Raw genomic sequence first — 54,994 nt, 5'->3', positions numbered from 1 at the left:
ATTACCAACAGTTAAGGTAAAGTTACTTCTCGAGTGATAAAATCTATTGTTCGTTTTTAATTGCTATATATATATATATATATATTTTTTTTTTTTTTTTTTTGCATTTTACTGTATTTCATTCTGTTATATAAAACTACTGTAGAGCCTCAAGTAGTTTAAATCCCTTTTTACTGAATTCCAGCTTAATCAAGACATTTCTTTAAATTTTATGTTGCCTGTTTTTCTATTTCTGTGTACAGAGTAAGAAATATTAAACTTTTTCGTTCCGTTTTCTGTCCGACTGTTTGTAAAACCTGTTTAATTTCTAGAAAATATACCTAGTTTATTCGAGATTTGTGACATGCTGGGTTTCCGAAAATAATCCACATGAAAACCTTTTTGCTAGAGTAGTTTCCTCTGTACAATCTATAACTATTGAGAAAATCAGAAGTGACAGGACGTAGTCAAGATAATTTGAGTTATTTATTGACCAGTTAAAGAAAAAAGTTAAATACATATTTTTTAATCTTTGAAGTATTTTTTTAATGCCGTTAAGAGTTGAATACTATTAAAGTTCAAAATTCATTTTTTATGTCCATTGTCTGTGGTGCAGAACAAATAAAAAAGAAGTTTAAATTGTAAAAGTATTTAAATTAATTAGTTTTTTAAGAAACTTCTCAGAAAATTTTAAAAAACCCAAAAGTGGGCTAAATAATGTGTTTTTTCAAAAAAAACCCATTGGATCCAATCCAGCCAACCCTGGTTGTAGGTGGTTATTTTAATGTCTTTCTTTGGTACTTGTTTCTGTCTTTATGTTTCCATTTCATGTTTTATTTTCTACTTATTTAACTTTTTGCTGTTTTCCGACTTCTTTCTGTTTTTTTGAATTATGTTTATTCTTCTTTTCCCTAAGTGTGGCAGTTGATTTGTAGCAAAAATTTTTGGGCATAAATTTATTGCTACTTTATTAATAAGTGGTTTTATTTTGACAGCAAAATGTATTTTATCTTTTTACTGAAATTTATTGCTGAACGGTTTTCTCTGGGAGGGAATCATGCAATAAATTTTGACTTTGAGTTCCATTTTGTCTTGTTTTGCTTTTTTTATTTGCTTATTTTTATATTTAAGCTGTCTGCTGTCCATTTTCATTGCTTTTACTTAGACTTGCCAGACATCCCGGTTTGACCGGGACAGTACCGGTTTTCAGGCAAAATCCCAGTGTCCTGGCCGGTTTGCTTCTTGTCCCGGAAAAAGATAAATTTGATTAGATGACCAAAAAAGTCTAAAAATAATTAACTGTTAAAGATTATTTTGGAAAATTATTTTGTCATTTGAAACATAGACTTGTTAATATTTATTATATTAATTTTACATCTAAGAAATGAAATTTTTTAATTTATCTGCTTGGGTCATTCATTATTACCCCTGGTTTAGGCTCATAATTAGTCATTATTCATAGCATTGAGAATGAACTACCCTCTAAAACACGCTAAAAACCAAAAACCAGCCAAGGGTGTGTTCTCTTCAAGTGTGTTTGGGATCCGAAATTTCCAAAAAAAATTTGGTCTGGCAACATATTCTAAAGCTAAAAAACTTTGAAAAAAAAAAAAAACATTCAAAATGTTTCCTTTCAATTTTGTTTGCAGTTTGCAAAAAGTTTTACGGATGGGGGGGGGAGGGGTTGAGTTCTTCATAGTTTCGGAAAATTTCACTGTTTTCAGAAAATTTTACTTTTAGTCTACTATCTCCCCCTGGTTCCCTTTTGAGTACTCACGACGAGGGGGGGGGGAGGGGTCCCGGTGTCCTCGTTGGACATTTCAGAAATCTGGCAAGCCTACTTTTACTGGGTGTCTTTACATCTAGAAGTTCACACCTTTGAATTGTAAAAGGGGTTCCTTGAGACCCTGAAACAGGTGTATTCTGTAATCTGTTTATTTGTGCTAAACATCTTTGGATATTTCCTGTTATTCTGCAATATACTTTTATCAAACTTGATAAATTTTATGAAGTGATAAATCTGAAACAACTAACCATCCTTATTGCTGCGAACGAGAGTACAAAATATCAAATGTACGAAAGTTCAATATGGCTGAGGGAAGGGGGTGGGAGGGGGGGGGTAAATTATCGGAAATCTGCTTGGGCGTTTTTGGAAATACAGTAGGCGCCGCTTAATGTGATCCCTTTGGGACAAATATAATTTGATAACAATAACCGACTGATAACAATAACTGAAAAGAATTCGGGATACACAAAATAATGATTTATTTCCAATTAAGGTGCTTTTATTTTGGCAACCTCAAATTAAAATCACAATGACTCAACTAAACGCAGTTTTAAATTATAAATTATTAAATTAACAGAATGGAAATATCTGAATTATAAAAAGTTAAAGCTAAATTATGCAATTTTTAATCACATAGTAATAGGTGAAGTAAAATATGACTGTTTTCCCTGACATTTGTAAACCAGTTTCAAAGCACATTCCGCTTTTCTATCTTTTCCAGCATGGTTTTGCTTGTTGTTTAAATTTTAATTTAACTTCGCTTTGTTTTCAATCTTGACACAATTCTTCAATAGTTCACAAAGTAATGGCAACAATGGAGGTCCTATATCAATGCCTGCAACATGTCCAGCGATTGAATTTTTTTAGATGCAAAAGAAAGTTTTCTTTGGGGGAGTCTGTGATCACTGGGGGCGAACTTTCTATAGCTTCCTTCCTAGAAAAATTTTGAACTGCTATTGAAAACCACAAAATGCTACACAGAAAACTAGTCTTGTCAGGGTTTGCCTATGTATTTCTGTTAATTGAGGAACAAAAACAAGATAAAAAATTGAAAGTTTATGAAAAAGTGATAACAATAAATAAAGACGCTGATTACAATATCTGACTTTTTTAACGTGTGTTAACATACATGTGTTCCGGGACTTCGTGATTCTGATATAACATTAAGCGAATGATAACATTAACCATGATCAGGGGTCTGGCCAGAGGATATTTGGGTCCGTTAACGGACCCGTCACAAAAATCCGATCAACCAAAACGGACCTTTCACAAAATCCCGATCAAACAAAACGGACCCTTCACAAAATTCTGATAAACAAGATCGGATCTGAAAGCAAAATAACGCATATTTTTGTGTATAAACCGATAATTTTTGGAACCTTTTTTTAAGTCAAATTAGAGGGATCAGCTTATACAAAATCGGCTAATTTTGAAAAAAAAAAAAAAAAAAATCGGCACTCTTGCGATGCTCCTGCAAGTGATAAATAAATTGCTACTGCCAAATAAATATAATGGTTGTTTGTTTTATCACAGCTAATTAGCAGCGATGCTGTTGTAAATTTTTTTGAAAAGGCATTGGTAAGCACTTTTCTCCGCTCATGATTTAATAAACAATAATATATATCTGCGAAATGAACTTAAACTGCAAAGGGATAGTAAGGGTGAGGAAAAAATATGATCGCTTCAGATAGGGTTACCAAATTCAAAACTATCACCACTTAGCGTCTGGCGTTGAACCTTTATCATGACTTGATTAGAAAATATTCTCATCATTTTGTAGGCTTGTCAATATTTGCGTTTTTACGGTGCGGTGCGATGTTTAATTGTTATTTTGGGAGAAAATTATATTTTTTTTGATTTTTCGATGCTAACAAAGGATGACTAACTTTAAAAAACTCTTTTGATTACCGTTTTTTTTTTTCTTTAGATGTCTACATTTGAAAAATACAATTTTTTAACATCCGATATGAGAATCATATTTTGTTCTTTTTTCAAGCTGACTTCGCTTTATTAGGATTCAAATAAATGAAGTCTCTTTATTTCTGTTAGAACTCTCATTTCAAGTTTTTAAAGAAAATTCCATTTTCTGTTATGAGTCAAAAATTAAAATGCTGAATAGATGGTTTATTTTATTTTATTATTATTTTTTTTTTGGGGGGGGGGGTCAACTGTGTCCACAGATATTAATGATATGTTATCATAGGACTCTAAAATGCAATTTTAAAATAATTTTATCAAAAATATTTCTTTTACAAGCCGTTTTTATACTTTTGATGCCTTCACTTTGAGAATTGCGATCTCTTTGCATCCGCTATGGGAATCCGATTTTTCGAATTTTTGATGATTATTACGCTTTGTTAAGAGGTAAACAATTGAAATGTCTTTTTATTTTTGTTAAAATCACGGAATTTATAAGTTTTAAACGAAATTCTGTGCTTTTTAAGAGTGTCTTGGGTCAAAAAGTTGAATGCTGAACCCTATTCTGAATTTTGTTTTATTTATTTATATTTTTGTTACAATTATTTTAAATACTGTACAGAAATATATCTAGTATAATTTAACATAATGCAGAATGGTAGATAAATATTGATACTTGAAAGAGCGATGCCCCCCCCCCCCCCGCCAAATATCAGAAAAAAAATCCAGAATGATTTTCTCGTCATAGAAGAAGAAAACACTCAACTTTAAGTTTAATTGATGCAGTTTGTGCCATCTCTAAATTCTAAAATTTCGTTTTAACAATTTTTTTTTTTTTTTTTGCGAAATTTTTTGATTTTTCACAAAATTAATTCATTTTTCACAAAATTATTTGATTTTTCACAAAAAACGGACCCTGTGAAAAATCCTGAACAGACCCTTGATGATCACATTAAGTGGGCGCCTACTGTAATATATATTATAGCATTAGTGAGTTTTGTTTCAATGCGCGTAGAATTTTTGAAAAATATACACTAAAAACAAAAGGTGGAGGGCCCTAAAATGAGACTTGGCTTCCCTTAACTTCAGAGGTTAGTCAGGCCCTGATTCTGTAGCAGTAGTATTAAAAAAGTAATTGTTTTTACAATAAAAGGATACAACAAATCGAAATAATCAAATATTTTTATTAATAATAATTATAAAATATAATAAATAACATGTTAATTAATACACAAACACATTTGAACATACACACTGCTCAAAACATCTGTATAATTATTTACACATGCACATTCATATATAAAATATTGCATCAATAATTCAGTATAACGCTGAATATTTGAGCTAAAATAATTAAATACTAATGCATGAAGTTATCTTGTCAAAATAATGTTTTTCTCAATAAAATTTACTTGCATTCATTGCGTTACATTGTTAAATCTGGAAGTTTCATTAAATTAAATTTTTGTTTCGTTACTCTACAAAAAACAATGTCTGAAATAAGCTCAAACTAATACTTCTTTTTTCTTTTTTCCAAATGGTTCCAATGTACGATTTTGCCCTGAAAGTTTTTGCCAATTTTGTTTCCTTATATATTTAAAAAAAAATACTCTTGAAATTTTTTTTTCATTTGACCCAATATCACTTCCCTATTTCGGTCAAATAAAATTGAATATGAACAATTAAACTGTATTCATTATACTCTTTTTTTATAAAGTTAGTTCATTTTCTAAGAAAGTACAGTGTAATATATTTATTTAAAGGGGAACCCCCGCCCCCTTCATTTATTGTTTATAAGTGGGTGCTACAGACTTTTCTTTGGAAACATATACATAAAGCACTCAGATATGTTCAAGCATGTAATCAATTTTTTTTTTTTTAATCTTATGAGAAAAGTGAGATTAAAATGTTTTTAATCTGTTAAAAACCATTTTTACAGGTTAAAAACAGGTTTAAAACCTGTTTTAACCAGTTTTAAACCTAAGACCTGTTAACCTGTTTTTGTTGCACTTTAGTTTTATTTTATTTGTTGTGAAATTTTTGTCTCTAGATCTCGCCTTGCCATTCATTATTTTTGCTTTTACTTAATTAGGTGTAGTAGACAGGGATACCCAACTTAGGGAGGGGGGGGGTAGTCACCCTCCGATTTTAGGGTTATATATATATATATATATATATATATATATATATATATATATATATATATATATATTTTGAAGGGGGTCTGTTATTTGGGGGCAGGTGGGCATGCTTGTGGTTAGGAACAAAAAATTCACCCAGAAGATAATTTCTGGCTGCTCTACTGCACTTATGTACCAACCCCAGTAGTTATGTGCCCAAAACCATATTCTAACATTACTCATATCCATAAAATTATTTGCCAAATAAGGCCTTTTTTATCGATATTAAAAAACATTTTTCTGTTTTTATTTCAACTTAAAAATCTCTGCATTTTAGAACTGAGAACATAGTTGATTCATTATTTGATATTCTATATATTCATGCCTTCTTAAATTCAAAAATGTGATGAATTTCACAAAAAAAAAAGAGAGAGAGAGATTACATTTGATCTGCATAAAAGAATGACCTATTAATTTTCTACATATTGGCGCTTTTCAAGTTTTTTTTTTAAATATGGTTTTAAAAAATACCTCAAGTCTGACCTTCAAGATAATCTTTTTACATAAGATCAACATATATATTGCAAACGAATTGTCGATTGCCTACATATTTATATATACTCAAGTACACTCTTCTAGTACATGCAATACACCAGACAGCCCGGGTATCACATCCAAACTGCAGTGTTAAATAAACCTTATTTTATACATTTCAAGAGATCTGCTAAGGTAAGATCCTCTACATATAAATAATTTTACACTTATTTAATAACCTTCATATTTGCATATATATGATAAAATGATCTCATTTTTTACAATTCAGTAGATTTGTCTCAAAAAATGAAATGTACTATTTGACCACGGATTGTATGTAATTCGGCAATCTGCCAAGTAAAGACGATTCCATCTGAATGAATCTAGCAGGGGAAAAGGGGAAATAACGATGGGATTTTGATGCACGAGCTTCATAATGTCACTAGTGCATTATTCATTTATTGCATTCTCAAAAATAAAATAAAGGGAAACAAAAATAGTTACCATGGAAACAACAAAAAGAAAATACAATATTTTCATTTCGTTCAGGAAGGTAAAAGCAAAATGGTAAGCTCAAAACTTTGTTGTGAATAAATAATTCAATTAATTTTTGCCGTGAGAATATAGTTCGAATATACTTTAGATTCAAAAAATGTTGCTGTGAGCAAATTTTCATTTTTACAAAACTAAGGCTAAATAATAGAGAGACAAAAGTGCACATATAAAAGAAACCAACTAACATCCCTATACACTAATAGATACGTCCATTTCCGCCCATAAACCGGATATTAGCCTTTCCATTTAATCGATGGTCAGACAGTACTAATTCAATTTTTTTTTTGTATTTACATTGGTAAGAGTTAACAAAAATTGTAAAAAGATCGTATCTTGTGCATGATAATAGCAAAAACCCTTTCACCTTTCAGGCGCTTCAGAAAATTTGCTTCCCATTGCCAATCTTCAGTAATTTATCATTATTTTAGTTCGTTTTTTATTTATATCTTCCCAAGTTCGTAAATGTACAAAACTATTGTCATTTGGGCAGTTAAATCTCGTAATATTAACCTTCATTTATCCATAGTTCGTTTCCCTAGAGAGCAGGACACAAAAATCGTACAAAAATCTCATTCGGAAACTTTGGTAAAATCTTCCACGAATAAAACAAATATATTGTTACAGTGTTCATTCCAGTTTTCTGCATCTTATATTAAAGTTCTTGAGTTTTTTTTTTTTTTTTTTCAATTAAATTTCTTTTGCACTATAAATTGTTAAAATTCTCATGCACACACATATATAAGCACTTATAAATTATTTCATGCTATAACAAGAAGGTCCGATCACCTAAGCTTTCATTATGAAGCTTCAGTCAAAAGAATTCTTATGAAAATGGTGGGATGTATCATTCTTCTGTGATGTCCAGCTGTTATTCTTTATAAGTGTAACTGAGGAACTTCTTGCACCAAGTTCTGACTCCTTTTTGTTCTTGGCAGCAGAGAGGAAAGACAACCTCATTTTTGGTCACTTTGGAACATTTCTCACATATGTTCTGGGACTCTGGATCATTTCTGAAAAGTATCATGACATATTAATGCAATGAATTTATGTAAAACTTTTTATATTATTAAGAAGTTCTCTCATACAAAACAATTTTTTTGACTCAGGAGTTGTTGGGAAAGATGTCTCATATTTGCACCCCCCCCCCCCCGCTCCCCGTTCACTAAGTGTCACAGTTCAACTTACACCTTCCTCATGTCACACGTCATACTATTTTTCAACAGTCAATTGTTATTAAAAATGCCATGTCATATGCTTCTTGTTATCACCCCCCCCTCATATTACAAATAGGTAACATCTTAAACTTTTAAGATGAGAGTAACATAATTAAGATCAATAAAAGCTGTTCGACAAGAATGTTTGTAGCACAGAACTTTTTTAGAGGATTGCAAAAACAGAAATTCTGATACTAACGTTTAGTGTAAAAGAAAATTATTTACCGCAAGATGGTTGGCTAGTATAATTTAAAATTTAAATCAAACAAATTTGCATCTGTAGTTTTTTTTTCACTCCAGGGTCCCTTGTACCTACCACTATTTGTGTTTTTTTGGTGTGGTTTAGTTGGATGGGACCCTGAAGACCGCTCTTGATTTTAAGTCACTGGTTTCGAGTTAAAGGGAACGTAATACCGCGATTCGTCCATTCTTCATTGATGGAATCAATAATTAAAATTTTTAAAATATGTGTAGAAGTACCTAGAAGAGCCATTTCAATGCAGGAAACTATTTTTGCAAAACAATAGATTTCTTCCTCGTCTTATAAAAAATGCAAATTGAAAGAAATCACATGGTAGTTTATTGGAAAAACCATAATATTAATGAAAATGGCATGTAGTATCAAAATGTTATCTCAACTGTATCATTCTTTTCAAAACAAATCAGAAACTACTTTAAAATTCGCAAAGAAAGTTTCTGAGTTCTTCCATAAAACTTATGTAGATGAAGCTATGATTTTCTTAATTACATATTATTTTAAAGCCTTGGCATCGTATTATAATCATTTTTCAATGTTCCTAATTACAACCGATCATTTTATAGCATCTCTGTGAAATTATATAGAATTTAGGAATTGGCTTGAAGTATTCAAGACATTTTACGTTCACATTCAAACATTCAAAGTATAAGTTGTGTAAAATTTTTATGTACTTAAAAGTAGAATTATTGACTTTATGAGCTCCTAAAATACATTTAAACGTGAAATCGTGAACACTTTTTGGTGAAACATTGTATGAAGGGGGGGGGGGAGTAGGCGGTTTTCCATTTCCTGAGCTCCGTCCAAAACAGATTTCTGTATCCGCCCCTGGATGCAACACTATTAAAATTGGTGTGGAGTAATTAAAAATAATTAATTAAATTAAAAAGTTTTAAAGCCTACCATGTTTTTGAAATGAACTAAAAAATATATAATCATTGCATACATATTTAAATCCTCATATAGTTTCAGAATTCCTTACCGATTGTCTGTAAAATTTTATTGTGAATTTTTAATAGCTATTAAAATACTTGTGAGCTTTAAAAGGAAAAATATGTGGTGCACGCAACAGACAATAGATGCTTTTTCTTTATCTTTATCTTCTTACTAATAATAAAGCTGAAAGTCTCTCTGTCCGGAGGATGTCTGGATCTCTGTGACGCGCATAGCGCCTTGACCGTTCAGCCGATTTTCATGAAATTTGGCACAAAGTTAGTTTGTAGCATAAAGGTGTGCACCTCGAAGCGATTTTTCGAAAATTCAATGTGGTTCTTTTTCTATTCCAATTTTAAGAACAAAATTATCATAAGATGAACGAGTAAATTACGAAATTATCATAGCGTGGAACCGTAACATGGGCACAAGCCAATTGGCGAGATACGAAGTTATCATAACGTGGAACTGTAACATGGGTACAAGCCAATTGGCGAGAAAATTCACCATACATTATTTGTAAATATGCAGGCGAATCAAAAGACCTTTTATTTTTTCTATTACGGGCAAAGCCGTGCGGGTACCACTAGTGATAAATAAAAGAAATTAATTAATGCATGGAGGAAAAATGAGTGAGTAAAATAGTGAATCAATAAGAAAATAAGTGAATGAAAGAATTAATATAAATGAATTACTAATTGAAAGACTGAAAATAAATTAGTTGATAAATGAATGCGTAAGTGATTTAGGAAATGATTGAATGAGAAAATAAAATTAACTATTTCACTTTATCCCATCCGTTTTGTCCCACATGAAAACTGATTGTGATAAAAATATTTAAAATACAAATAAGCTAAATATTAACTTAAGAAATACTACATCGAATATTAGAAAGTCCCAATTAATATTTAAAATGTTAGAAACAAGAACTTTGTAATTTGATAATATCAAAATAATTTTTGACCTACAGCAAAATAGTACAATTTGAGCATCAATTTTTGAAAATTGCTTATATTATCATATTTTGATTTTCAGAGGTAATTTTTTCTTGACTAGAATAGACTACATATGTTACTACATAGTTAAAATATTACTAAGTAAGTGACGATAAAAGAGTAGTAAATATTTCACCGTTTCACTTTGCACCACATTCCCCTACTAGTTCTTTGGTTTTTAATTCAAAACTGCAATAAATTCAATTCAAATGATACGGAATTTTGTTTAGTTTACGATGTTTTAATAAATTTTTACCTTTTTTCACGTATCTTTGGGTATTTTATTTTATTAATTTACCTTTTTTTTTTTTCATTTTTGGGTGTTTTTTCCTCGTTCTGAGCTGGCCTTTTTGTATACCTCCCTCCCCCCAATATTATTATCTTTTATAATTGAGCGAGTATTTTAAACTTCAATAAAAAATTTCATCTCTGTTCTCTGAATTAATACATTTTATTTAAATTCAATAAATAGGTAAAATTTAAATGAAATTAGAGACGTACCGAGTACTCGGTAAGTATTCGGTACTCGGCCTACTCGGCCAAATTTTGATCAGATACTCGGCCAATACCGAGTAGTTGCAAAAAATTGAATATTGTCGAAGACATATTAAAATTTATAAAAAAGCGCAAGCATATATAATATTCTGATATCATTTACAAGTCAAATTTAAATTGTGAGAATAATAAAGTTTGTAATGCTTTAATGGCATAAATCTTTATTTTAATGTCAACAAAGTTAATAAAAGATATTTATTAAAAATTGTGCAAAAAAGGTAAGTATAAAAAATATGGAATTTTTACATTAAAAATGGATTTTTGCTACAAACAAAAATTAGTTATAAGAAACATAAAATACATTTGCTTAAAAAATAAAAGGAAATAAAACAACGTTACAGTGCAGGAACACTGCAGACACGTGTTTTGGTGTTACAAGGAATCCCTTTTTCAATGCACAAAATGTGAGCTTGTGGATTTAAAGGCATTCGACAAAAGTCGGATTTTTTTTTTTTTTTTTTGTCGAATGTCTTTACATTCTTTAGCTCACATTTTATGCACTGAAAAAGACGTTCCTCGTAACGCAGAAACACATGTTTGTAGTGTTTCTGCACATTTGTTTCATATGCTTTTAAAAATTATTTATGTTTGACGGACAAGAACTATAATAGATTTGTATAATTTGTTTTAATTCCAACTTGATTAATCATACCTTTTATTTATTTATTTTTAATTTTAAAAATATTTTTTTTGTAAAATTTTTGACAGAAACAAATTTTTTTAAAATAATTCGTAATTAAATTTCAGCAGGAATTTAGCTTTAAAAACTATTATATAGACAAGGAGGTCTATACTACTATTCCAATAAGTTCAAAATTCATCAACATGTATGTCGGTGGTTCTTCTTAAAACATAATTGGTGTTCGCTAACTTGGCCGAGTAGTGAAAAGCCTAGTACTCGGTACTCGGCCAAAGTGCTACTCGGTACTTCTCTAAATGAAATTTTTGTTTAACTAAAAATATTTTTTTTATTTCAACACTTTCTTTATGTTTGTAAGAGCATTATTTTGCCTTCGTATAGATTTTTTTTATTTAGGACATCAGGATTTTAACGTCTGTGCATCAGTTTAGGTCATCAAGTACATAAAAATATTTGATGGCTAAAATACAATGCAACTACGTACGCTGAATTATTCTTCAAATGCTCTGACAGTAACAACTTCAAATAACCTTAAAAAACGTGTACTTTTTACTTTGCTTAGATCGTTGATCAGGTTTCGTTTCTTGTTGGCTGGTTAAATTTCTTGACAGGTAAGATTTCGAAAAACTCCTCATCCCTGCTAAATGAATCACTTTAAAGTTGTTATCAATTTAAAGTTGGTGAATTATTTTAAAAGCTGGCAGAGTTACAGTAAAGTAGTCGTGGCGGGATTTCGAAAAACTTAGCGCCTCATCCACTCCAAATGTTCCATTGAAGTGTGAAATTTCTGTCTAAGAAATAAATTAGGCTACAAAAGCTTTTCGTGATCGCAAACAGTTTGTAAATTTGAACATCTTAGAGAAGTCAACTACTTACTTGCATTTGTCCTCCTTTTGCGTGAACTCCTTTCCCATGGCCTCCAAATAGTCCTCCCACTTCTGGAATTTCACAGGCTGGGACTGACTGTTGTGGACTGCCAATAACAGGACGCCGAGCACGCACAGACAAACTACACACGGACGCATCTGCAAAAGAGTGAATTTCCGCTCATTATTATACAAATACAAAAGTGACGACCAGCAACAGGCTCTGGGCCCAGCTAGACTAGTCCTAGTCAGTTTACAATCCCCAGTGAAGATCAATGGCCCTCTTAAAACTATCTACTCCCTTGCTCATTACCACCTCTTCCGGTAAGCTGTCCCAAGGTTCCACTACCCTGCTAAAATAATAATTTTTCCCAATATCCATGTTAGCCTGAGATTTAAATAGCTTAAAACAATGACCCCTTGTCCTGTTTTCAGTGCTAAACTTCAGTTCCGTAACATCTTTCATTTTAATAAATTTAAACAACTGAATCAAGTCCCCTCGGTCTCTTCTTTGCTCAGGACTGTACATATTTAGCCTTCTAAGCCTGGAATCATAGTCTAAATGAGAAAGTCCATTTATTAGTCTTGTAACCCGCCTTTGAACCCTTTCCAATACATTAATATCTTTCTTAAGGTAAGGAGACCAAAACTGAACAGCATACTCCAAATGGGGTCATACCAAACTTCTATATAAGGGCAGAAGAACTTCTTTAGATTTATTCAATAAATTACCGCCCATTAGCCAGGGCTAAAGCAGAAAGACGTGAAATACACCGCCAGCTCAGTCATTTCCAGCCGAGGACTGCAGTTTCGTGCTTATTAGCACTCATCAGCCCGGCATAGGAAAGTGACTGAGCTGGAGATGGAAAACCTCAAGGAAGCCAAGAGTGCGAAACAAACTGAAATGACTGAGCTGGCGGTGTATTTCACGTATTTCTTTAGATTTGTTTGAAATAGATCTATTGATAAACCCAAGCATCTTATTGGCTTTGTTACTACTAGCTATGCTGCACTGTTGGCTAAACTTTAAATCCTGACTTATTAAGACGCCCAGATCAACAACTTTTTCCGCCTGACTAATGACTGAACCTTGCAAATAATAACTTGTACACTTATTTCCATGCCTTAAATGTAGCACTTCACATTTCCCAACATTAACAGCCATTTATCAGCCCACTCCGTAATATGACTTGCAGCTGATTTGCTTGTTCTTCATTTTCTACACTGCCCATAACTTTGACATCATCATCAAAACAATTCATGTTCCCAGAAATATTTTTATGAATATCTTTACTAATATTATAAAGAGAGAGGGCGGATTTTTGTGTGTTTATATGTTCGAGGTAATCTCCGGAACCACTGCACCTATTTGAAAAATTATTTCACTATATGAAAGGTGCTTTCTTACTGAGTAACATAGACTATAATTCGAAGAAATCCGATAAATAGTTCTTTTTTTATTCAAATTTAGGCCCAAATTTCACGTAAATTGTCTATTATTGGCTATTAAAGGGGTAAAAAATACTTGCACATATTGATATTATATATCGTTGAAAAGGGTAGAATTTTCTACGTTCTAAACAATTTATTTCAATGCTCTAACTTAATTACGGCGGGAGTAATTTGCGTTATTAGCTCAAACTTTTTTAGGCTCAGCTGAAATTTGGGCACTACTTTCTTCATTAAATTTATCAATAAAAAGTGAAGGAATTGTCCTACAGTTTTCTTTTTGACAGCATCGGAAAAAGCGAGATTTTTTACTTCAGATTTCTCTCGACCTTTGGTCGAAAAAATTAGCTTCTATCTTCAAAGGAAGAAAAGTTACAAGCGTTTTTAAATCAATTTCGAAATACGTCATTTTGATTCAGGTTTTCAACCATTTTATTTTCGCGTTTCCATGGTTACGCTTTTTGAATCCATTGTTTATTTCCATCTTTCTCATTTTCAATTCCTAAACTTATTTTATTTCATGTTTGCATGGTTACACTTTTAAAATCCATCTTTAGCATTTTAATTTCTTAAAAATATTTTAATATCTGTCGTCATTATTTGGAAGGGTAATTTTGCATGATATTTTTTTTTTATTTAAGTTATTCTTTAAGTTGTTAAGTTATTCTTTTAATTAATTGTTGAATATATGTCACTTGACACAATTTTTGTTCTCAAGGTAGACCGGGCAAAGCCGGGCAACGCAGCTCTTAAGGCACGTTAGGCGCTGAGAAGTTCAGTCTATGATTATTGTTTTAAGGCAACCGTTAATGTAATTCATTGCTTTTGGCGATTTGTTTTGAAAGAAAAGAAACTTTTGATTTGTTTTATCCGAGTGAAATGTACGACATTTTCCTTCTTTTTCCGACGACGATTTTTGAATGTTCAACGGGATGGTTTTTTTTTTTTTTTTTTTTAGACGGATTTATTTGGCGAAATATTTTAAATTGCAGTAAAACCGCTTCACTCGCTAAATAGAGTTTTAAAGCAACTGTAAATCTAATTTAATGTTTTGACGATAAGTTTTAAATTCCAAACAAACTTAAATAGTTTTTTTTTTTCTTTTTTGAAAAGGTGTGTACTCATTTTATACAAAGAAAAACGATCATTTCACATCAGAAGGGGAGGGGGCGTCAGTTTTTTTTATTCAACGGACTTCCATTAAATTTTTAGCACGGGCATCGCTGTGCGGGTACTGCTAGTCGTTCATAAAAACAATGAACAAAACAGGCCCTAACACAGATCCTTGAGGAACCCCGCTTAAAACCTCACTCCAATTAGAATAATTTCCCCTTACAACTACCCTTTGTTTCCTTCCGGTCAGCCAGTTATTAGAGTGACGTTGGTTCTGATAATTGATTTGGGAACATGTCCTCTAATGCAGAGATAATTTCTGTACCTCAGAGCCAGAAGGACGTAACTTACATTGTGGTAATTTTACAGGAAAGAGAAAAAAAAGTTTTTCTGGTGCTTGCAAAGATTGGAACGCGTTCTTTTAACGTAAAAAATCGAAAAGGATTTTTTTTTTTTTTTTGAAGAATTATGTTCACATGGCTTGATGCAGAATAGGCTTCTGCATACAATGCACTAATAAACGGAAAATCGCAATTTTTGGACTTACGTCAGTCTGGTTCTGAGGTACAGATTTGTTGATGCTTGAAAATATTTTTGTAGACGCAACAAAACTTACTCATATACTCACTGTATGAAAAACAGTGTAAACCATCACATTAAGTGTGGCCCATGTAATACGGTTTACGGGCTGCACGTTAGATTCCTTCTAAAAATCCTCATATATATAATAGCCAGTGGTAGTATACCCCGCGAGTTTCAACAATGAAACTCGTGCCACGGCATGATAATTTGATAACAAAATTTGGTAATGTTTAACGTGCAGAGAAAGACTTTATTGTGACAAGGCGGAACTCGAACCAGTAACTTAACTGTTTTATTGGTAAGACTGTCATTTCAAAGAATGAAGAAACGAAAACAATGAACGCTATCTACTGGAGTTTTACAATTCAGCTATTAAAATATCACAAACACGCAATGGCTTCGTACAAATGTAGAAGAGTAGAAGCAATTTTCACCCGTCATACCTTGACGGGCGATTTTCTAGTTTTGCTAAAATATTATCTCAATTCTTCTTCAAATAATATGCATTTAACAAATTATCTGAACAGGGCTAGTTTTTTTTCTGTTTTTAAATTATGCACTAAAATTAGTAACATTCGGTTTGCGAGCTGCGCATTAGATTCTATCTAAATCTTTTGCTTGATATTAATCTTACTGAAACGCTATGAATTTAACCGATTCTCTGAACTTAAACTGAATCGGTTTGCCTAGAACTTTACACTATGAGTTTCATGCGGTTTCATGGGCGCCCATAAGCAAAATTGTAAGGGGGGCTCAGATATTTTAACCATGGTTTAGTAGGATATTTTCCCCAATGAAGCAGATTTCAGGACAGATTAGAGCCGTTAAAATTTGACATTTTTACTAACTTATTCATTAATGGCTGGCGAAGAAATGTTTTTACAGTTTTGCAAAGAAAAAAGTACTAAAAGCAAGGAAGTTCTAATTTCTAAGGGGGGTTCGAACCCTCCCTTGACCCCCCCCCCCCCCTATATGGGCGGTTTACCAGTTGCGTACATTTCTGTTAAACGATTCCTCTTTGAAACGTTATATGCATTTACCCAACTCTCTGAGCAGAAACTTAATCAGTTTGCCTATAACTTCCCGCTATGAGTTGCATGCGATTTTCAAAAGTTATGTACGTCATTTCTTCCAAACGAGTCCCTTTTAAAACGCTGTGCATTTACCGAATTCCCTGATCATAAACTAAATCAGTTTCTCACTACAAGTTGCATGCGATTTACAACTTACTGTCTGACCACGGATTGTATGGAAAGACAAACATCCGTTTTACAGCCGGAAATGGTCGAAACTATTATTTTTTACCGGCTAAACTATTACCGGCATCAAATTTTTACTTTCCCCCCTCATTCAGATAGATTCGTCTTATCTGGACGTTTGAAAATTCCATACAATCCGTTGTCGGACAGTACGTACATTCATTTCTTCGAAACGGGTCCCTTTAGAAACGCTATGCATTTACCCAATGCATAAACTGAATCATATTTCCTATTACTATGTACTAAGAGTCGTAATTTGCGATTTATACAATTATTAAATTCCTTTTAAAAGTTTCAAACCACCATTGGCATTTAATCAATTCTTTAGGCGTGACTTGGATCGAGTTTTTCTTACGTAAACCTTACTACTTCATTAAACTCCACTGTTAAAATTGAAATTCAATGTTCCACCAAGAAATTGGTTAAATCTAGCAAAATTTATGTTCAACCATCTTATTGGCCTTAAGTTTCACAAATAAGATGGTTGCAACTAAATTTTACTAGATTTAACCAATATCTTGGTGATTTTTAACAGAATCCGTATTGCCAAAATCCTGACTTAACTATACCCTTAATCAGAAATTCAGCATAAAAATAATATTTGTTTAAAGTCAAAGTTTTCCTTGATGTACATATCTTGAAAATAAGACTGAAATAGTTCTTACTTCGATGCAAAAGTAAATGATGCAGGGCCACAATATAAAAGAAATCGATTGCACTTTTGACAGCAACAGCATAAAAATAATCGATTGGCGTACCAGTTATTACTAACCCTTTTCAAAATTTAACTCAAAAACGAATCAATCTTGATACCAAAGGTTATATATCCACTGTTCTTGTCGGTTGACCATGTAATCTAACACATATGTAGGTTAAAGTTCTTATCGTTTGACCTGCTTCTTATTTAAGATCGTTTAGAGATCAAAAGCCAAGAATCCTTGTCCATTTGTCATAACAAAGGTTTAAAGAGGTCATGACGCTTGAGGTTGCGAAAATAAAATTCCCTGTAATTTGGGTAATTATTGAAACGATTCCTGTAATTTCGCAGTTCCAGAGCTTGATGAATACACCACCTTGCGGTGATTTAAGAAATCAACCAAAGAGGTAAATCATTTCAATTTTGCACTGACAAGGCAGATGTCTCATTGGACAGGTCATATTCTACGTAAGTGGTGCACTCTGGATTTACCTCTTTCAGTCGCCATTAGCATGCAGCGCCTCCTATAGTTCATTGGAATAGCGATTCTGTCTTTGCGCCATTTTTTCATTGCACAAATTACATTTCTCTGATGGAGTTCTGAATTTTTTGAAATGTCCTACTCAAGAATGAGTTTCTCCTGAGTTTTGTCTGAATTTCAGACTTCTCTTAAATTATTTCAGGCAATTTAAAACTTTTAGTTATTTGAAAAAGTTAACTTTCACCCTTTTACCACTTTTTGAAAAAGCCGAAATCGTACCGAGAAAGGCATTCTTTTGTACAATAACCTCACAAATAATAAGTTGAGTCAGTTCATCGAATTTAAATCTTTAGGTGACGAACATTTATCGAGAACTGATTGACTTTATTTCAGCAAACACTTATGAAAATCTTCCGTTCCATATTTTTTTTAACGTATGTCCGAGTATTTTTCGTGAAAAATAGGACTTTGCGCATTTTTTTTTTTTTACAAAACATTTTTTTTTCTTTTCTTTTTCTTTTTTTGAGCAATTATGATTGCTTATTGTTCTCACTTGACTGTTTTGAATTCCTATCATTTTATTTTCCCACCAGCACCCTCTGCCAGCACTACCGTCGCGTCGACCGGCCTCACGATGCTGCTCCTCTTGCGAAAACCGTCTCCAGGTTGCGTCCATATCCTACACACAGACACACGCACACGCCTACACACACATACACACACTCATGCCTGCGCACAGACACAAACACACACACACACACGTACCCATGCACATGCGCCTACACAAACACACACCATGGGCGGATTTATGGGGGGTCAGAGGGGGGCAATGCCCCCCCAGTTTTGGGAGGACTTTATGTAGTAACAACATATCTTCCAAAAATTTTTTAAAAAATCATTATTATTATTTTTTTTTTTTTTGACTAGTTCAGAAGGACATGGTTGGATTTATAGGAGGGGTTGCATAGGGGGCAATTCCCCCCAGTTTTGGGAGGACTTCAAAAAAGTAACAATACATCTTCCAAAATCTTAAAACAAAATGATTCTTTTTTTCCTTTTTGAATAGTTCAATGAAAATGAAGAGAATAGCGAATGTCTTTCTCTGATGGGAGAAAAGAAAACAAAAAGAACATTAAATACAAATAGTACAGCTGTCATTGGGGCGCTGAAAATTTGCCTAAATTCACTATTTTGGACTGAAAACCATTTGGGCAAGTATAAAAATGAAAATATAGGCTAAACGAGCTATGCATTCAGCTGCAACACTTATAATAATTGACAAATATTTTTAAATTAGAACCTAAAAAAAGGGAACCCCCCTCCCCCATTTGAGCTAACAGAACGATCTACTTGTTATGATTTTTCTTTCTTTTCAGAATGTTTATTTTCAATTTGCGTGATTTCAAAAGCTAGATATTTTGTGTTGTTACAGACGAAAGATTTTGAAGAGCCTTAAGGATTCACACGTTCAGATTGGTAAAATTGTAAAAATCCTTTAACCGTAAAAACTGACGAATTTTCGTAAAAATTACAAAAATCTGCAGGTAAGAGTGAATTACATATAGGGCCGGATTTGCCTATAAGATAAACAGGCTATAGCTTCGGGCCACGCTTTGAAGTGGGTCCGTAACTCGTAAAAAATTGCATGATTTGTTCCTTAAAAAATAGAAAGTGCTTGAAAAAGATAATTTAATTTTCAAGTGCTTGAAAACCTTGAATATTTGGAAACGTGTGGCAACAAACCTTAAATTTTAAAATTTCTAACAAATGGTAGGAGGAGGAATGCCAAAATATGTCAAATTCAGCTCCTTGCTACATCCTGCATCAAAAGTGTACTCCACTACCTCTATTCCTTTTCGTTTTCTGCACTGCTTTAAATTTAAAAAAAGGGGTTGTTGTAATTAATAAATTAATTACAACAACCCCTTTTGTAATTAATATTTTAATTATATTTACAAAGTTTGAATAATACTGTGGTGCAACTGTATAATCTAGTACTCAATTTCAGGGACTGGAAAGTGCAAATGAGGTGCCTTAAATTATCAAATGTTCTAAAATCTCCGAAAAGAATTGGCGCAGTATAGCCTATTATGGTAGGGGGGGGGGGGGGAATGCCAAAATATGTCAAATTCAGCTCCTTGCTACATCCTGCATTAAAAGTGTAAAAATCATGGTTCTTACGTTTGTAACATATTACTTGAAATAAATTTTTGTGACTCACATGTTTCATATCTTGCTATTTTTTTAATCCCGAATGCAGTATTTTGGAAATTTTTCTGTATTGATTGCTTTTATCTTGCTTCTACTGCATATTTTTAATCAGTTTAGCCTGGAAAAAATGATACACTACCTCTATTCCTTTTCGTTTTCTGCACTGCTTATAGTTAAAAAAAAGGTTGTTGTAATGAGAGAATTCTATCGTTTATTTTTTCTTTTAAACTTAAAATAGCTGTTTTTTTTTACAAAGCTCGAATAATACTGTACAGTACAACTGTATAATCTAGTACTCAATTTCAGAGACTGGAAAGTGCAAATGAGGTGCCTTAAATAATTAAATGTTCTAAAATCCTTGAAAAGAATTGGCGCAGTATAACCTACTAGGGCTCTTGTGGCAAAACACCTAATTTAACCAACCAAACCTTGAAAATAATTAGACAAGTCTTTGAAACTCCTATGCAAAGTGTATTTCTATTTTATTTCTTATCAAGTGTATAAATTATGAATTGTTCTAATAAGTAGTATGTTACTCTCATGTTACATATTTTGTTTACAAATTTTCATGATACAGCATTTCTTTTAAAGTGTTAACTTACATCACAAAGCACATTTAAATCATAAAACTATTTTTTTTTTTAAATATTTGTCTATTTTTTCCCGAGATTTTTGTCTATCCAATTATTCCTTATAAGGCTTCAAAATGCAGAATTTTATATCCATTTTACAAAATTTCCTTCGGGGGAGAAACCCCCGGACCCCCTAAAATTGGAGATATTCTATATCCCACTTAAAAGGGAGCCTTGCGTCACTGTCTTCATACTAGTCAGCTCTCTTAAGGTCAATTCAAAAAGGACAGCATGAAACCACACACTAGTAATAACGACACACGAAAAAAAGTAAAGCATGGCCTTATGCATCACGGGAAAACAAACCAAAACATGGGGGGGGGGCAATTTAAAATGTTGTTAAAAAAATCCTGCCCCCCCCCCCCCCCAGAAACTCCGTTCTAAATCCGCCTATGACATACACGCGCATTCATACACACACGCTCGTGATTGCGAAAAACATAATTTGAATTCAAGATGCCAAAAATTCAAATTAATATATATATATATATATATATATATATATATATATATATATATATATATATATATATATATATATATATATATATTTTTTTTTTTTTTTTTTTTTTTTTTTTTTTGCACTATTGCATTTTCATGCATGCTACCAGGCTGCGCGTAATTAAAATTTTATGTTTCGTATTTTTTAGTTTATACATACATTTTTTTTACGTTCTTTATTTTGCTAGATCGATAAGAAAAACACGGTACAGCTACTTTAAAGTTACGATCTCGAGAACAAAAGAGAAATCATCTTAAGAGGCAGCGGCGTGCACAGAAATGTTGGGGCCCGTCACAAATAACTTTTACGGCCCCCACCTCCATATGGTTTACACCTATGTTTCACTTTTCATTTTGAAAATATTGGGTACTCTTCATGCTCGGGCTCGGGTCAATAGGTTTCCCTTCTCCTCCCCCCCCCCCCGCGCTGCGCAGGAGCTGTCTGTAAATAATGTCAAACTTTGAGGTGGAAACAAAAAGTGTGACATCATGCATTTTTTAATCAAGAATATGTACAGGAGAAATTGAACCACATTTGACAAATGAGAGGATGGTCGAAAATGTTTTTTAAACGTGGGATATCATTTATGGACAGACCCTTACGCTATAAAACTGGTCTCGATATGCATAGGGGGATTTCGGCAGTGAATCCTGGGATTGCAAAAATACTGGGTGGTCTGGGAGGTATTCTCCAGGCCACTCCTATGTCCGAGAGCTTTCCTTCGAAAAATATTTAAAATTTACCTTAAAAATGCTGGTTTTTAGTCAATTTCAGAGCAGATTTTATAGCACTGTTTACTGGAATGATGTGCAGGAACTTGAAGCACTTTATATGAGTTTTGATAAAGTGTATTACCTTAGCCATGTTTTTTTGACTTCATTAGCCATGGTTGTTTCAAAGTAAAAGAAATTGTAATTTAATACCAATCAACACTTAGTTACAAAGTGTCCAATTATTCTATAATGCAGCACTGAGTAATAAATAATTTAAACTAGTATGTTGTGGCCATCACGAAACTTTCTTCTATATTTTTCCTTTTTCTGATCCCTCCCCATGCTTGACGAGGAAGCAATATTCCCAACAAAAACAAAATTACACATGCAAAAACTTGACGACCATCCCAATGTCTGAATTATTGCAAAAGCAAAGCAAAGAGCGAAAATTGAAAGTTATTTTAAAAGCCTTGCTTGAATTAATTACAAATATTTTATTTGTTAACAAACATAAGTTGGCAACAGTTAAAAATTTTAAATCATTGAGATAATATTTCCGATCATTTCCATACAATTAAAATCACGAGAAATACGCAGACGACAATCTATTACGATTTATCTTTCTTATTGTTGCATTAATAAAGCTATTTTTATTCGCTAAAAAAATAATGATAATAAAAATAAATCAGCACCTCTTGGCGCGATTGGCGCCAAAGTTGAACCAAAGCCTGTTTACATATGGATTCACATATATTCCAAATTTCAACCAGAACGTAGCATTACTTCTTGAGATAGGGCACTCACAATGGAAAAAAAGAACGGGCGATTGCGCTACCCCCTTTTTAGCTGTTGACACCAAAATAAAATCAGCTTTTATACCCACTAAGGGCTACTTGCCGATAAATTTTTCTTTCATTCCGTTCATTATTTCTTGAGATACAGCAGTCACAATTGACGACAAAAAACGTTCTATAGCTCAACCCCCGTTTGAGTTATTGACACCAAAATTGAATCAGCACCTGTTCCTGTTACTGGCAACATATGGACCAAATTTTGTTTGATTCCGCCAGTTACTTCCTGAGGAATAGCAATCACGCGTAACTCAAAAAACGTCCCATTGCTCCACCCCCTTTGGATGAATTCGCGCCAAAAACCAATGGGCACAAATTCACATAGGGGCACATATGTGTACCAAATTTCGTTCGATTTCATGCGGTAGTTTTTGCTGTAGAGCGGCCACAAAAAACTGGTCACACACAGACGTGACACACATACACACACACACACACACATACACACACACATACAGACAGACAGACATTTTCCAAAAATAGTCGAAATGGACTCAGCACACCTCAAAACGTTCGAATCCGTCAAAATTCGAAATTCGAAAATTTGCACGAATCCAATACTTTCTTCTATATATTAGATATAGAAGAAAGTAAAAATGTGTTTATTGGATGTGTATAATTCTTCAATATCTTTCTTTCGAATGGGAAAACAACTCTTATTCTTAATACGTAGCACAATATCTCTCGTACTGGCGATGTGTGGAAACACACGAATTGCAAAATAAACTACACATTTTGTATTTCTGGGTTTGCTTTCAAGTAAGTTAACTTGGGTTGTAGCTGTGAAAAATTTGCAAGGTATTTTCTAAACTATGTTTCCCGTTGAAATACAATGGGGCTGTTTCCAAAATTTTAAAAGTATTTTTTTTTCTGAAAGAGCATGTTTAAAAACTTAGGATCTGACCATTTTTTTAATTATTTGTTTAAGTTTAATATTTTTAAAAAATTACTAAAATCGGTTCGCTTTCATTATTTACGCTTCTGCCGGATGACATCACGAATGATTAAATGCCATTCAGTGTTGCCAAAAATACAGAGCTAAATATTTAATTCGCATCTTTACTCACATGTATTGGCATTGATATTGCTGATAGCAAGCGTAGAGCGCAATTTTAATTCGCTTCTTGATTATCATAACGTGGAAACGCAAAAAGATGCGCCAAAGAGCATTATTTGTGACGTCATCAAGACCACGCCTTGTTTGAAAAATTGGACATTTAAAAAAATTAATTAAAAATAACTGTTCGGAAAATGAAAGTATTTTCTGGGCCCATGTATTTTTTTTTTTTTTAACATTTTGCTTATTCTATAAATTTCAATGACTAAAAGTAGTATTTTTGACTGAAGGAAAACACCCTATTAATTCAATTTGTTGTAAGAAACCCAACCAAAAATGTTAGGGGTCCGGTGCATCCCTTGAGACCCCCCTAAATCCATCCATGTTGAGATATACACAGTAGCTCACGGTCTCTGACTATGATTTGGACTTCTTTTAAATTTTATTCAAGTTGAAACCTTTTAGGCGAATTTAGACCATTTGCGCGTAAAATTAAGTTTTATTGATTTGTAATGCTCCTGCTCTAATTTTGGTAGAAACGTCCTTTCTAAAATGGAACAACAACTTCTGAAAATAATAAGTTACATACTATCATTTATACAATAATCCTTTTTTCAATACTCAGTTAAATATATTGGGTGTCCTTAAATAGACTTACTGATTGCAAAAATGTATAACAGAAAAACGGTTAAAGATTTAAAAAAAAAAAAAAAATCTTGTAGAAAGTTCATGTATGTGGTGGGCAGTAAATTGTTTTAACCCGAGTTCAAAATTTTAGTTCAAATATTTTCAATAGATGGCGCTGCAGATAGTGAGCTATTAGGTTAAAAAGAAAGATTGAAATTCACCGATTTTTCCTCCGATTGCGACATGTGGTTACAGCCGGCGGTAGACATTTTGAAAATATTGTTGTGTAATTTTGTTTATTGAAAACATTTTTCGAAAAACTCTGATGTAATTTTCTATCTTTCAATGATTTACGGTCTTACGTTCTACAGCGCCATCTATTAGCGAATTCTTGAACTAAAATTTGGAACTCTGGGGGACAAAATTTACGGCACACCACATAAATTTTCTGAAAGAATTTTTTTTTTTTGTCATGAACCGTTTTTCTGTTATAAATTTTTGAAAACAGTTGGTTCATTTCAGGATACCCTGTATCTGAAATATAAAGACCCTACAAAGCTAAAAATATGAGACTGAGCTGATGCAATCAAAAGATACACCTAAAGCTAGCTGACCCGTGACAAGCATTCGCGCTCGTCTAAGAACTGACAAAACTCGAGGCACCGACACTTGGGGGCCACCAAATCTGTAGGTAAAATTTTGATTGTGGACTCATTCCATATCGCTCTATAGCTAGATGTGAGTATTAAATCTAGAAAAAAAAATCTATGTAAAAATTTAATCTCTTTTGTAAATTCCAAAACCACTCTAAGTTCTTTTTATATTTACAACACTATTAAAAGTTGTACCATAGATTATTTTGATATTAATGGCTTATTGCAACGAGCAGAGTTTGACGACATCTTATATTATCATGTTTAGTTATTGTAAGACTATGTTATTTGTATTTTTTTTAGTGCATATATTTTGTTATATAAGATACCGCCAAATTTAGTACAGATATGTTAATACGCAAGTATCAAGATATTTTATTGCTTTCTATGTAAAAGAAGCTCAGGGGTGAGAGGGCACCAAATAAATTTCGTGCCCTGTGTTTTAAAGGCTTTAGTCGGATCATGAGTACCGACAAAGAAAAATCAACTTATTAAGCATCAAGCATCCAGCCCCTGGCATTCATTTGAATTTTGACATCTTGAATTCAAATTATGTTTTTCGCAGTCACGAACTGCGATAGGACCCTACTCGTTGGGTTTCTTGATTCTACGAATGGAATGGAATGAAAATGGAGAAATAATTCGCACCCGTCATATTAAGGATGGTGATTTCCATGATAAGGTAATACGTTAGCGGGGAAAAATATCATTAAAACGAAGTCTCATTTGTGAAGTTTGAAGAGATACAGCCAACTCTCGATAACTCGGAAGTCCCAGGGGACCGGCGAAAATGTTCGAGTTATTGGTAATTCGAGCTATAAGAAGTTTCCACAACAGTCTCGAATGTTTGGGACCCGATGAAAACTTCGAGATAAAAGAATATTTGAGTTATAAGCTTCGAGCGATAGAAATTCGACTCTATTGTGGTATTAAGGTAGTTATGGCGTACCGACTAAATGAGGCACTTGAGAAATAACATTATGACAATAGATTTAAAAAACGAAATGAACTGGACTGCTATACAAAACAGGCACAATGCCCACGAAGTGTGTGTGTTTGAGGGGGGGGGGTGCAGAATACGCCATTAGAACGCTGTTTTAAGAGATCTCAGTCTCTTTTTGGGTGTGGTTCTCCCTAATGTTAAAGACAGGTGGACACACCGGAAACACAAATCAAAATAGAGAAATTTTCTTTAAAAAATAAAATTAAGAACTTTAAATGTACACATTGGTATATGTGAGTATGGCTTTCATGTGACTGTTGTAAGTCATGTAAGCCGGAATTCTAACAAAAAAAAAACTGGTCTGCAGGCTCTGGAATTTTTTTTTAAAGTAATCAACGGACTGCTTACTACTCTCACTTTACCGCAGTTAATTTTTCTTCGATTTTTGAACTGTCTACCGGCATTTGCAGGTGCGGAACCGATCCTCTGGTCCTGAGCCTCCGCCAGCAGCAGTCCGCCGGGTTCCGCTCCTCCTGGGCGGTGGCGTTTACACACGCGCGCGCCACCGCCCAGGAGGAGGGACATCCACGCGGAGGCTTGTTGTGTGTGTTGGATGCTGTTTCTGTCGAATGAAGCTTGTGTTAAGTCGAATTTTAATAAAGTAATAGCTGCGTCGCCCGACTTTGCACGGTCTACCTCGAAAATAAAGGTTTTGTCAAGTGATGCGAGTTCAACAATCAGGCTTGAACAAAAAAAAACCAGTAAAATGTTTCGGTGAATTGCGGAAAAATAACCAAAGAGGAAAATTTGTTAAGCCCCCGATTACAGGATAAGCCTCAAAACAAAAGCCAGAATTTTATTTTTTCATATTCGAGGAAACAAAATGGCAACAGATCTTTCTTCTCAATGATCTTTTTCAAGCTGCAAATCTTAATAAAAGCAATGTTACGGAAAAATGAGATGAAGCACTGAATAATGATTTGAATGAGGGAAAGCCCTCGAAAAATAGGAATTGCATGACGAAATTCTAAACATTATAAGTAATAGGTATTAATTGATATCCCCGCTAATTAAATCAGAGAATTACGAAGCCAAACAAGAGGACGGAAAAATTATGAATCTATTGATACCTGGTTCGATGGTCAGTTCACTGGCGTTTGGGAGAAGTAACATTGACATAAATAGGTACATACGCTCAGTTTTTTATAATATAAAATTCTCTACACTGTAAAAAATCTCGAAAAACTCTCTGAATATATAAAAAAGTTTTCCGTAATATACAGATTCGTACGCCCTCCGCAGTTTTCCGCTATAATCAAAAACGTTTCCCGTATAGCAAGAAAGTAAGAGTCGACGCATGCGCAGCTCACAATTTTATAGTCCAGCAGCAAATCTAAACTGAAACTTTCGAAAGCACGCAATGAAAACAAGTGCTGACTCATGTATGCGAAGTAACACTCATCAAGGGGATTAGTAGAAGTTTTGTTCCTCGCATGAATTCACTGAAGATAATTCTAAAGTCTTATATTTTCTTGCATATGTATCGTCATAAGATTGAATTTGAAGCTATGTCACTTATTTTTAAGTACGAAGTGCAAATTCTCGACGCATGCTCGCGGAAGGAATACAAACTGAAATTGAAAACCAAATAACTACCGAGAGGACGCCATGTAAATTCATTGCGTCGCATAACTTGTGTAGGTAATTTACTTTTTTCTTGGATACTTTTCTTCTTTCTACCAAATGGGTAATTTTTGTTGGCAGAATTTTATTCTGTCATAAAAATCACCTTTTTGGTGACCAAAGCCTGCAAAAGACCACCACCGACGAATAGGTAAGTCGCTTTGCAACTCTATTACTTTAAAGAGATTTAGTTCATATAAATCTCGTTAAAAAAAAACTATTTTCTTCAGTATTATTTTTTCGTTTTGAACTATTGCAATTTGAAAATATTTTACATTACATAGAACTCATATTTAAAGTGCAAGTGTGTCTAGTTTTATTCTGTAAAATTTATGAATTGAAGATTATAAAAAAATTTAAATATGTGTTATTGTGTACTTTGTTTTTATGTGTCAATCTCAGTTAATATTTGGCTATGTATCAAGCATTATGAATTAAATGTTATAATATGCAAATTGTCAGGTTTGATAGTTCGTCTTTAAGGTTGCATGTTTTCATTCTCTTGTAAACAGTGTAGCTAGATTGTATGAAGTAAAAAAAAAAAAAAACTATATCTTGTAATTAGGAACATAGTGCTTCAGTATTATCTAAATGACGATATCTCTTTAAATATTTGCATTAGCGAAACGCTTTAAATTAGTTAAATGTGTATTAATTTATTTAACAAATAGATACATATATGTATTTAAAAGTGTCTTCATTTTTTTCGTTTTACGAGCCTCAATTTTACCAAAAGCAAAAAAGAAAAAAAAAGACTTAATAAAATAATTTTGTATTTTTACACCATATTAAAGTATTTGACTTATAATTTATATGATACTTTGATTTATAATGTATGTGATACTTTGATTTATAATGTATATGATGTTGCTTTTTCAAGGGGGGGTGGGCGCTTCATAGCATTTTATGGGTGCACCATCACTTTTATGGTGGGGGAGGGGTTATTCTCGTATATATGAAATGGAATAATCATGTAATAGAGTTCAATGTTTTAATAAATAAAATATATAATGCATTTTGCGCACACTGTAAAAATAAAATCAGTAACCTATTTTGAATAAGTATTTATATTTGTGATGAGCTGGAAAAGGGCAAGAACAGAAGAATCAACCCGAATGGTTCCAGCAGGGGGACTTGGTGTCATATTTAAATTCATCAATTTCTCTGTTGGTACTTTTCGGTACACTTTGTTCGTCAGAGAAATTGACTTGAGGTGAACGAATTCCGGAACGCGAAGGGTAGGTAAGTCCTGTCAAATTTTATCCGAAGATAAAAGCTATCAAGTTTGATACAAGATATGTTTTTAAGTTCTGCATTAAAAATACAATATGTTGATAGTTTTGTCTTGAAAATATTGAGAGAAAAACTGAAGTTTAAGATTGTTTAACAAACAATCCCCACTTTTCTACCCCCACTCCAATTCCCCGACGATTTTGTGATTAGGAATGAAACTACTAGATTATTTCATAATTTTTCAAAAATTTATAACTGTGCATATGTTATGCTGTTAACCATGCTATTTGTCATTAGAAATTCCAAAAAAAAAAAAAATCCACGAATAATTCTAAAATTGCTTGTATTATTGCTCTTAGATATGAAAGAATTGAAACTGATATGGTATGCAATACTATAATAAAGAATTATGTTTTAGAAAAAATCACGGAAAAAGGATTCCGAAATTCTCGGAAACGTTTTTGAAAATTGTTTGGAGAATTCCGAAATACTCGGAAACGTTTTCGAAACTTTCATGAACCACAGCTGCACAGAATACTCAGAATCATTTCTGGAAATTACGGAAAGAAGATTCCGAAATACTCAGAAACGTTTCTGAAAATTACAGAAAGAGGATTCCGAAATACTCAGACACGTTTCTGGACATTACAGAAAGAGGATTCCGAAATACTCAGACACGTTTCTGGACATTACAGAAAGAGGATTCCGAAATACTCAGAAACGTTTTTGAAACTTTCATGAACCACAGCTGCACGATATACTCAGAAACGTTTCCGGATTTTTTTTACAGTGTAGGTGACGGTAGCCATTAGCGGAAACGGTGTTTATTAGCAATCATCAGCCCGGAATAGGAAGTGAATGAGACTGATCTGATCTGATCTGATATGCAGCAGGGGAGGGAGGCACGCTCCCTTTTTCCTGTTTCTTTGGAGAGTTAGGGGCATGGGGTGGGGAGGGTGGAGGGATCGTTGGTGCTAGCACTGACCAGACGAGTGACCGAAGCAATGGTTCGGTTCAACTCGAAGATTGAAGGCAAGGCATGGTATATTCAGTAAATTACCGCCGTATAGCCAGGCCTAAGGCAGAAATACATGAAATACACCGCCAGCTCAGTCATTTCCAGCCGGAATAGACACTTTGAGCCTGATCACTTTCACTGAATTCACTTCGATTAAAAACTAATAATCTTAACTCGAGGAGAAAGACTTCCTTCAAACTAAAAAGTTTTTTAAGGGGGGGGGGGTATCTTTATCTTAGGCCCGCTTTGTGGGCCCCTCAATCTCTCACGGGCCCCTGTGAAATGCATAGGCTTGCCCCCCCCCCCTCTCAACAGCCCTGCCGTTACATCTGGACCTCAGAAGCAGACCTCTAGCTCTGAGGTACAGGTATTATGAGTGATGATTTTCTAGAATAGGTAAGACGAGGCATATCCACCAGTTGTCGTTGTTGTTGTCATGATCTAGCTAGACTGGCAATTTGGGGCAAACAACGTTATGCATTTTTATTTCTTATCAATTTTAAATGATGGGAATTAGTAATCTGGAAATTTTGTATTTAGATGAAGTTTTACCGTTTAAGTTCATCTATATTAATGTCATTTCCTGAAAAAACGCAATTTTATACAACAAAAAACTTTTTTTTTTAAATGTAATATTTGCTTTAGTTGGGCCTTGAAAAAAAAGAATAAAATGAAGTCTCAGACGATTTTAATTATGACGATAAAAATTTCGCTCCTTAAATAATTATTAAAAATAACCGTCATCATGGTAATCTGAAAAATCAGAGCAACATCAAATTCGGTCCAGTGAGGATAATAAATAATTCGTGATTGCTCAAGAAAAAGAAAAGGAACATGATTTAGTAGCATTTTATTCCATTAAATGGTTTATTTTTCAATTAATTTTATTATTATGATTTTTATTTATTTACTGATTTTTTTAAACAATTTGCTCATGGGAGGTTAACCTCACTAGATATTGAATGAGTCATATGTACTGATAAAAGTTTATCGGCTGTCAAAAATTAGTTCCCAGAGACCCACCGCATTAATTCTCATTTAAAATTGCCATACAAATTTTGTTAAACAAAGTAGCTTAAACACTTCTTTCAGTCAGAATAAAGGCATTCTATTGATTTTAAAGTCATTTATTTTCTTGCGACGAAAGACTTGAAAGATATTAACAAGATCTATTATCAGAAGATTTTCAAGGTTATTAGAAGCAGCTGTAAAGTGCTTCGATTGTGTTATCGAACGATAAAAGATATCTAAATATAATATGAAATTACTTTCCTCTACGTCCAGAATTAGCGCATGTTATTTATAGTTAATCGTATTGTATTTTTGGAAGTGAGATTTTTACCGCTGGTAAATAAACAAATCTTGTACTTATGTTTGATATACGCATTGTTGATTCGGTATTAAACAAAGGAAAACTGTAAGCATGATTGAAATAGCTGTAATAACTACAGACATATTTTTATTTATTATTTAAATGTCTAGCAAAAGTTAAGCTGAAAATTTTATAAAACAAATAAGCTTTAATTTAGCAACGTATTATACGTTAATCGTATTGTAGTTTTAGTAGTGAAATTTCTACTGCTGGTAAATAAACAAACCTTGTACTTATGTTTCATATATACGCATTGTTGATTCGGTATTGAACAAAGGAAAATTGTAAGCATGATTGAAATAGCTGTAATTACTACAAGCATATTTTTTTATTTATTATTTAAGTATCTAGCAAAAGTTAAGCTGAAAATTTTATAAAACAAATAAGCATTAGTATAGCAACGTATTATACGTTAATCGTATTGTAGTTTTAGTAGTGAAATTTCTACTGCTGGTAAATGAATAAGTCTCGTACTTATGTTTGATGTACGCATTGTTGATTCGGTATTGAACAAAGGAAAACTGTAAGCATGATTGAAATAGCTGTAATTATAAAAGACATATTTTTAAGCATTAGCAAAAGGGAAGCTGAAAATTTTATAAAAAAGATAGTCTTCATTTCAACAATGTAATATACGTTAATCGTATTGTAGTTTTAGTTGTGAGATTTATACTGCTGGTCAATAAACAAATCTCGTACTTATATTTGATATACGCATTGTTGATTTGGTATTGAACAAAGGAAAACTGTAAGCGTGATTGAAATAGCTGTTATTAATACAGGCATATTTTTACTTATTATTTACGTCTCTAGCAAAAGTGAAGCTGTAAATTTTATAAAAAAGATAATCTTCATTTTAACAACGTATTATACGTTAATCGTATTGTAGTTTTAGTAGTGAGATTTCTATTGCTGGTAAGTAAACAAATCTTGTATTTATGTGATATACGCATTGTTGATTTGGTATTGAACAAAGGAAAACTGTAAGCGTGATTTAAATAGCTGTTATTAATATATTCATATTTTCATTTTTTTAAGTATCTAGCAAAAGCAAAGCTGAAAATTTTATTAAAAAAAAGATAATATTTATTTTAAATCGTAAAGTAAGAAATAACAACATCAAAAAGCGCAAATTGAGATTACTGCTGACACGTGCTTCGGCGTTACAAGGACCGCCTTTTACAATGCAAAAGAAATGAGATTATGAATGAAAAGACAACCGACAAAAGCCTTTTGTCGGAAGCTGCAGTTAGTAACGACTAACTTTTACTTATTTTTAAAGTATCAGGCAAAAGTGAAAATGAAAATTTTATGAAAAAGTTAATCTTTATTTTAACAACAAATCATGGAAGCGATGTATTGCATACTACGAAATACGTACTTGAAATACATAAAACGAATAACTTAAATGATTGGTATATTTTGGCAAAAATAAACAGAAACTGATTTTTTCTCAGAATGCTTCCAAATGCCCGATTTTTATTTTATGAAGGTGACTGCGTTTTTAGCCTACTTTCCCAGTAAAAGTCAGAAAAAGAAGAAAAAAGCATGAAAGAAGGCTTAATGCATCTTTAAAATATCGTTGAAAAACAAGAAAAAGTCAAAAATAAATAAAATAATTAAATAAATATTGAAAAATTAAAAATTGGAAAGTAGGGTATTGAGATGGGGAAAAATGTCTGTCGGTCTGTCTGTCTGTCGGTCTGTCTGTCTGTCCCCCCCTAATAACTTTTGAATGAATAGTCCGATTCGAACAAACTTTTTTTTGTTCGAAAGATCTCGGCGAGGACACCTCATTCCCATATTTCACTTTTTGATTTGAACTATTTTTTGTTAAATTTTGAACAGTTCAAAAAAATTTAACATTAGCGCCTACGGGGAAATTCAAAGCAATTCCGAACTGTGAGGCGAATTTGCTTCAAACAAACTTTGTAGGAAAAAGCTTTTGATAAAAATCTTGTATATAAGATATCTTTTTGATTTGAACAATTTTCCGTTCAATTTTGAACAGTTCAAATCCCTTAACATTAGCGCCTACGGGGAAACTGAAAGTCAATGTAGATTCCGTACTTGAAGGCGGATTTACTTCAAACAAACTTTGTTGGAAATAGCTCTTGACGACCTACTCCCGACTCCGGCTCCGAGAATTTAGGGGGACCTGACACCGACTCTGACTCCTGTTCCCGACAATTAATCGGACTCCGACTCCCCGACTTCGACTCTGACTTCGTAGCTTTGGCAAACATTTATACACGGAGGACAAATGACTGACTCCGATTCTTGGATATTCGACTCCGACTCTTTTATCCCAAAATGAGATTGACTCCGACTCCGACTCCGCTGCTGTGGTTTTAACTGTGAAATAATTATTGTTGATATGATTTGTTTTTATTTTCACGCTAAAGTTTTAATTTAGGTACTTAGTTTTCGGTGAATAAACTCGAAAAATATGCGCAGACGATTTTTTTTTTTTTGACAATGAAAATTATTTCTTTAAGTTGACATTTTATTGTTTTTTTTTTATTTTGGTAAGTGTATTAATTCGTTTAAAAAATTATTTTCGGCAACAGGGGAAAAAGAAACGATTTTTCTTATTTGATGTATTTATTTTAATGAACTTATTATTATTTTTTCGTTTTGAAAGCTGTTAAAAAAATTTTTTAATGGAAAGAAGTGTATTAGCTGCTTTGTTTAAAAGGTGCTGCTATTTTATTTGTTCGTTTTTTTGAAGAAAAGTAAGGAATATTTTATTCCTAGAAATCAGCTTAAAATATTAAAAAAAATATGCTTGAAAAAATTTGCGATTTTAGCTATTTTTGAGAATATTGATCAGGTACTAGAAAGTAGTATGGGTATACGGGAAAGTAGGCTCGTCTAGTTCTAGACGAACTTCTTGTTTAATCTGAGGATTTCACAATTAAATCTATATTTTTAAAATGTGTGCTTCTTTTGTATAAGTATTATTTCTAAAAAGAGTAATTGGTTTTCCATCTTTAATTTATATTTTAAATTAGCAGCACGAGAATTTACGCATAAAAACGATGACTAAAAATTAGAACACTTAAGCGAAGTATTTTATCGCATATCGCTCAATTTAAGTCTTTATAAATATAAGTAATTTTGATGGTTTGATGGAAATGAGTAAAGGGGGGGGGGGGTAACAACCTTAATTTTTAGCATTACTAAAAATATATGCTTACCAATCTTCATAGAACAGCCATTTCTTAGAAATGGATAAAGAAGGCAACTTGTTGCTGTTATTTTCTAGCTAGCCAAAGCTAAACCGTTCACTGAAAATTAGCATAAACGAAATATTTTCTTGTGCTCTAAAGGAAAGATCTTGTTACACTTTAACCCCCAAAAAAATTAATTTGAATTTTTGGCATCTTGAATTCAAATTATGTTTTTCGCAATCACGAGCGTGTGTGTGTATAAATGCGCGTGTGTGTTTGTGTAGGCGCATGTGTGTGGGTGCGTGTGTGTGTATATGTATGCATGTGCGTGTTGTGTATGCAGTGCTGTGTGTGTACGTGTGTGTGTGTGTGTGTGTAGGTGTTCGTGTGTGTGTATGTAGACATACGTGTTTGTGTTTGTGTGCAGGCATGAGTGTGTGTATGTGGTGTGTGTGTAGGAGTGTGTGTTTGTGTTTGTGCGCAGGCATAAGTGTGTGTATGTGTGTGTGAGCGTGTGTGTGTAGGAGTGTGTGTGTAGGATATGAACGCAACCTGGAGACGGTTTTCGCAAGAGGAGTAGCATCGTGAGGCCGGTCGACGCGACGGTGGTGCTGACAGAGGGTGCTGGTGGGAGAATAAAATGATAGGAACGCCACACAAAAACAATCAAGTGAGAGCAATAAGCAATCGTGATTGCTCAAAAAAAAAAAAAGACATTTCTTTCCGAAATAAGGGTTAACAACCTTAATTTTCAAATTGACAGAAAATATCCACTTTCCAATCTATATAGAACGGCCACGACTTTCTCACAAATAACCACATAAAGACAGCAGTTTTTATCTCGTATTTTCTAATGAGCTAGTTCTAAACTGTTAACAAAAAATTTAAAGGAACAAAAAATAGCATTAACGGGGCACTTTCTTGCGCTCTACACTGTAAAAACAATTCAGGAACGTTCCTGAAAAATAATGGGCAGCTGATGTGCCCAATTTCTGCCAGTAACAACATATCTCGCAAAAAACATAACAGTTTCTGCTAAAAGTCAGTAACCTTTCTGAAGAAATTAGGAAATCTTCCCTGTTAAGGGGTCACAGTACCTTTCAAACATTTTTTTGAAGTTTAAGTAAAATTTATGCTTTTTTGAAACCATAACATGCATACTTATTTCTTAATCAGTAATTTATTTTCAAAACTTAAAAATATTTACTACTTTTTTTAAAAATTCAAAAAATTGAGGAAAATTTCAATTTTTTAAAATCCCTAAGGCTTTTTTATTTTTGCACTAATTGAAAAAAAGTTTTTTGCTAAACGATTACTATAATCATCTCTAAAAATCTGTGCATTCATTTGCTTATGAGTTTATTAGAAAATTTTCTATGACTAATTATGTAAAAAAATCAAAGTTTTTTTTTTTTTTTAATTGGTTTTCAAAGTTTTAACATGCTCTAAACATTTGAGTAATTTATAAAATGCTTATCCAATGCACTGTTTTGTCAAATATGTTATCCCAATTGCAAAAATATTACTTTAAAGCTGTATCTTTAACAGAAAAAAATCCTTAGAGATTCTAATGACATGAAAACACACAAAAAAAAAAAAAAAAAACCATCATCGAGAAAATGCAATTTAAAGTTTTTCTTTTGCATAAGAGCACATAGCGAGCATGGCCTGAAACCACACATAACTTTTTAAATATTTGAACTAAAGCAATGAAACTTTTCCCCTGTGTTCAGAATAGCTTTTAGTTTTGAAATAAGCAATAATTTTTTTTTTTTTTTTTTTTTTGATCGTTTCATCATTTTTGAGGTACTGCAACCGCTTAAAGCCAGTCACGTCTGTGGAACTTTCCAGAAAAATCAGGTAAGCTTAATGTAACCGATTATAATCTTTCGGATTTACCAAGAAAGCTCCAGAAGCATTAAAGGGACCATGGCCAAAGTTAAGAGAGAACTGCAAGTAAGACTAAGCATGGCCCTTGCCTGCAAAGAGCTTAGTCAATGTGTAGGGATCGTTAACTGGTGGTTAAAAATATTTTTCGCAACAGTAAAAAACCTGCATTCCTGCAACTTTCAGCAATTCAGGAAACTTTTTTGCAAAGATACATATTATTACGGGGAAATAGATGAAAACCTGTGGAATCCCGAAACATTCCACGGAAATAACCAGTAACGTTTCGGGATCATTTTACAGTGTAAAAAGAGATCTTGCTTGTTACACCTCAGATAGAATAAAACAAAATAGAAAAGAAAAACCATTTCTTTTCAAAATAAGGTTGACAATCTTAATTTTTAACATTGCTAAAATTATCCGCTTACCAGTCTTCATAGAACGGCCATTTCTCAGAAATGGATAAAGACACAACTTGTTGCTTTTATTTTCTAGCTAGCCAGTACTAAACTGCTCACTCAAAATTAGCATAAAAGAAACATTTTCTTGCGCTCCAAAGGAAGGATCTTGTTACACTTTAACGCAACAAAAAATGACACTTCTTTCACAAAATAAGGGTTAACAACCTTAATTTTCAAATTGACTAAAAATATCCGCTTACCAATCTACATAGAACGGCCACGACTTTCCCACAAATGGCCAGATAAAGACAGCTGTTTTTTTGCTCTTGTTTACTTCTTGATGTTGCAGAGATAGGTTTTGCAACACGGCTCTAGATAAACTAACTGCACAATAACAAGAATTTTCTCACAGCGAAAAACACGAGCAGCAAAAAGCCTCCACTTTTTTTTGTGGAGGGAATCGATGCCTTTGTGCCCAGTTCATCAAATTCCTAGGTTATCAGAGTTAAACGAGCTGTATATCTCTCCGCACTAAGACCTCTCTTTAATAAATCCGTACATCTCATCGGTACAATTTTTTTTTATGCTTAACTGAGTTGCTTGCTGATAAGATATTAACTCTGTAACCCTTGGTCACAGTTCATATAAAAGGTTTGGGAACAATAAAAATCTCTGATTCTCTTCCGGGAAGTCCTTCTCTTGGCACTCAGAGAGTTTAATTTGCTAAAAACTCCCTGCGTATCTATCCGAATGAAAGTAAATGTTTATTAACTGTATTTGACCTGAAATTACCTACTTCAAAGTTTATGAAAGTACTACATAGCATGCTGGAGGACACTTTTCAATGATGCACTGATTGACACTTGGCGACCTTAGGTTGCAAAATAGTCAATTCGCGATAATAACTCGAATTTGTTATCGTTTCCCGATCCCTTTGTCTTAAATTTCATGTCAATGGGATTGTTTCCTTCAGTCAAAAGTATTACTTTTAGTCACTGAAATTAATAGAATAAGCGAAAAAAATAACATGGGGCGAGAAAAAAACTTTCATTTTCCCAACGCTCAATTTTTAATTAATTTGTCCGATTTTGAAAACAAGGCATGGTCTTTATGACGTCACAAATGATGCACTTTTGCGCATCTTCACTGGCGGTTCCACGTCATGGTAATCAAGAAGCGAATTAAATATTGCGCTCTACGCTTGCTATCAACCATATCGTTGCCAATACATGTGAGTAAAGAAACGAATTAAATATTTTGCACTGTGAATGGCAACACTGAATGGCATTTCATCATTTGTGAAGTCAGCGGCAGAAGCCGTAAACAATGAAAGCGCTCCGATTTAAGTAATTATTTAAAAATATTAAACGTAAACAAATTTATCAAAAATGGTCAGATCCTATGTTTTTAAGCATGATTTTTTAGAAAAAAAATACTTTTAAAATTTGGGAAACGACCCCATTTATTTCGATGTGTTTTTTTTTTTTTTAATTTTTTTTAAAATACGCTAAGAAACGTAGTAGCCTGATGAACAGAAAAATCGTACAGGTACAATGAGTTGAGGAAGTATTTCCGAAAGAGTGTTTTCGTTATTGAAACACATAATAAGACTGATAGCTAAAGTTGAAAAAATGATTAATGAAGAATTTGAACAAGAAGATGACTACAAGTACTCTGACTTTATAAATTTGAATTAAACATCGAAATTGGCCGATTGGCCATGATAGTTCCATCTAATAAGATTTTTTACAAGAGTGAGGGAATGACACTTCGGTTGAAGAAGAAGCATTTGTACAAAAGCTTGAGGAATTATTGTTTTACTAATCGCAAAGCTTTATTGATGCTTAAAATGCCGGATTTGAAAAATGAAATGCGAATAAAAAGTAGGGTGTATTAAAAATTTAAGTGTGGTTATTTTCGTTAGTAAAGTAAATTTCATGTTCTGTGATTTTATCAGTTGTCTCAAATTTCTTAGAAATATCTTAGATTTTCATTACTAAAGTGTTAAAACCGAAACTAGGTGCAAGTTGAACTACCGATAAGTCGAAGGTTTTCGTCAGTGCCGCTAGATTCGAGGTATCACGAAGTAACTGTGATGCAAAAAGTATATTTTAATGAAAAACAAATAGATTGAATGAGACGTTTCCGACGGTTTCAAGACCTTAGGCCGCCATTCACATGATAAGTTTACAAACAACTAAAAAATAACGTAAGAACCAAAAATTATTTCGTGGAAGAACGCTCTTAAGCCACGCCCCGATATGAGCACCCGAATGATTGTTCTATCACTCAGGAAATGCGCAGAAGACTTTTTGAACTCGTAGCGCAATGCTGAACCTACTCCTGCTCAAATCCTGGTCTCGATTTGACTTTTCTAAAACGGCCGATCTTTTTAGAAACATTTCACAAAAGGGGAGAAAAACAGCGTAAATATTTATATGAACTTGTTCGTTCTAAAGCTGCTTTTTGTTCAAGATTAAAAATTACGAAACGTGTTGAAAAAACGTTTTAATGAAATTTTAAGCAAGTTTAAGTATAACAAGGCAGTCTTAGGTTGATGTTCACATCGTAAATTTGAAATAATCGTACATGAAAAGAGATAGATGGGTTTTCAAAGAGGGTGTTAGTGTGGGAGGCAATCTACCTATGTGGCATGTAGTTAGCTAGTTACTTCGCAGATGGCGCCATTAGAACTACATATTTTTTAGAAACCATCTATTCAGTGATTAACAATCTAGAATGGTAGATCGCCTGCTGCACTGGAGCAACAAGGACTGTTCATCAAAAAAATTTGTGTCAAAGCAACCTATCCATTTATACCAAAATGCCAATTAAAAAAAAGTAGTATACTTATGTATGACGGTGTTGCAAATAATTATTATAATCTATATAAATTAAACAGAGAATATATCTGTATATACGTTTGTATATTCTCTATACAAATCCACAGTTTACGTCGGATCTCGACCAAATGTGGCAGGGAGGTTCTTGGACATCTGAGAAGGAACGTAGAGGGGTTTTCGAACGCTAAAAGTCACCGAACCGTTCGAATTTTAATTTTAGGACCCAAAATTTGTGTTTTTCTATAGTATGAGGACGAAAAAATACTCGCAAAAATTCGAATAAAATATCCATGGAAGTCCCTAATAATTTTTTCCCCAATTTTCCAAGGTAATTAGAACGTGAATTATAACTGTTTCTTACTAATTTCATGCTAAAATGTGGATAAGCCTTCAATTAGAAATCCATTTGAGTAACTGTCGTTGTTGAACAATACTTCAATAAAATTTTGTAACGTGAAGAAAATCATTGAGAAGAAAGATCTGTTGCCATTTGTTTTTCTCGAATGTGAACAAATAAAATTCTGGCTTTTGTTTTGAGGCTTTTCCTGTAATTAAAGGATTAAAATTTTTTTCCTTCGTGGTTATTTTTCTGCAATCTGTTGGGAAGTTTGACAGATTTTTTTTTTTTTTTGTTCAAGCCTGATTGTTGAACGAGCATCACTTCACATAACTTTTATTTTCGAGGTAGACCGTGCAAAGCCGGGTGACGCAGCTAGTGATTTATAAAACTCTTCGAAGGTGCAACTATATTCCCTACTTAATATTTATATCAATTATAAGTGCAAGTGGATCAAAAAAGAAGCCAACTTCCAGGCAATTCGCCCATCGAACGGAGCGGGTTCCGTTGACTTGCATCCAGGATTTAAAAAACGTAATGAAATTATGCATTTTACATGCATTTTGATGCATTTTTCCCTTTGAAATGCATTGAATATATTCCTTTTTCCCCTCCTCCGAACAATTTTGGAATGACAGGCCTGGTCAAACCTAAAATTTGCTTTTTTTTTTTATTCAGTTTAAATAATCATGATTAATCACAAATGAAAAATATAAAATGCATCAAAATGTTTTCTTTTTGGTTTCATTCATGGAAAAAAGGGCTGCCCCGTGTATAGTCGAGTCCCGACTTATGCGAGGGATACGTTCCAAGACTCCTCGCGTAAATCGAAATTTCGCGTTGTAGAAAAGGGTATGTATACACTTATAAACACCTCTCAAACTGCTTTAAAGCATTCTTCAACTATACATTAAAATTCTTATAATTAAGAACTGTACTTTTACTATACTTAAAAAAATAAAAAGCTGCTTCATTCAATATAAAAAAACTGTTAAGGTGCACAAAATAAATGATCAATGGCACGGAAAGACATGAAATAAAACTACATGCTACGTACATCACTTATACTTATTGTCGTGCTACCGTCGACGCACGTTTTAGTTGTTCAAGCATATCAAATATATCTTAAGCTTTTTTTACTTTCTTTTTCTTCCCATTTTTACAAACTTTAGTTGAAACAATGCACTAAGGTGCCATTCTATTTCATCAACTTTAATATTTCGAAAGAAAAAAGAAAAAGACGCTAAGTGGTTACTTGATGCACTAACAGAGCTATGCGTGGACTAGTATGGTGAAGGGAACTTCCGCTATCAGTAACGCTATAGGGATAAAATACATTCACGAAATCAATATTTGGATCCAATAACGAAACCGATGCTTTCCTTCCGAAAAAATTCGTATTGCGGACGCGTTATCCCTAAAATTCGTTACTCGGGAAAAACTCGCGTTATAGTCATTTCGCGTAAGTCGAATAGGGTTGTAGCGGGAGTCGACAGTACCACAATTCCACGCGAGGAATATCTACCGCGATATATTATTGGAAAAAGAAAACCATAAAAATGTAATGAACTACGTCAGTTAGTGCAAATAAAACAATCAATTGCATTGAAATCAGCAGACCAATTTCAAGAGCCAACGCCTCCTTTGTCATTAGCTAACGAAGAAAGAAAACGCTATTGTGGGTGGAAGTGTTTTCACAAGTTTTTCCTTTTTTTCGCTTGGTACTGACAAAGGAGTGATTGCTCTTGAAATCGGTCTTCTGATTAAAACTATTTTTAAAAAAAATATCGGCCAACTGATATTGTTCTTCCAAATTTGATCTATGCCACGTGAAAATTATTTTTTCTTTAAAATAAACCACTGTCCTGTCCAAAGAGTTGCATTTAGATATGCATTTTAAGCTTATCTAAAAAACTAGCAAATCGCCCGTCAAAGTCATTACATTTTTATGGTTTTCTTTTTCCAATAATATATCGCGGAAGATATTCTTGGCGTGGAATTCATATACTGTCGACTCCCGCTACATCGCTATTCGACTTACGCGAAATGGCTATAACGCAAGTTTTCCCCTAGTAACGAATTTTAGGGATAACGGGTGAAAACTGCTTCTACATTTGAACGAAGCAATTGCCTGTTTAGTGATATTTTGACTGTTGAAATTTTAACCCTAACTCCAGTGGATTAAACATAGACTAATAATAAGAGTAGACCGAGCTTTCCCAGACTTGCTGATGAAAAAATTGGTTCATGGATACATCATGTGACTGGTACTGGTGGGAGGCTTGGCGAAAATTTTGGCATTATGGTTGCTAGATGGCAAAGTTTGGCACTCGACATGTATTTTAAGAGGTAATGTGTTTTCATTGTAACTTTTTTCCAGGTGCAGAGATTGAACTGTTTTTCTTTTAGTTATGCACTATTTTGACATTAGTAATTAGTTTTTGATCAAAGTTTTCTGTAACTTTTATTTACTAATCGGTATCTTAAATTGAAATTGTAGGTAAAAATCTTACCGTTTGCCGATTCTTTTTTGGCGCTTGCATCTTTAATTCCTTAGAGAGTTATTGAAATTGACTAAAGAAAATGCACAATACTATCTAAACGAAAAACTCACTATATTAACAAAATATTTACAACTTAGAATAACAAATTTACAAATCGGACCCCGTAAAAGATCATTCTTCCGTGTTCCATCAATTCTATTTATTTTATTTCTCGCGGGCATTGATCGTCCGCTACGATCAACGCCCGCTGTTGCTAGGATACCGCCAGTCACATGGTTTGGTTTATGAGCAGCAAAAGGGTTGCCATAGCTCGGTCTATTCTTATTATTAGTCTATGGGATTAAACCCTAAACTCCAGTAAATAGCGATCATGGTTGACCACTTTTTCGCTTCTTCATACTCTTAAAATAACAGTTTTACCAGAAAAACAGTTAAGTGACCGAATCCAGGTTAGCCTTGCCAAAACAAAACATTTTCCTGAATGTCAAACATTGCCGAAAAATAGAATCAAATTATCATGCTATGGCGCTAATTTCATCGTTGATGACGTCAGAGCTTTACTCGATCAGTGAATTAGCTACTACTGTCTGACCATCCATTACTTGGAAAGGCTAATATCCGGTTTATAGGCGGAAATGGACGTTTCTATTAGTTTATAGGGGTGTTAGTTGGTTTGTTACAGATGAGCACTTTCGCCTCTCTATTATTTAGCCCCAGTTTTGCAAAAATAAAAATTTGCTAACGGCAATATCTTTTTAATCCAAAGTATATTCGAACTATATTCTCACGGCAAAAAATAATTGATTTATTTATTCACAACAAAGTTTTGAGCTTACTATTTTGCTTTTACGTTCCTGAACGAAATGAAAATATTTTCTTTCCTTTTTGTTGTTTCCATGGTAACTATTTTTTGTTTTCCCTTATTTTATTTTAGAGAATGCAATAAATGAATAAGGCACTAGTGACATTATAAAGCGCGTGCGTCAAAAAACCCCATCGTTATTTTCCCTTCTCCCCTGCTAGATTCATTCAGATGGAATAGACTTTATTGGCAGATTGTCAAATTAGATACAATCCGCGGTCAAACAGTATATTCGGAACTCCAGCGCTCGAATACGCTACCTTGCGGTGATTTATAAAACTGCGAATGCAACTAAAACTTTGCCACGTTGCGTTCCATGTGTGTCTGTTGACGTAAACACAGGCAGTTTGTTCTGAGTATTTATTAACGCAATCGATGTGTCTTAGTTTGCTTTCAGCTACAGAAATTAATTCGTCCCTTAGTAGTATTCTCGAGCTCCTCAAAATAATGTTAGTTTTCATTATTTCCTTAATAATAGGTGAAAGCGAAAATTCTGGATTAACAAACTTGGATAACGTTCTACAAGGTAAAAAATTTTATTGTTTTGTATGAATTTGTAAGAATATGGGAGTTTTTTTAATCTTAAATTAATTAAACTTACCATATTTTACAGCAGCATTTAGTTGGAATGGACAGTATGCAAAATATTTTCTTGAATATATTATCGTAGAACAAAATGAATAACCAAGAAAGAATTTACTTTATTCCTTTTATTCTCAGCTGAAAGGTATCGCCAAATTTGTTTAGGGTTATATAGTTTTGGTATTGTGCGAGCAAAGTAGCCTTGGCGAGATTTCGCGTTTTTAGTTAAACCATTTTTAATTTTTATCATGAGTGGAATAAAATGGTAGTAAGATTACAGAATTCGATAAGTGAAATGAAATAATTGTCAATCAACTGAAAAGAAAACTACCACCATATATCCGTGAGAATTTTGTTGATGATTTGCATAACATGACACAATTAAATCGTAACTCAGAAATTAGAAAAATCGAAACAGAAAATTTTTAAATTAACCGATTCGGGAATTCAAGAGAAATAACTCAGCTACAAATGGAAAACAAGCGCTAGCCAAAGCAAAGCAAAGAAGTATCATCTTCTTTTGGTAATAATTTGTAATGTCATATTAAATTTTCTAGCATTAATTGTTATTCTTGTCAGGCCACAATTATTATTTAGTTTTATCAAGAATTGATAAATATCGAATTCAACATCGTGAAAATGGCTGCTTAGAACTACGAACTACGTACTTTGCATTAATGTTTGACGTTTAGTAATGCTTCTTGAATTCTCATTTCTTTCTACGTGGGTCAGAATATCAACAAGACTTTGAAAATTAATTTAAAAAGAATAAAGCGAAACAATCATACGTACGAACAAAAATCACAACACTTTTAGCATTTTCTTCGTTACCATGTGCGTTTGTTTTAGTTTTCAATTCCGCCATTAGACAGTGACTTCAGTGCCCCCTATAGTTCGTTGGAGTTGCGAATAGATGAAGATTATTTTGCAATAAAATCATTGCTTCAATTTTTTTCATGATCCATTTTGAAAAAACAATCCTTTTAAATATTTATATAATTGTTTTTCCGTTATTTTCTGGAGGGGGGTGGAGGGGGGATTACATACTTTCACAAATTGCAACACAAGATACTTACCTTGCAACTGCGAGTTCTAAGTCCCTGGAATACCTTAAAGTTTCAAAAATTGCGAAGTTGCGTTCAAATGTTCTGTACTCACGCGTGGAGGGTACATTCTCAAAGGATTGAAATATCTCCTACAACGGCTAATATAGCCGGCAATCTGACAGCTCAAGTCGTCTGCTAGATCAAAAATGATTATTCCTATCTGCGCAAAGGCCTTGACTGATAAGTTGCCATTTATGACCAAAATTTACTATTTTTGTAAAATTGAGAAGTCTAAAGTTGTGTAATGGAATATTTTTAGAAGCTTTTAGTTTCAGTTTGCGATGTTTTTGAGTTTCTACTGTTGTATAAAAACTAACAGTGGCGAGTTTTTTTTTTTTTTTTTTTTAGACTACTTTGTTAAAAAGTTTAATGGGGGGGAAGGCGCACATGGGAGAAGACTAACTGTATCGTAAAAAATACCATTAAAAAAGAAATACTATGTCAGAAACAAATGAAATAGGAATTAAAATCGGAAAATGTGTATGGGTAATCTGTACCCCCCTCCCCTCCACCACCGCGTCCCCCGTATCTTCTGGCAATAGTGCAAATATAGTTTTGCTTTAAAAATCCCTGCTTAACCATTGCTATATATTATTTTCTTTTAATTTAAACGATTCCTCCTCTTCTCCCCTAGTTTTGAACCGTTTAAAAAATTTGAGCATTAGAGTCTACAGAGAAATTTGAGTCCTGTATAAATCCTGATATGACAACAAGTTGAGGTTATGCACAAAATTGAACTTCTGGATTTGACTATTTTAAGGATACTTTTCTTTTTAATTTTGACAACATTTTAAATGACAGCTCGTAAGGCAAAGATGCAAACCAGTTTAACCTAAAAGACAACGAACAAAAAATTATTTTTCGTCTCAGAAAAATTGGGAAGACTTTATAGGTTTTGAAAATGTTTTTATTGATTTATTTGCTCTATTAAGATGAAAAAATAAACAAATAAAAAATTATATTAATTTGAGTTTTTGGCATCTTGAATTCAAATTATATTTTTCGCAATCACGAGCGTGTGTGTGAATGAATGCGTGTGTGTGTTTGTGCAGGCGCATGAGTGTGTGTTTGTGTAGGCGCATGTGTGTGGGTGCGTGTGTGTGTGAGTGTATGTATGCATGTGTGTGAGTGTTGTGTATGCAGTGCTGTGCGTGTGTGTAGGCGTTCGTGTGTGTGTGTATGTAGGAATAAGTGTTTGTGTCTGTGTGCAGGCATGAGTGTGTGTATGTTTATGTATGTGTGTGTAGGAGTGTGTGTTTGTGTCTGTGCGCAGACATGAGTGCGTGTAGGCGTGTGTGTGTAGGCGTGTGTGTGAATGCGTGTGTGTGTAGGACATGGACGCAACCTGGAGACGGTTTTCGCAAGAGGAGCAGCATCGTGAGGCCGGTCGACGCGACGGTGGTGCTGCAGAGAGTACTGAAAATAAAGTTATAGGAATTCAAAACAGCCAAGTGAGAACAATATGCAATCGTGATTGCTAAAAAAAATGTGTATACTGCTAAATATCAAAGTATAATATCTCATTTACAATATATTTTGACGAAAGTTAGAGATTGATTGATTGAATCAAAGCACTAGGGCAGCCAGGGGTTTTTTTTCGGGGAGAGGCGGATAGTAACAGTTCTAACATGAAATCACTTGAACCAATTACTAGTAGAGAAAATCGACCAAAAATGGCGTTAAGCATATCAGTGCAAAAGCGGGAGAACTTTGAGCTTTTGGGACTTCTTAGTCAAGGTACGCAGATCTCATCTTTTGCGTAAATTGATAATTTCAAAAGAGTTTAGAGTTCAAAAGTTTCATAAAAGATTTTTTTAAAGAAAAAATCAAATGATTGATTTAATTTGCTTGATATAATATCTAAGAATAACTTTCCAGAAAACTCAATGATGCTTACAGTAACACTTTATTTAATTTAATGCACTTAATATTTGAGAAAAAAAGCTGGTTTTTTCTCTTGCGATTTAATGGCTCAAGAGCTTTAATGACGAATTTCAAGGCCGTAACCAGAAAAAAATTTCGGGGAGGGTTTAAAAACTTTCATGCGGAGTTTTGCGCTATTTGTGCTAATGTTCAAGTTGTCGGGTTACCTATTATGAAAGAGTTTTATGCAATTAATATTCATATGAGAGACATTTGAGTTCTGGAACAATGTATTTTTTTTTTTTTTTTTGGAAATATTTAAATATAAACGAACAGTTAAATGTCAAACCGAACTTTTTTTAGAGGGGGGAGGGGTTGAACCCTAAGCCCCCCCCCCCTTGAATATGATTGAATATGACCCTGACGAATTTGGTTCAACGAGTGTATTTTTCCGTGAATAAAATAACTGCCATTTTTTTTTCGGACTTCAAACTGTGGTAGCTCCGCAGTGGGGTTGTTTCCTTCAGTCAGAAGTAATACTTTTAGTCGGTGAAATTGATAGAATAAGCGAAAAAAAATAATAATAACATGTACCCAGAAAATACTTTTATTTTCCCAACAGTTATTTTTTTAATTAATTTTTTAAATGTCCGATTTTTCAAACAAGTGCGTAGTCTTGATGACGTCACAAATAATGCTCTTTGGCGCATCTTCCCACCCCATTTCCACGTTATGATAATCAAGAAGCGAATTACAATTGCGCTCTACGCTTGCTTCCAACCATATCGTTGCCAATACACGTGAGTAAAGATGCGAATTAAATATTTTGCTCTTTGAATGGCAACACGAAATGGCATTTCATCATTTGTGATGTCATCCGCAGAAGCTAAAACATTGAAAGCGCACAGATTTAAGTAATTTTTTAAAAGTATTAAACTTAAACAAATTATTTGAAAAATGGTCAGATCCTATGTTTTTAAACATGCTCTTTCAGAAAAAAATACTTTTAAAATTTTGGAAACGACCCCATTGCATTTTGCATAAGGAAAACCAGGAAAACGCCAGTCACATACAAGAGCCTATTAGGGCTAACAAAACTATCTAGCTGGTGAGTTTCGAGATTTTATAAGTAATTACAAAATTATCGTACAAAATATCGCTTAAAATATTGTTAAATATTTATTTGCATATGAGTATTTTTGGAAAACGAAAACGGTGTGATTTATGAAATAAAGCTTCGAATCCAAAATTATAATCGATATAATAAATCATGTAACATATCAATAGCAAGCTCTATTTTGTAGCTTTACAATGTGTTTTGACTAAAAAGCATTATTCTTTAGGAAAATCATGCTTTTCATGAAAAAAGTTAAAGATTCTTGTGGGTAAATTTAAGGTGCTTCATGCGATAAATAAACTTTTACGTTAAAACTGTGTGAACAACATCTCAAAAATTAACTTTTCAATTCTAAAATTTAAAAGAAGGGAACGAGATTTGGAAACTTTGAATTCTGTACAAGAACTATTTAAATCAAATATAATTTTTCATTGACGTTAAAAACAGTATAAGAGCGTGTAAAATGAAAATCTGAAAAAAAAAAAAGAAAATAAAAATAATGTTATGAAACTCAAAGCTTCATTACTGGTGATTTAGAATTACAGGACACATTAATGCTAGTTGTGGGTGAATGTTTGTATACATATTTACGTTGAGGTCTTAAGAGTCACAAACATCGGAAGAACACCATCCATGTCGTAAAACAGTTGAGTTCTGCTCTAGTTGTGGGTGAATGTTTGTTATGCACAGTTTCGTTTTGGTGCTAAGAGTCAGAAACATCGGTAGAATACCATCCATGTCGTAACATATGCGCCATGCTGAGTTCTGCGCCATGTTCTCGCAGATGTTTTGCGGCAAAACATCTCTAAAACTCCGTAACGCGTCAGCGAGAACATAACGTGGAATTCAGCTGGGTTACGACATGCATGGTGTTCTACCGATGTTTATGATTCTTAACATACTTTCGGACCATTTTGTACCATAAAGTACAACAGTTATCTGATTAATAAATGCAGCCTTTTACTTGAAACTGAACTAAATCATAAATTCTACATTTCCGAATTTTATGATATAGTAGTAGGGTTGGTTGGGAGTAAGTAGGCCATCCCCTCCCCTCTAAAAAACATACATTAGGATTTTATACCTTTTTTTTACATTGATCATGACACATTTCGTCACGGTAATTGGTTTTATGAACATTTACGCGTCATATACATTTTTGTCGGGTCAAAGAGCTTATGGCAAATTAATTTTTTTAAGCAATTTTTATAGAGTTCAAGTAACCTCTTTCAAAGGAGTGTTTCTAAGTCAGTTTCTATTATATTTTAAACTAGAGGTACCCGCACGGCTATGCCCTTAATAGAAAAATTAAAAGGTGTTTTGGTTAGCCTGTATATTTACAAATAATGTATGGTGAATTTTCTCGCCTATTGGCTTGTACTCATGTTGCGGTTCCACGTTATGATAATTTCGTATCTCGCCAATTGGCTTGTGCCCATGTTACGTTTCTACGTTATGATAATTTCGTAATTTACTCGTCCATCTTATGATATTTTTATTCTTAAAATTGGAATAGAAAAAGAACCACATCGAATTTTCGAAAAATCGCTTCGCGGTGCACACCCCCATGCTACAAACTAACTTTGTACCAAATTTCATGAACATCGGTCGAACGGTCTAGGCGCTATGCGCGTCACAAACATCCAGACATCCTCCGGACAGACTCTCAGCTTTATTATTAGTAAAGATGTTCATTGGACTTAAACGCATAGTTTTACCGAAAGTGCATACTGCATTAGGAATTTTCACACGAAGTTTTAATGATAAGTGTCTAAGAGTAAGGGTTTCACTCACCCCGTAAATTTTCCTTACTAGAGGCTAGTGGTTTCCCTCATTACGGGGTAAGTGGGTCCCCATCCACTTACTCCATCAATGCGTCGTAATAGTAAAAATTTTAAAATGAAAATCAATTTTGATGAAAGAATTTCCATAGATGAAATTCAAATCATAAAGATCTACAGGAAATTGATAGTTCACCCAAAAAAACTGCAAAAGCTGGTGGCTATGTATTTGTGAAACATGCGTTAAAGAAAACCATAAATTATTATCTAGCTGTATTTTGCAAGTTAATGATAAAAATGAAAAAAAAATAAAATAAATTAAAAATTAATTTGAGTTTTGACATCTGGAATTCAAATTATGTTTTTCGCAATCATGACTATGTGTGTGTATGTAGGCGTGTGTATTTGAGTCTGTGTTCAGGTATGAGTGCGTGGGTAGTTGTGTGTATGAGTGTTTATGTGTGTGTGGGGGGGGAATGTGTATGTGTGTGTAGGCATATGTGTTTGTGTCTGTGTGCAGGCATGTGTGTGTATGTGTGTGTGCGTGTGTATGGTACGTGTCTGTATGTATGCGCGTGTGTGTATGTGTGTAGATGTATGTATGTGTTTGTCTGTACGTGCGTGTATGTATGCGTGTAAATGTAGGATATGGACGCAACCTGCAGATGGCTTTCGCTATAGGAGCAGCATCGTGAGGAGCCGGTCAACGGTGATGCTGCAGAGGGTGCTGGAGGGAAAATAAAATCATGGCACATCAAAACAGTCAAATGAAAGCAATAAGCAATCGTGATTGCTCAAAAAAAAACTGCTTAATTTGTAAGAAAGGGTAGAAATAACGGAACTTTTTTCATTTGCCTGATGCGGATGATATTAGAATCATCACTGAGCTTGGAGTAATGATGATTCTTCTTCTGTCAACTTTAGATAGACGTTGCCTAGTAGCGCAGCCATAAATTGCGTTTTTAACGGGGTTTTTGGTCATCAACTTCCAAATAATTGTATAAATTACCATATTAGGAATTTCAATATGTGTTAAAACCAAGGATTCTGGGAGGAGTTTTAACCACAAATTTTCCATCCTGGCTGCGCCGGTGATTCGCTGCCATTTAGTGTTTTTAATTTCTTTTTCAACTTTTCATGTTTGCCATTTTACAAAACTTAATTTTAATCAACTGTATCATTTTTATTCAACACTGTAAAATAAGGCCTATAGGTTTTCAATAAATTTCAGACATGTAATTGTTCTGTTATTTCTTTTATAATATTCCGTCATACAGATTTAAATATCAGTTTAGACGCCTCACAAATACATGCATTTACAAAAAAAAAAAAAAATATTTCGTACAAAAATTTACGTACTTCGTTAAGTAAGAACCACTTAACCTATCCTATTCTTTTTAGAAATATTTCATTTAAATTTAAATAAAAGGGGGTGGCCCACATACCACTTCTGATTGACCAGTGGGACACCCGTCGCATTTTTTGGAAAAAATAATCGTCAAGCTAAAGAATGTCTATACCAGCAATACTCTTACCAGGGCCCGTTTTAGAAATTTCAGGACTCTAAGCACAACACACCTGTGGGGGGCCCCTTTGACATGCAGAACCAAAGAACGTGCTCAATCGCACATCTTTTTGTCTTTTGTTGTGGGTCCCCAAAAATGTTTTCAAATGTCCCTACATTATCCTTGGAAAGGAAGTTCCGAAGCTATTTAATTTCTGAATCAATGTATTTGTAATTTGAAAGTTACATAAATAAACAATTATAAAAGATTTAAACATTTTGAAATATTGTAAATCAACAGAAACGAAAAAAAAAAAAGTTACACTACATTTGTACTTTACTACATTTGTAACTTCTGCGACTAAAAAATGAAATAAATGCTTTTTATTTTTCATAAAAACATCTAAGATGATATTTAATAAAAATGTTTACTCAAAATTTCATGCTTTTTAATTATTTTTTAAGAGATAAAATAGTTTTTTCTAAAATGGCCCGTCTTTGGACCACCTCATAAAAAACGTAATTTTGCCTTTTTTCGTAATCATGAAGTTTTAAAACACTTAAAACTGTTGTAACGGTTTTTAAAGCCTAAGATCACCTTCATGAATGTTATTAAGTGTTATTGGCACTAAAATTATCTCTTTAGCTTGAACGGGTAAATCAGTAGTTAGAAAATAAACGTGGTTGCCCGTTTTTGGATCACACTTCCTCTACATGTCACTCCAGATAGTTTTCTCACTCTATGGGAGAGAGCTTTCAGCTGAACTCATAAACCTTGTTAAAACAGAGACAGCAAAATTTATAGTGAAAAACAAATGAAGCATTATGAAAAAAAGAAAAATTTTGTAAGTGTTTGGGGCCCCCCAAGCTAAGGGGTCTTAAAGCCCATGCTTCATGGGCTTACACTTAAATCAGGCCCTGACTCCAACTGCGGTTCATAGGTCGCATGAGAACCAATTGAATCCTACATTGCAATCTGAAATCATCGTATGAAAGAAAAATCGTATGAAATTTTTAAATGCATTTTAATTTATGTACAATATACGCATAAATGTAATTTATATCAAAATTTAACCTTTAAAGATAAATAAATTAATTAATGTTTTCTTTAAAGAAGCATGACTAACTTAGTTGTTTCTGTTTATCCCCGAGTATAACATTTAGGCAGTAAATGAAAACACACAATAGCTAGGAAAGTGAAACTCATAACAAAATAGTTTTGATAAACCTTCTACATGAGAAATGAAACTAGTTTAAACCAGTTACTTTGCATTTGTAGACTTGAGAGTGGAAAATATAAGATCAATTTACTTTAAAAACTACCTTTTTCAGGGTCAACTTCAAACAATGATGAGGCCTATACGATTACTTGAAAACACGTGAAACTCTCAGAATATCTTTTTAATATTACCCACTCTGCATTAACCAACAGTTTAATTTCAAAAATTACCATGAATGTGATAATCGAGTTAGTTTCCATTAACCCCATGTTTCCATTTGCCTACTTACTTACAGCATCTATCCACTATCCTGTTGCCTACTTACTTATAGCATCTGCCCACTATCTTTTTGCCTACTTACTTACAGCATCTACCCACTGTTCTCTTTCGTACTTTCTTATAGCATCTACCCACTATCCTTTTGCCTATTTACTTATAGCATCTATCCACTATCCTTTTTTTCTACTAATAACACAACAAACACTAACAAATAACACAATTTATGACAACATAAGCTTCACACTCGTGAACTTACCTTCAAATGGTTATTATCGTCCACTTGTCAACAAAAGAAAATGCGTTATACAAGTTTGAACTGTTCTGCACTTTCTATAAAAGTGCATTGAGATAAAACTGATACAAATAAAAAAATATATATCACATGTTGATGATATCCTCGAAGTGACCGGGTTGACGCCAAAGTCCGTAGAGGGGGGGGGGAGTGTTAGTAGTTCCCGATAATGTTCGTGGTATAAATTCCTGTTTCTTTCTCCTTTTTCTATATTTGGAAAGGGTGAAGCTATTTGTTTTTAAAAAGTTATTAAAAAAACAATAATAGACATAAGAAGGTAGTCTTTATTCGATGGAAAATGAGGGCATAGCAATAGCACTCGTTGCAAAACTCTTCATTCGCGGAATCGCGTGAAAGTGAGGTTAGGATGAAAATTAATACAAAGATTATGAAATTATCAATGCCTAAGCGATTCAAATAGTTCAGTGAGTCGAGGTTGCTCATTTTACTACCGACTCCTTAGCCCTTCTTCTTAGTGTTCCTCGTTTCAAGACCCTTACTGATAAGATTATATATACAGTGGACGCCGGTTAACTGAATCAGTGGTTTATTGAATGAACCGCTTTTATGAATCAAATTGTCTAAAACAGGACGAAACCCAGCTTTATTGAATTAGCCGCTTTATGGAATCAAAACTGCTTAGAACACACGTGATTCATATAAAAAGGGGCCACTGTGTAATAATTTTAAAAAGGATAATCCTTTTTGAGCAATCACGATTGCTTATTGTTCTCACTTGACTATTTTGATGTGCTATCATTTTATTTTCCAGCCAGCACCCTCTGCAGCATCACCGTCGACCGGCTCCTCACGATGCTGCTCCTATAGAGAAAGCCGTCTCCAGGTTGCATCCACATGCTACACACACGCGCATACATACACATCTACACACGCACACATACACACACATACACAAACACATACATACACACACGCGCATACATACACACACACACCTACACACAACTAACCACATACTCATCACACTCATGCCTACACACAGACACAGACACATATGCCTACACGCACATACACATTCCCCACCACACACAAACACTCATACACACAACAACCCACACACTCATACCTGCACACAGACACAAACACACATGCCTACACACCCATACACATACCCCCTACACACAAACACACATACCCCCCACACACACATAAACACACATGCCTACATACACACACACACACACACACACACTCGTGATTGCGAAAAACATAATTTGAATTCAAGAGCTCAAAATTCAAATTATTATTATTATTATTATTTTAATTCTCTAAGATTTTTTACACTTGACATTTCAGCCATAAAATGTCGTTCCTATCTACGGTTGTTACGGTTGTATTAATATCCGGAATAATCTTGCGATTACTTTGGAGTATTTTGTGATCGTTTACGTGCTCTATTTAGAAATCAGATTCATTTCCTAGAACTACGTTTCTCTGTTAGTTGACTACCACCGCAATGAAACGCCGTTTACAAGCGTTTGTTGACTGCTCGGATCAGCAGAGGCATTTTTGTTCCTTTTTAATTCATGTTGCAACAGTGAACGTGTTGTAAATGTATTCATGATTTTCTTAATAGGACTGAAAATTTGTATTTACATCAAGTATTGGCTTCTAAATTTTATCCGAAATTTCTGTTTTGAAGATTGTCTGTTCACTAAATCACTAATACCAGAAGTTTTATGATACAGCTTTCATGTTTTTCGCAGATTTTTCCATCATGCAGCTTTCGTAGATTGAAATTAAAAAAAATATTTTCTTACAGAGAGAAAGGAGAGAAATCAATAAAGTAAGATCAA

General features: G+C 33.5%; 1 long non-coding RNA gene across 1 annotated transcript; it reads right to left on the bottom strand.

Annotated features, from left to right (window-relative positions):
- Positions 1-6,242: 6,242 nt before the first annotated feature.
- Positions 6,243-45,182, bottom strand: LOC129229878 (uncharacterized). The gene is made up of 3 exons (XR_008581122.1): positions 45,092-45,182; positions 12,361-12,509; positions 6,243-7,901 (listed from the first exon to the last, which is right to left on the bottom strand). It is a non-coding gene; the product is annotated as an uncharacterized LOC129229878 (long non-coding RNA).
- Positions 45,183-54,994: the final 9,812 nt, after the last annotated feature.

This window comes from Uloborus diversus, chromosome 9 (assembly GCF_026930045.1).
Source record: "Uloborus diversus isolate 005 chromosome 9, Udiv.v.3.1, whole genome shotgun sequence".
Taxonomy (NCBI): Eukaryota; Metazoa; Arthropoda; class Arachnida; order Araneae; family Uloboridae; genus Uloborus; species Uloborus diversus.
The sequence above is the reverse complement of the archived record's forward strand: the minus strand, read 5'-3'. Positions and strand labels throughout refer to the sequence as shown.